Genomic DNA, 72,089 nt, shown 5'->3' with positions numbered 1-72,089 from the left:
GGCTCTCAGTGACGTGAATGCTGCCTACGTCACTGATTTCCATGAGAGCTGGACCAGAATCTATAGCTCTGATTCATTACAGCACCTTAGCTCATAAGCAGGACAGCACAGTTCAATGACTCCAGTCATTTGCTTAATGTTAAGCACATGCTCAAGTGTTTTCTTGGATTAGTGCCTGTGGGCAGAGTGGCTCTACATGAGCTGTATCCATCAAAAGAGAATGAAAGAATGCAAGTAGAATTAATGGTGGGAAGGGCACAGCTGTCTGCTTTATACATGGAACCTATCTGCATGCCATGAAAGATATTAAGATTAAGACATATGACAAAGAGTAGTCACATTTCCATCACGGAGCAAAAGTGACTAACATAATACAATAAAGCTGTTACTACAGAAGATGGGATTTCCCACCGCTTAGGAATTTTAGGCTATACAACCTTTGCCACGGGTGGTCTTAGCAACTAGCATAGGTGGGTGTGCAGAAGAAAAAATTCTGCTTTCTCTATGTTAACAGGTGCTTCAATTTCTTAAGCATTTCTTTTCCTACAATATACAATTATGGAAGAAAAATATAACATCTCTACGATTTTGTAACAATCCTGTTTCAAATGCACAACTGGGTTTTTTTTTAAACATGTAAATATTAATGCTGCAGTAGAAGCATTGGCAGATGAAAATATTTACAAGAAACGTTATTAAACGTGGTCACTATATTATAAGCTTTAGTTTTAATTTACATCCATAACTAGTGTTTTTGTAAGGAAAACAGTTTATTGGTTGGACTAGTCATTTGTTTTTAAAGTAACATATAGAGGTGCTTTGAGATGTTCAGGTTTTATATAATAAACTAAAAAGGGAACAAAACATTGGCAAGAGATGCACAAAATTGCTTTCATCTTTTGTTTCCATATTTGCCAGCTTGCTGTGCCCTTTGCAGAGATCATTGTACCAAAATGCTATTTCACCTGTTAAGATGATTCACAGTAGGGAAGCACTTTCTTATATTATTTTCATCAAAAGGAGCTTATATTTCTTTTGCCCATCTGAATATTACCATTAGGCTGCTAATTTACACTTCGGTAAAAAGGGTCAGGAGTATTCAATTTTTTGATGACTTGATATTAGCTTGAAAGAGAATTTTTAATAACTCTTATAATTTGCCACTGTAGTTTCACTATCCAGTGCCTTTGAATTATATATGTTTTATAAAACAAAACTCTGGAAGAATTAATATTTCAAGGCGTTAAGTCTTTCAGATTTAAGAATAGCCTTTATTACTGTCATCAAAATGGAGGGTCTCCTATCTCAGTGATAACACCTTGGTATACTCGGCATTCAATGCTTATCGCAAACAGAAATGAAAGCAATAATGCTTTTTACATCAGCACTCAAAAGTATACAGACCCTGTTTAGGGTAAGGTGTTCTTCAGCACTGTTTCTCCTCCCAGAATAAACTCAAACTCTTAACGGACTTAGCAGCAGCAAGAAATAAGACAACAATCGTTTTCCAAGAGACTGTAAAATATTACTGCCAAGTACTACAAGCGATATAAGAATCAGTTTGTTCAATTTGGATACTGTCTCAGGAAGAAACCTATTTGATCAGAGGCTTTTATAAAGTAAGGATCAAATCATCTCGGTTGATGAATTGATTGATGATGACAGCTGGTCAGCTGTAGTCCAGCTCAAGCAAACAGAGGAGATTGGTAAATATTTGCTGCATGTTAAGGGAATTGCATCGCACAGAAGTGCCGTATGTGCTTACAGCGAGGATAATGAGAATAAAGTATCATTTTTTCTATCGTATTGACATCAGGTCAGATCTTTCACCCTTGTAAATTGTCCTAGTTGCGCTGGCTGTAATGAAGGTATGGACAATTTGGAACTACTGAAGATGATGTGGCCCATCAATTCGTTAATCCTAAAGAAAGTTTATAATCCAAATGGGGGCAATATCATAATAGGGAATTGACAGGCCTTCTGTTTGTTTTGCTCAGGTAATTAATTATAGAAGAGTTGTAAGACAACAGTCTTCTGCCCTTTTCAATGTTCTTTCACGTGTGAAGAGCTTAATGATATAGTTAAATATAACTTTGGTTGCATCTAATGCTCATTTATATTGCTAAGTGACATGAAAGATTCTCTGTTTAGGGTTCACTGAGGTTTTACAAGGTTTGGGTGGGTTCTGCCATGAGTTTTCTTGTCCTTCGTCTAAAAACAAGACTGAAGGAAAATGAGGATGAAAGAAGAAAATAAAAAGTGATGCTTAATCAAAACCACAGGATTAATTCCCAGGCAGATGTATTTACTAGTTGAGACATAATTGTAGGAAGATGAACCCAGCCACAAAAGTGAAAGAGGCTCCTGAGGTACACAAAAGATATTTCTGTCACCAGAAACAAAGATGCTGCTTAAAGTACAGGCAGCAGGAGCTCGGCACAATTTGGAAGTGTAGAGATCGCGACAGCTCGTGCCCTGCCAGCTCCCTCCCCACACGGACTATATCCACACTGAAGAGTCCCGCGCTATTTCTACAGACTGACCAGCGTCTTTTCTCCTTCCACGTCTGGGTGCTAAGGATGAACCCCACGCAGAGAAGGGAGGAGGGGACAGAAGTGCCAAACGCTGCTGTGGCAGCCTGAGGCGGATGGCCAGGCGCAGGGGGCACGCGGGGGCCAGGCTGGTTCCAGTCCTGTGGCAACACAAATCCCGGTCACTCTGAGGAGGAAGCTGCACGTCCCTGAGCTAACACGGCCGCCCTGGCAATAGCTCCAGTTCTCGGTATCCGGCTGTACAGCTGGTTATTTGACAATATCTCCGGCCAGTGGTCAAAGCGAGGAGGATTTCTTCCCCCGTCCATTTCTAAATGTTTTTATATCTGGATCAGCTGAAATGCTTTTTCCTTTTGCAAATGATTCACTATAAAAGATAAGGGCTGCCAAAGCCTCCAGGCTAGAACTCCTGTTAGTTTTAAAACTGGTTTAGCTCACTTTTTTTTTTTTAAAGTGAGAGATGGCGGGGCATGGCTAGGTGTGCCTGTGTATATCTGCCTAACATGATCATTATTGTTCTGTTTCTGGTTCTCTGGTGGTTCATTTAAATGACCCCTTCAGCTCCATCCCAGCGGCTCATTTCTCACAATCTTTGCTTTCCTTCCCTGATTTACCTGTCAATATCTTCAGCTCTTTCTTGCTGTAGCCTTGACCAATTCCCTGTGTTAGTCATCTTCCCTCACCACCCACTTGCCCCGATACGCAGATTAACCCTCTGACCCAAATCCTCGTGTTTAGCCCACAGGGAAACGGTGGCACGTATCGACTGCTGGATATGAGTCACTTCTTTAATCTTGCCCCCAGATCTGTACTTCTCTTGTGCTGGTGACTGAATCCCTTTGCAGTCCTCTGTTAAGACATTATACACAATTAAAAAGGGGACAGCATTATTTGGATTCTCTAGACAGTGACTGCAGGTGCCTTGGTTTCTTTTATTAGGCTGAACCGTTCGGTGCTGAAGTGGGACAAATCAGCCAAGAAACAGTGTACTTGACTGGCTTGCCACTGTCAATAACCTTACGGCTCAAGAGGAAATTGTTCTGGTGAGGATGACAGTATTCAGAAAGATAAATACTTTCTGGAAGGAGTGCTAGACAGTAGCTGGAGCTTATACTGATGTATTAGGGGAGACGCACAGACAAATTTCATCTCGTTTCTAAACTTGCACAAGGTGCACAAAGCCATATTTGCACTCCGTGCTCTCAGTGTATCCAACGTGTCCCTCTGCGCACCTCCCGAGGCACCGGGAATGGAAACCTGGGAGGAGACACCCAGAGCTGAGCAAAATGAAGATACGTGCCTCACGTACCTAAAGCCATTAATATCTTGTCCTTGATTCCTGGCAATGGCAATTCACCGGGATTAGCACATGTAAGACCGGAAATCCTTATGAATGTGTCCCCACCTGGTAGCGTATCAAGACAGCATCACAAAAGCTTTTTTTTGGAAATGACAAGCCCAAAGCAGAAACCACTGTTAAAAAAGACTCCTCGAAAGCATGGAGCTTATTATACAGTATGTTATCTATTTAAGTATGAGATTTAGTGACTGTTTTGGAAGAAGTAGGGGATGCCTATGCTTGATGGCATGCATTAACCAATTTATTTGCATTTGTGTATTGAGATAAATGGCAGAAGAAAGATCTACAGGAATTTATACCCAGCGGTATAAATGACCCTGAGATGGTCTTACAGAACCAAAGACAACTGGAGCCAGAAAGACATTAGTCTATCTGATGGAGGTGGTCGATTAAAAAATGCGTTGTATTTAAAACGCTACGTCTGACAAATACACTTGATCAAATGACTGTGTAAAAACCTCATCTCAGATTGCTGAAAGCATTTAAAATAAATATTGCTGGATGAGGGTTAAACTGCATCTTACCTGCCACGTAGTAAACCCTTTTTTACTCTTAATCTTGTTTGACACTTTACAACTTTTCCCGCCCCGTACTCCTTGACTTCTCCAAATTCCAGCTTTGTCAAGAGGCAGCCCTGCTGCAATCCCAGATCTGCCTCAAATCTCTGCCGGTCCCATTTGTTTCCTCTATTGCATATTACGCCTGTTTCTTTACAGGGTGAATTTGGCAGGGGATAATCTTGTTATCCTGCAGACAATCCTATTTCCTGGGTACGGTCTCTTCAGTACAGTCTTACCAATGACCCTGTTAAGGATCACCTCACACTCACCTTTGGTCCATTTTGTTAAGTGAATCATATAAAGTCTACAGCTCCCCTCTGGAGAGCGATAATGGCTTTACCAGCCAGCGGCTGAAATATTTCACTAAACTACTCTCAAACCTTTGAACCCCATCTTACAATAAGCCATTGTTATAAATACTAATTAAGTAATATATTTTGAGGGAAGGAGTTGGAAATAGGTACGAGTAAAACAAGAATTACCACAAAAGCAAAAGATGAATGGTCAATTTACCTGCAGCAGGAGGTGATGCTCAATGTTCCATTAAGAGACATTAAACTTCTTGGCTAATTATAAGAAGCAGGTGAAGGAGGAAATTTCTTAGTGAGCTCAATGGGACATTGATTAAGCCAAAATCCTAAGATCTCCATCCCCAGTGCAGGTGAAGTGTTTAATTTTAAGGAAAAAGAGTGACTCTGTTTTATTCAGCTGGACTCCACAAAAGCTTCGATAGATTAGAGTGAAAGTATTCACCCGGTTAAAACTTCAAATTGGAATATAATTTATTTCAGCCTTGTCTTTAATACATAGTAAAAAAAAATAAAATACCAAAAGCACTTTTCTGTTACAAACTATGACATCAAACTCTTCTATACATGCTGAGAGACATCACGTTGCTTTGTTTAATCTTAAAAACTGTCATTTTTTATTGTTTGTATTTATATACAATCTCTACACTGTATTTTACTTTGAAGGTCTTAAACAGATACTGGAAATATAATGCCTCTCTGGACACATTTGGTCACTGCACAAACACTTAAAAATATGTCTAGAAGTCTAGTAGGTAGCACTATAGGGAGCTCCTGATATCCCAGTTTTCTAACAATGCTACATGAAATCAAGTGTTATGACCTTCAGAAATTGAATAACTGAATGAAAGGAAGAGCAGGCATTATATCTTTAAGTATAGAAGAATATTTATGGAGTTTTAAAATTTATCTATCATTAATTATGTGCAAATTTCAGGAAAACATTTTGTTTCCTAAATTTGAAGTACTTACTTCAAATTCAAGACCTTAAATTATTCTATTGTGAATAGTAGGAGAGGTGAAGGATGAAAGTTTCATCTGCTTTGGAGTGTCTGTCTTTTCCACATTTTAAATTGCAGATGAAAACCCAAACACTACAGATATGTACCTGGCCTAAAGCATGAGTGGAAAGCTTTTACAACTGAAAACCAAATGAACACAGGTTCATTTTGTGAGATAAAACGTCAAAGGGGTGAATTCTATCTTGTAGAAGCAACGGTGCGCTCGTGATAAAGGAGTTCGTACTGTCAACAGGTTTTCACCAAATGGATTCCCAAATGCTACACTAGTATCAATAAATGCACGACACCAGTGGGAGCGATGTCCGTTTTAGGATAAGTCGTACATTAAATGATGATTATTTTTGTCTTCTAGACTTCTCTTAAATGATGGGTATGAATAAGTTTATAACTCAAATGTTTGAGTTCGAAGAAGGCACACAGGCATCATCTGCCTCTCTTACACGGTGACAGAGCATTATGCTCTACAAAAAGTTAGATTGTGACTAAAATAGCATCAGAAACTAACCTGCAGAAAAGCAGGAGAAAGCAATCTAACGTGACAGAAATACTAATATTTTTTGAGGGAGACTTCCAGAACAGAATGACTTTGATGATTCTGTCTCTGTCTTTATTAGATGAAAAGAGCACATATTTCTCTGAGAGATGCATATCAATTTTATCCTTCTCCCCTGGTAATCATACAGAATTACAATTTACGCTATCCACAAAAATGTAAATAGTGGAAAGCTTTGCTGCTTGCAAAAGCAAGGATCTATAGTTTGACATTTTATTCCAGTTTAACTTGTAAAACTCCTGGACTTTGACTTAGCAACACTTGCTGTTAAATACTCAATATCTGGGACTTCCTACATTAGAAAATAGAGTGGAGACAGCTGCAACAGACTTGTAGAGTGAAACAAGTTGTGAGTATGACTTACAGAAATGAGGAAGGATGGATGACTAAATGACTTATTTTGGAGGTCGGATTGGTACAGAAAACCAGAACTAACACTTAAAGAAGCCATTACTAGCTGTGACGGTGAAAGCAATTATTGGTGTCAGCTGAGAGGTGAAAATAAAGGACACCATAAATGAAGAAATGCATTAGATTCGAATACTAAACCACTGTTAATTTATTCCATTGACTCGAATGTTGAGATTTTTGCTTTTTGAAAAAAAAACCTAACCCATAATAATAGCAATTCCCCCTTTTAAGGAGAGGAAAATACCGTCACTTACTACAATGATTGCTCTTGTTAGAGGTATTATTTGTTATAGCAGCTTTGTCTAAATGTCTTCTTACTAAGGACTGACTGATCCATAAAGATACCCGAACCATGTTAGTTCCTCTCTTTTGCTACTAAATTGTTCATTGCAGACCTCATTCATTACAGGAGATGTAATTTTTATAGAACCCTTCCCTATTGAGGATGTTATCCTCATTACAGAAAACTGTTCTGGTAGCCATGTGGTTTAGTATTTTTATGTTTTACAAATTCTAAGTATTTGCTACCACAAATGTTGCAATTACTTTATTTATTTTCCGATTTTTTTCAGCTTGAGCACATTTGGATAATCGAGTCAAGTATCTAAGCAGCCTATCAAATCTCATTAAAATCGTTGTGCCCAGTTTATATGCCAATAATCTGTCTATGGATCATATTTGCAATGGTTCATTAAGTACGTGTCTGATTACTTATGTCATATGTGCTGCTGTTAATCTACTTCTATTTCTTTTTCATCTACTGCTATTTTAATTAGTGAATAGAAGACAAATTTAAAAACATGCCAACTCAGATGCAGAACACCTTCCAAATGATATCCAGGTTTTCACGAACTCACCCCAGAAACACCAGATAAGGTGGCAGGTATTTTAAGGGGAACTGGAAGCAGCAGAGCTCCGCATAACACTGGGGTGCTATGGTTGATGGTGGGAAATACAAGCTAAACTAAGAGTCAGAGTCCTGACCATCACCACGGGGTTGTAAATGGATTCTGCTAAAGACTGAAATACTCCAAGTAGAAAACACAGGTCTGGCATGGACACTAGAGCATCCCTTCACGCGAGTATACCTTTCCCTATTATTTCCTACTCTAACTTGCCAGAGACTTGCTGCCTGAGGAAGGTAGTTAAGACTTTATGGCAAGTGCAAAAAAGTCACAGCAGCAGCGATGGTTAGTCGTATATATACATGATACTTCAAGAAAAATATGTATAAGCAACTTGGGGTAAAGATAACCAAAGTAATAGTTAATAAGCACTAGGATACCTGTCCGGTCAATCTCTGACCCCAAAGAAGAGAAAAATGTCTTTACCTGTGAGCATGCCTGACAAACCAGGAGGTCAAGAGCCAGCCGTGGTGGACTAAAGAGTTATGACACATTAATAAATAAGGGAGAAAAGATCGGCATTGTAATACCATCTGTATCTCCAGTTACCTTTCAAATGTCAAGCACGCTGACTTTTTTGGTGGGTTTTGCTGCTTTTTAAACAATTTGGCAAAACACAAAACTGCCACCAAGGAAATGGCAACTTCATTAATAGAAGTGAAATAGCATTAAGCTTATAGATATGTGATATGTAACAAATTTTACATTAATTGCATATAAAATGTTGCATGATAGTATTTCTATTTTGTACCTAAGAAATAAAAGGTTTGTTCACGTCAAAATTGAACATTGTAGCTTTCTTCTGAATGAAGAAGAGCAGTATTACAGGGGTGGTTTTTTTCCCAGATCTGTGGGACTCTAGAAACAGTAAGTTATCATTACACAAGCAATTCAATTAAAGTAATCTTTTGAGATTTAGTAACTATTTTCTGTAATGATCACAACTGTGAGAGAGGAAGATACAAAGTGTTCAGTTTTATTGCAATATTTTACACTCTGTTTCACTCTGCTGCCCCACTAATTTATAAGCTATATGTTCAAGATTGAAAAAAAGAGGCAAACTCAATTATAAACTATGCAGCACAAGGGATATTCTGTTTTATATTTATTCTGGTCTAATTCCAAATATATAAAATAGGTTTTATATTCTTAAACATACCACACTAGTCATTTAGGGCCAGAAAATGCTATTCTCTGTAAAGACATAGAATAGATTTAGTCCTGTATTTTAACTATAGCTCTGTGTGGAAGCTGTTGCAAGATGAGCAATCCAAGCAGGCAGCCTGATAAGAGCCCACGCATGAAGACCATCCTCTGCGAGTCCCTAACGCAGAGTTACGGAGCCTTTATTACAGCCAGAGGTGGACTCTGGGCTGGCAGAGTCCTGCCTCTTTGTCCACAAGGAAGGATATATATATCCACCTTATCTGCAACTGTCTAGAGTTAGTGGCCAGTTCATATATCATCTAGTCCAGAGCCAATCATCTTCTGCACGTTCGGGAGGTATTTTTCCTCACCGCTAGGTATTTGGCACTAGAATGACTCCACAGTGAGTATGGAAAATTAAATGACAGCCTCTCTACCATTTTCAGCTTCCTGTGAAGCACTGCTGTTTTGTCCTTCCCCTCTCTCCTGCTGTGCCCTTCTGTCCTCGCCCTCTGACTTTACCTGTAACTCCTTATCCTCAGTACTCTGCTTCTCTACGGTTTCACTCTCCAGCCTTCACTTTCCCTCATTCCCTTGCCCAGTACCTTCCTCCATATCCTCCATCAGTACTTCTGGTATGTCAGATGGTGCTGATGAGCTGACGGACTACTTGTGCTAAACGGCCACCCCCACCAGACCAATCCCTGTGTCCATCCTCAGTGGACAAGCAGGACCTGTCCTAGGCACTCCTGGAAGGACATGAAGCTGTATCACGGGACAAAAGCGTCCCACAGACTACTACAACAATACCACTACAGCAGGTAGACGGAGTCTGTGCTGCGCAGAGACCTCAGAAGCAGCACCTCCCATGCCCAGAAGGGTTTCATAACTGTTGCAGGGAAGATGGGGAGCAGGACTGAAGAGAAGAACTGAGAATTCATTCAGACAGGGAAAAAGCTCAAAAGGTTTGAATTTGGTACGATATTTCAAAGCCGGTTCCCACATACTGGTCTGTGCAGCTGTGAGCGGGAGCGGAGGGTACAAAGTACGATGCACTCATCAACTCCCTTCTGAGAGCAGCAACAGCAAGCAGTTCTGGGAGGGATTATCAATAAAAGCCTTTGAAGTGATCCCTACTGCCAGGAGCTCACTTAAGTGACTCACTTTCATTCCCAGCGTCCGAAGAAGGATAGATTAGAATTAGATGTAGATACAAGAAATTACAACCATGAATTCTGAACGCCTGCCATGCAAGAAATAACTATAACTCAGAGAGGAGACAACAGAAAAGAAATACGAAATAAGGACTGCTCACTATCTTTTCTACTAGAAAAAACGGGAGGCGTGAAACAAATTAACATGGGGTAGGTTCAATACAAACAAAATGAGCTATTTCATCAGGCAGTATGTATTACACTGCAGAACTCAATTTAGTTTTCGAAGTCAGCGGAGATTCAAAAAGCAATTAGACAAACCAACAGAACAGTTATCTAGGAAAGGGTGTTTAACACAGTGGCATCCCCTCTGACTCCAGAACTCTGGATGATAAGAGAATATTCTACAAGCATCGCTATGTGCTTGCCTTGTCCTTAGTCTTCCCTAAGCTTCCCAAACAGTTGGCAGTTTCCTTAAGAAACAGAATGGCCGAGAAGACCATCGATCCCGTGCTTTAAAGGTCAATGAAATTAACTCATTGTTTCACGTGTTTGAGAGTAATGACTTTCTTATAGAGCAAAGCAAGTGCCCTGAGTAGTTAAAGCGCTTTCTTGCCTCCCTAAATCACATTTTCTGAATGGACATTTTGGAGCACAAAGATAGCCTACGCGCAAATCACCCAGCCCGGCATCTGAGAAAAGCAAGCGTATAATATAAAATCAGGGTTGGCTTGGTGTCTTTATGAGACTGCTGATTTACTTTTCACTTCAGAGCTATGATGGTGCACATTTTTGCAAAGAAATTGTATTCAAGGCTCCTTGGGTGTACTCCCAACAGAAGGATGATCTGCAAAGATACAAGAATAATAATCCTACCATCCAGAAGAGGGCAATGCTATCAAAGCAGCTCATAGGAGGCATGGATACAATCTTCTACTGCTAGGAAAAGGATATAATCTCTTATAACTAGGAAGTAAGTCTAATACAATCCTTATGATTTCTATATCATTCACAGAACAAACCAAACCAAACCAAAACAAAAAACCACAACAAAAAACCTAACACAAAAAACCCCAAACAAACCAAAGAAGCAGCAAGGAAATCTGAGGTTTGCAAATCTTGCTAAAGTTTTCTTTTCCCCTAGAAAATTCTTCAAACAGGTTGGTAAATAGCAAACAGTCCTTTGGAAGGACTTCAAAGGCCTTCCTTTCAAATGGGAGGGGCTGGCAATCTCCCAAAAGTAGCCTTACTGCTATTGTACTGCCTGCCTTTCTTCACTTCTAAGAGAGAAAAATCCAGTCTGCAGACTGTGCAGAAATCAAAAGGGCACTGAAAACCACAGGGAGCGACCCCAGCTAAACGGAAAACAAAAGACATTGCATTTTGCCTCCTCACACCAAGGGCACAGAAATCTTGCTTTTGTGATCGAACGCTGATTTCTTTCAGAAGTTTCCCGAGTCACTCAGCTGGTTTTGTAAGCATACGTACAGTCCGCACAGACTCGTGTGCCACATCACGACAGCAGACAAAAGAACAAAAAACAACAGGAAAGCAAAGCAAACAAAAGCTCCGGTACTAAACCTCGGATGCATGCTGTTTGTCTTTATCGAGTTTGTCAAATCCAGGTTCCGATGCTCTGACACAGGTACAGAACGAAACAGTGCTCCTAATAGTGGTAATGGAAGTAGATGTGAGCAGGGGCAAGGTTTTGGGTCCCCACAACAATTATTGTGCCACTGAGAATATCAATGCCTCTGAAGGACCAGTTCTTCAATCTTTTTTACTGTTCTTTAATGATTCATCTAAATAATGTTTTCTGTCATTTAATATTTCATTTACTTTTGTGATCAAGTTACATAATGCATACATCAAATTGCACAGCCTGCTGATTCTTCATTGACTTATGTACATATTTTTCTAGTCAAATTGTTATGCATACAATAGATCAATTTGCATATTTTAATAATCAGGGGGCATAATTTACTACTTTGTTTTGCATATTTTAGTTGCAAAGATCTGCGTTTTGTTGATCCATTTCTTCTTTTAGAGTTTCAACTGACTGCACTTTCCAGGATGAGTTACTGTACACACATTAACTGTTAACATTTTGCAAAGCTTTATTTAGCAGAATGCATATTTCAGGAGTTGGATGTCTCATGTGCTTGCTGAGCTGCATACCTCACCAGCTGAATGTACCTCAGCAGAGATTTCCAGTCATGACACACTTTCCCATATTCTACTGCACAAATGCATGCTCCAGGTTAAATTGTATGTGGTTCTGGTGAAGACCAGAAAACCAGTTTTGTAAAGCAAGACTGAGCTGAAAATTTAAATGCAATCTCATAAATTCATCAGATCACAAAATAGTTCTCATTAGCGCAGTTTCATTTTGCTTATTAGAAATGGATTCCACCATCCATAAACCTATAAAAAAATCAATATACATTTTTCTTTTTTAACATATGGATGAGCATTTGTCTTGTAAGTTCCAGTTCTTCTCTCAGAGAACACAATACACACTAACGTGGTAAGAACAGCTAACAAAACCTCACTTTCTTGTGGCATACATCTGGAAGCCTGCTCTCTCTCGCAGGCACCTTTCACTTTTAAATGACAAACTAGTACCTTTTCCCAGAACGTGAAAAACAAAAAAATCTCAAGGCTGAATGTCTTAACGCCCAACACTCACCAGAAAGACCGATGCTTCTGGTTGCGATCCAGCCTCTTCCCAGGACAACTTGCGTCTTTTACTTTTTAAGACAGGTATGAAGAGTCACTGCAATAGAAAACAGAGTTGAAAAATAAATGGCTTAAAGTAAACTAATTTCACATAGAACTTCAAATACAAGTATACTTTTTAGTTACTAACGTTTAGATCAATAAATTTGTGTGTTTTCAAAACAAATTATTGTGCCTCAATAGCCGAGAGAAAATATGCTGAACTTTATGATGAGCAAATATTTAAATTATACTTTTTGAAAAGTTGTCTATCTTTCAAATTCAAAATCAGGTGTCATTGAAAGACAAAGCCTGGATCCAAAAAAACATTTTTTCAGCATGACTTCTTCCAAGGAGATTTCAAACGAGTCAATCAGTGGTGCTTTCAAATTTCTGAGTAGTTTATTCAGGCTAAAATCCTGATCTTTATTACACACAGTATCTAAGGGATACTTCCTAAACTGTTGAATATACATGGTGGAAAACCGTATTTCTTAGCACAAATAGAAACAGGAACAAGCGTGAGTGTGCACACAGAGTACCACCAACAGCTAGTTAATAGTATTTTCCATGGCCCCCTCAAATGGCTGCTCAGAAAAAAGGATTCACCCCTAGGCAAGGCAGCAGTGAACGCAGCGCTTCGCTGTGTGACAAGCCTCCTTAGTACATCTTCATCTAATAAATAATTTTAGGTTAAGCAACACCTTCCACCCCTCAAAAGATATCTGCAAAGCCTGGATTAGCAACTTCTTGAGATCAGAGCAAAAAGGCTCTGATTGACTTCTCTAACACATCTTAAAGTGCCTCAGGGTTTTTTTTTCATGTTCTGAATGGAGAGCCTGGAAACCTCTCCGCTCTTACCTTAACGCGGGACCAGACAGCACCTAATGACAACAGCGCCTCTTTTCTTCCTGTGCAAGTACAATGCCCTGTACAATAGAAAAGCATAATTTAAAAAGAAGGCAAACTGAAAAATAACTCCTTGGCTATTCTTCCCCATTCCTCAAATATTGCATGAACTCTCTCACGCTCCGATTCATCCTTGCTCCAGCCAAATCCTTCCTTTGCTCAAAACCCCTGAAAGTGGCTGCGGCTGGATTGTGCATTTGGCAGACGGCAGTTTCAGAACTCTCAGCACAACCCATTTGGTGTATTTTCAGTCTGAAATGAACTTGGCTATGACGGTCATACAGGCTCATTCATATTTTTTAATTGTTCATAAGATTTGAACTGGGCTTTGGTAAATTTGTCAGGCCAAAATCCATTAAAAAAAAAAAAAAGAGTACGTTGATCTAAATTGTGTAAATATCTTCACAACACAGTTCTAGTTTACTAAATTCATCCCATTATCATTTAGACAGAATTAATTACTGTCTTTTCTTCTGTGCAATAAACCTTGTGAGCATCAGTATTTTCAAAACTTCTGAATTTTTAGGAAGTTGTCCCCCTCTAAAATCCCCAAAATTGTGGAATATAAGAAAATAACTGTTCTGAGAGGAGCAAAGTCACAGCACGTGATTACCCAAAGGGATTTTTTTTTTTTTTTAAACCAAAACTACATATTCCAACTCAAGGAAAACAGGAACTCAAAAATACGTATCGATGAACAGAGAACAACTAGTAATTCTTTCCAATTTCACAGCATCTAAGATTCAGTCACAGCTGCAGTAGCCCAGAAGGCGCACGGTCTGGGACAAGCGCAGAGGAGCCAGCATCTAGCCCCACTTCAGCCTCTGCTGCTGGTTCTTTAACTGTCTGCATTTCCAAAATTGTTAAACAAATCTTCGTAATTAAGTAGGTCTGAAAAGTTTCTTGCAGTGTAAATCACCTCTGGCTTAGAGCACGCAGTCCATGCAAAACTGAACATGCCACGCACCATCTACCAACCATATCCACTATGTGACTAAACCTTAACTGCCTTAAGTGTAAATACTCATTTCTCACTACAGTAAACGAATAGAAGTTTATAGGTAAAATGAACTTTGAGAGACAGCTTTCACTAGAATGCCAGGGATTGGACTCTTACCTTTGATTACCATGTGTTACCCATTAGTAGCCTTCCAACACCTATAGCCCAGTAAGGCTCCAGAAGACGAAACTCCAGTAACCCCCACTGGCATGCATCACAGAAATTTGAAAAGCAAAAATAAAAAAGCAAACCTGTTGAAAGGTCGTCAATATTCTCATGATTATGTCTTCACATCTATGCAATCTTTAAAGTGTCAGGGTTTTTTTCCCCATTTCTTTTATGCTTTTAACACAAGTTTCAAGTAAAGACAGACAGCTCCTTGTGCCAATTCCAAAATCACCCAGATGAAGACTGAGTAGATGACATCACAGTTCATGTTTCTGTTATTTTTAATTGGGTGATGCTCAGATGATACATGATGCTCAAGTGCCAGCCTTTTATTAATTAGGCATATATATCTTTCCCTAAAGTCTGCACACTGAGAGGGCTATTAAGTCTCTTCAACAGCCCACCACATAATTATATGTTGAGGGGAGAAAGAGAGAAAGCGTTCCATCAAGAATTACGTCCATGCTCTTAAAACACACCCCAAGTCAATAAAGGAGGAGGAGTGCTAGGAAGAGGAGGATGTGAGCCTAACAAGCTTTCCAGAAAGAAGAAATGGGATGAAGATATATTAAATGTAAATGGAATTCCATTTTTAGCATGTGGTCAGTGATGTATGAGCTCAGAACTGAACTCATACTGCGTGAAAAATAGGAATGGCTGGAAATCAGCTGCACTACCAAATGGAAAATCTCTGAAGAAAGCACCACTATTGCTCAGCTCGGCAGATTTACATAAGGAAGAAAATATCTCATCTTTTAGCTACTTGCATCTATTCTGCTCAGCCTAGCTCTACGCATCAGGTGTTTCAACCTGGGTGCCAAAATCACTTGAAACAGAAAACATGGGTCCTAAAACAACAACAGGAAATGGGAAGACTAAGGTCAAACTAGGTGCCTGACACATTTAAATAAACCAAAGCACCGTCCAGAAATAAGAGCGCGCTTAGAGGTTAAATGTATATTTTAGTATCTCAAATAAAACAGGCTTGATTTTAAAAAAGCAGTAAGGATAATATATCTCGGTTGGAAAATTATAACCTACGCGTTGACCTTTAAGTACTCAGCCTGAAAGCCTCATGTGTGCATGTTTATTGTAATCTTTGTTTTAAATAGGCTGGAATCAGTTTCTAACCTTTTTTGTCACAAATTAAGATTATTTTAAACATTTACTTAAAAGGATATGTATAATTCTTTATAAAAATACACAGTATTAAGTGTTCCTTATTACCATTTCTCATTTTACTCTATGAAAGCTAATGATAATACCAGGTTTTCTCCTTTCTTTAAAGGTTACAAAACACAATGCCTAATAAATCCTCCCAGCTGTTTCATATTCAACTATATCTACATTTATCCCTCTTTAAATACTAAGCTTGAAACGTTCAAAACAGGAATCTCTCTCAAAAGTCAATTTTAAACTGAATTACTGTCTTGGTTTTTTTGACTCAGTGCAAAACTGACAGCTTCACTTCTCTTCAGAAGCCAAAGTTGAGAATTGATTTTATCTCCTTTAGAAAAATTCTTTATTTTCATAAGATTCATTTTTCAGGTTGAAGACCGAGCTCTCAAATGAGCGTCACTATTCCAGGCCACGGGAAGTTCATCTGCAACATCCTGCGTACTCACCTGTAGCAGAGTGGATGCAAAACATCATTTTTCATTTGAAGTAAAAGAATGTAAAATGTGTTTACATTTAATCACATGAATCATTACGTCCCCAAGATTCTCCTAGAATCCAGTGTCTAAATGAAGCTTCATGCCCTTTGTATTGCCCAGTCATAGGTCATAACGTCCTATTGTATCACCCTAACGTTCAATTACATCGTGACTTTTAATAGAGGGTGTTGAGAAGTCTCATTGCCCTTGAATGAGTTAAGAGTTTATTTTAGCACCTTGGAAATGCAGAAGCTTTCGAAATACTTAGATGATGTGAGATCCATGTCCCTGTGCAGCTCTCCAACAGGAAGAGGATCATCACTTCTTGCAGTAATCAGTAACTAAGTGGATGCTTAGTGTGCAGAAGCCCCAATATTATGATGAGTTAAAAGGCAGCAATGGCAGCTAATCTGCACGTGAAAGTGCGAGATGATTTTTTTTTTTTTTTTATTTTCTAGGCCTTTACAGGGCTAGTTGTCATCGGACATGCTTTTCAAATTAGGAGATCAGTTTTGCTGTTGAAAATACCTCAGAGAAAGCAGGCAATACTTTAAAATTATATTTAAAAGGAGAAGAAATAAGGTACCCACATTTCAAAATTTTAGAAATGAAAATAATTGAGAAATCAGAATCCCAATTTCTGAGTGTATTTACATCACTTCATACAATTATATTGTAATATATACAGAAATAAGCCTTCAAATATACATATATATTATCTGGAATGCAAGTGAAGCCTAGCAACTTATCATACACTTTTGCTCAAAACTGCATAGAGGAGACCCTTGAAAATCACCAATGAGCTCAAATTTTTGGCAGACATCACAAAAGTAAAATTCACACTCTTTGTACATGAAATATCTGACCTCCAGGTAGTACGGCCCTTACTTTTTATTGTAAGGATACTTATCATATTACATATAGCTCACACAGTGACTATGGGATGGTTCTGCATTTCTTATTACTCGGGTTAGTGTTAATCTGTTTCCATGAATACCAAAAGCATGCCAGGCACTATTTGTGCCCATCTGGTACAGGAAATTCACTTTAAAGTGTATTGAAGACAATATACAAAACACGCTGTGTAAATATAATAAAACGGGGGGGGGAAACGTGCTTCTAGCTGAGCCTCGCAAAGCTGTTATTACAGATGAGTGTACCTCTCTGAATACCTATTGAAGTCTGTTTTCATTATATTAATTTTATATGCTGAGGTATAGAGCAAACAAAACGCCTTATTGGAGGACATCTATCTTAACTTTTTTTTAAGGCCTTTGATACCTCTTTTGGCCATCATTTTTGCTAACTGCACAGATTCAGAGCCCATTTTTCAGTTATAAATGGTGCTGTCAGTGTCATAAAAATGACTCATGCTGACTCACCTGAAATAATACAAAGGAATGTTGAACAACAAAAAATGTGAATACTCGAAGAAATGTTTATTTCTGAATTCTTACACTGCTTGGGAAAGAAAATCTTAATTCATGTAAGAAAGCAGAAAAGTTCAGTATTTACAACACCTTTAAACTGCTTAGCATGCATTGCTTGATGGAGAGAAAATAGAAACCAAATTTGATGAAAGTTTGTAAAAACCGAGGAATACTCAGAAGAACAAAAAAAAAAAAGATGTATTATTACATACAGAATAATTTAGAATTTAACTCTTGATTCTGCAAAGGATTTACTAAGTTATTTGATGAGCAACTTGAATCACAGGTCAGGTCATTCCATTGAATCCCATTAGTGTACACAGGTAAAGAAAAAGGTTTAAACGTATGTAAATGCTCAAATATTACCTTCAATACACAACCTGGTGTGACAGCATTCAGATCAAGAACAATCTGAAATAGTTAACTCAGATTTATTTAGAAATTATACTTCAGTTTACCATTGCATTAATTAAATTCTTTATCCGTAAATTATAATATTAGAAATAATCTCAGCCCAGCCAGAATACACTACACTAGTAAATTATACATATTTGTAATTTATATTAAATTGTAGTTTGTTGTGCATTTCATTTGACAGATTTAATATCTGCAGCTTCTCAGTTTTCCTTTTTCTCTGCCTTTATATAATTTCATATTTGTTTTCCTAGTTCAGTTCTCTGATCTGTGGCCCATCCTTGCTTTCCTCTCTTCAATAATTAAATTCCCGCCATCGTGACTGAAGCACGACTATGATTTTCATTAGAGCAAGTCTATTTTTTAACTTTGCTTTTGTTACAGATTCATGAAATGCCTTTTGAAATTTTTAAAGACGACACATACTTGAAGAACAGATTAAAAGCAGAGGAAAATGAACAGTAATGAGCTCATTTTCAGAGAAAAGAACTCATTAGCAGGCCGTCTTTTTGATTTCTGTCAAAATGTAGTCCGGGGTGCAGTTCCTTTTGTTGCCTTCAGGAAATGTCCTGTTGTTGGGGGGGGAGGGAGAGCCTTTAATAAGTATTTCTTTTAATGAAAGATCATTTTATCACTGAAGTCCCAATTTAGAGGTCAATTAGGGGAAGTAGTTCACTAGTATTTTGAATTTTCTTTTTTCCATTCTGTTTTCAGAATCTCCTTAAAAGACTGGTGTGGTAAGTGGTTTCATCACCACCCGGGGAGGATGGGGGGGAAATGATGAGGCTAATGTTTCTATTCTGCATCTGCAAAAGTCATGATCTCTCAAAAATTTCATTAGTGTGTTACTTCAGATTAGCCAGTTGTCTAGTGGCTAGGTTCCTTATCTCGGATGCAAGTGCAAGAGTCTCAAGTGCCCATTTGAAGTAGAATGATTTGGGGTGGCTCCTTTTTTTCATTTAGATGAGAAATTATATCTTGGATTAAGAAAGCTTTCCAATGAAAGCTGTTTCAAGACATACGTTTTTACAAATTGACAAAAAAGAAGATTAAAAAGGAAGCAAATGGTTTCAGTGAAACATTTTCCAGCCACAATTCCCTTTGTGGTGAAATATGTCCAACCAACTGTAGTCTGAAGTTTATGCCTAGACTCTGCGTTGAAGACCATTCAGCTGTCTTTCTGTGTATCTCTGAAGATGTGTATTGTCTACAGTCATAACATTTTTGTGACAGGAAAAAGTGCTGAATCTTATTTCCCCCTTATTTACGTTGGTGAAAACCAGAAATTACCTCACTTATGGCAAAAACATGTGATAGAAATATCTCTAATTAAATTCCAGTTTTTTGTAAAATAATCACATTCCTCTCATATATATTATAAACAATAACACTATAACATACCCCCTACAAATAAGTGAATAAGAATTATATCCTGGAAACAGAGTATAAGCCAAATGTCTTTCAACTGTATGAGAAGTTTGTTACTGACTTCAGTGAATTTGGAATCAAGTTCAGATACAACAAGAAGATTCCTGGTACTGTGAGTGCCAGAGTACGTAGGCATCAGATGAAAAAGATTCTCAGGCATATGAAAACCCACCAAATTTTCCTCTCAGCTGTGCCTACACAACCTCTATTAGGCTGCTCAAACTATCACAAAATTAGTGCATCACTTCTAAAACAGCTACTTAAAACAGCTGAAAAAAATTCAGATCCCAAGGACAATAATGCTGACAAATGCACACTATCTCCTCCACATAGTAGCATATCTTAAACATGCGCTAATTGGTGTTCATGCAGTCTATTCTCTTCAGCATCTTAAATAATTATTGGATTTGCCATTTTTTCTTCTCTTAGCCAAGCTCAGTGTCCTAAGAGGCATAGTGAAGACCAATTACCTTGTTTTCAGTCTTGTTTATAACCATGTATTTTACTGTGTATTCATTATTACACACTGTTTAAAAATACCATTGAATGTACGCTCTATATTGGTATGTGACAAATAAAAAGGTACCATTTTTATTTTCTGGGAACACAAGTAGCAGACGTTTCCAAGACCAGCTTTGTTAGTCTTCACAAAGTTCTATTTTACAAAAACTAGTATTTTACATTAACTTTGCTCACAGTATTTAACCATATAACTAAATAATTTATGAAAATCCATAAAATGGAAAATTAATGTAAAGGTCACTAGGCTATCAGAAGAAAAAGTGACCTTTGATGCTGGAAGTCATTGGAGATTTCTCCAACTCTGCACAGCTAGATTATGCAGTGCTTTACTCAAGACCTTTTAATACTAAGTGTTTGGCTTTTTTAAAAATAAAAAGCACATATAAATGTACTTATCCATATAAATCCTTGTCCTGTTTTTGGCTGGGGTAGTGTTAATTTTGTTCCTAGTAGCGGATATAGTGCTGTGTTTTGGATTTAGCATGAGAATAACATTGATAACACACTGGTAATTTGGTTGTTGCTAGGCAATGTTTACACCAAGTCAAGGACTTTTCAGTTTCTCACACCACCCCACCAGTGAGAAGACATGGTCAGGACAGCTGACACCAACTGGCCAAAGAGATATTCCATACCATATGACATCATGCTCAGCATATAAAGTCAGGGAAGCTGGCTGGGGGTTTAGTCTGTGGCTCAGGAACTAGCTGGACATCAGTGGTCAGCAGGTAGTGAGCAACTGTATGGTGCATCTCTGTATCTTCTTTTTTTATTATTATTCTCTTCCTTTTCTGGAAGGAATTCTATTAAACTGTCTTTATCTCAACTCACAAGTTATACTTTTTTTTTGCCGATTCTCTCCCCCCATCCCATTGTGGGGGGGAAGGGAGCGAAAGGCTGTGCGGTTGTTTTAGCTGCCTGCCGGGTTAAACCACGACAATCCTTTATATCATTTGTAAGACTACCAAAGTGAAAGACACTGATGAACAGGACTACTTATTATTTTCCAAAACAAAAATTAATTGTAAAAATTGAGTTTAGTATTTTATTAAATAGACTGAATACTGTTCTATCATTTTATCAGTCTCCAGCAGTAAGCTTACTTCAAAGGTGAAAACGGGATTTTCAGGATTTTGCCCCAACCACAACATCCTCAAGAATCAAAGGAAGGACAAATAGGATTTTATGATATATCACATCAGATATATACTTTGTTCACTTGCTAAATACTTTCTTTTATCTTCCTCGTTCTTACTCAAAGGAGAAAGAAACATTTAGTGTAAAAAAAAAAAACCCAAAACCCCCCCAAAAACCCAAATGCTTTTCTGTTGGTTTTTTTTTTTTTTTTTTTTTATTAAAGAAAGAACCCAAAATCAAAGTAACATCATCTGTTAGTCAGTTGAGGTCAGTGTTCTTTTACACACCAGTTTACTTCCAGTAGCTTCTCTTTGCTTACGCAGCAGAGAAAGAATACATCCTTTTGTTTCTCCACTGCCCCCATTTTAGAAGGCAAGATGCCTGTGAAAACCTCCAACTATATAACTAGGGATATCTAAATAGTTCTGTAATTTTGTCTCAAATCACAATTTTGCAGGAATCCTTTGTGTTTCTATGAACAGCCAACTATAGTAAATTTTGTAACGTGTCTTTTTACATTATTCTAATGGCAGAGGTATTTGAAGAACTTTCAAAATACATTTCCAGTCTTGACACATTACATAAATAGGTATTGCACATTAACACGCTTTTATTGACAGTGATGTCACAGCAATCAAAATATGCTTTATGAAATGCTAAGATAAAACCAGTATCGTACAGTTTCCTTAAAAATACAGGTGAATCCTCCTTATCTTCTACCTCAGTCATTCACATTCACAGCACTTCACAGCCAAGCCGAGCAGAATCAAGGGTGTAAATTATTCCCTCAGGAAGGGAGACACTTACCCATAGCAGCTTACCCTTGCTGGTGAGAAATGGGTTAGCAGCCACCGAAGAGAGGTCCTCATAATCCAGAAAGCGAACTGAAGTAATACAGCTCCGCAGCGTGATGGGAGGAAAATAGGTAAGATAATGACAGTGGGTTTCCACTTCTCAATTTGCAAACTCCGTGCAGGTTTTCCAGAAGCATGGCTCCCTCTCTGACAGATTCAAGCACGCGAAAACCCTTGGGCTTTTCTTCTCCTTGCTTCTCAGGAATGGCCCTGGAATTGAAAGCTGTTGAATAATAGCAAGCAGATTTAGTCAACCTTTTTGGTTTTCAATAGTTTTATGGAATTTAGAAAACAAAACAAGCGTGAATGGAAGTACAGGACAGCTAAATATACTTAGGAAGAAGGAATACTTAAAAAGATTTGTTCACTTAGAAATGTTCAGGTGACTTATTTGTGGAAAACACAGTAAATGAAAGAACTAAACTGGGTTATCAGTCTAGTTCTTAAAAACCAGCACTTCATTTTTTTCCTTATGATTTTCAAAGTGTGAGTGACCTTGTTAAAGGAGAACAAGGAAACTGTGAATGAAGTAGCTGGAATAAAAACTACTGCCAGTGCATCTTACAGGACCAAGGAGTCCTGACCTAATCTTTAATCTTTTACACAAAATGAACCTGATCTTCAACTTGCTGCCATGAATAATTCACACATTCTCCAATTCTTTATATGGAAAGAAAGTTTTCTTTTCGGAATTATTCCAGCGTGTAAAAATCTGTGAACTCAACTATACAGTAATCAAGTCCTTTCAAAACTGGAAGCAAAACTTTCTTTAACCAAGACATTAGGTCAATCTGTCCATGTCAGAACTACGTCGGTAAAGTTAGTGTCTTGATACATTTCTGACTTATTTCAGGTTAAAAATAAAACTCATTCACCCAAAGCTGTGACAACAGGAGTAACCAGCCTCAGGGTCATGGAAACTATCTGTTAGTTTGCTGACCGCTTTCGCTACGCATTTTTGCTGCACTGTATCACCGAGCCTTGCTTGGTGCTGAACATATGACAAGGTCCACTTGTTTTGCTCCAAGTGCTCTCTTCCTGTCCTTCTTTTCGCAAGTGTCTGACCTTTTTCTTGCTTGGTTTGGTGCAATCAAATTTCACATGGCCACATACAACCAGTTACATTAACATTGCTTGTGCAATTTTTTTTCCTCTAAAATCGATACACAAGAAAACTGTAAAAGCTTTAGCTTGGCTGTAACATCAGCTGGTGTGCTACCACAGGTTCTAGAAAGACAAGTAAATAGCCAGGAAGTTGGGGATTTTAAAAAAGTCCACTTTCTTTGGTCACTGCTCCTGAGGAAGTACCTTTCAGCTCATTTTTTCTGCTGCACGCTCCAGCTCTGAGGGAAACTACAGGAGACGGTGGTAAACTCCCATAAGCACCGGTAGAATCACAATTTAATTCATAGTGTATGGATCGCATATAGAATTACTGTGAGAAGCTGGCTGGCAGCATCATGATACACAATGGCCCCATTCACTGCTCAACCTCATTTTATTATGCTGCCTGGGATACTTCCTTCGAAGCCAGTGAATTGGGGAAGAGACAGAAGACAGTAGGTAGGCAGCTATGCTGTCAAAGAGCTGATAGAGTTTATTTGGCCTTGCTTGGAGCCCACGTACTTTCTAGGAACGTAAAACAGATGATGGTGGAAAGATAAAGCAAGCGCCGCTGGTACAGCGTCCCATTCGGACTTGGACAACCCACCTTCCACGTCATTTCCTTGGGCAGAATTTAGGCACCTAAATGTGACTGGGGAAATTTTGAAGATTTTACTGTGGATAAAAGATCAGCCAAACATTCAAATTCCTGCCTTATTTTAATATATTAATACATATAAGCAGGATTCATTTCTTCCATTTGGTTCAGTAGCATGAAGTACACATTGAACAATGACCTGCAGCTTAAATGGGAAGAATGATCTGAGTGAAATCCTGGACAATAATGAAAAAATACCAATACATTTCAATGGGGACAAAACTTTTTTTTTTTTTTTTAAATGTGTGCATTCATTTGGAATGCAAACAACAACAACAAGATCTATGGCACAGGATGGATCTCGATCTCTTCCTCACAATTTCACACAACAGTTCTCTCATCACGCATAAACTCATCTGCCTGCATAACTCAGGGATCACTCTTTTTTCTGTTCCCATAAGTTCCGGAAGACACTGTAAAGTCCGTATTTGTGGCAAGTTGATGTTTGGATCTCTCACCTGTCTATTCAGATTTTTTTCTCTAAGGAAATGAAAACCCCCTTTGCGGGGCAGAAGAACCCCCCAGCCCCCTTTTGGATTCCAGACCCAGAAACATTCTGCTGAGCAGCGGACAACAACTTAATTCCAGCCAATGGGTCTCCCTCCAGACAGATTTTTTTTTTTTTTTTTGCTCTCCACGTTTGAGGCTTCAGGCTGCAATCTTTTGTAATCCCAGCAGAGGGCAATATAATTAAACCATTTATAAAAGGCTTTTCAAGGCAATTGCTGTACAAGCTCCTCCAGCGTGCCTCAGGTTTTGTTACTGCTGTGGGTTTGGGTCCCCATGCCAAGTGTTTTAATATTAAAACTGCTTTTGATCCCAGAAAGGTTCATACTGTTTATTTCTGTTTTACTGCCCAAAATGCACAGGTACATTCTCAATGCCTGAAAACATCTCTCAGGAAAATCAAGACCCAGCCCTCTTCACTACCATTTTTTCTTGTCCTCAGTCACCCATCTGAATGTAAATGCGGTTACAGTATGCCTTACATCCATAAGAAATCTGCACATTAATATGTAGTTTTAAAGTCTCAGAGGTACCTCTCGAAATGGATTAATGGGCAAATTGGAAGCAAATCAATTGGAAGCACATGATAAATGTTATTTAATTCATTCTATGGCTTTGCTATTCACACACATTCATCTGTGCAGGCAGGCACTCACATACATATGAAATGAAACCTCACTTTCAAAGCATAACTGCAGGGAAACCTGCACTGGGAAGGAACAGTAAAGCATTATTTTACAGTACGCAAGTTTATGGGTCACGAGAGATCATGCAACGTTTGTAAAGATTATCCCAATGATAAGGCTCTGTGGTTTTATTTACTGAAGTCTAGATACATTTAGACACTTACGAGTTCTTAGAAAGATAACCAAAGCTCTAAAACAAGAGCAGAACAGCCACCTGGCAGATTTTAGAAAATTTCACAATACAACGAACTGTATTAGAGTTTCATTATTCATGAAGGAGCAATATCCCCTACCGAGTATTATAACCAGTCAAGATAACACCAAGAACAGCTGGCAAGTCTGTCAGTGTGATTTCCCTCTCCTTGAGTGTAAAGAGACAAAAGTATGAAACAGCTGGAAAATATATTCAAAGTATGATTGGCACAATGTCACAATAAAAGTGCCAGGTAAACCGACTGCAAAACAGTAGCTTTATTTATTTCTCATCTAATTTCTAACAAGACTCATATGCAGATGGAAATGGTAAAAATAAAGCGATAATGCATTTCTCTATATCTTTACATAGTTTCTATAAATGCAAAAAAAAAAAAAAGTCTTGTGCTGAAAGTACTTCATTGCAGCATTAAAAAGAATTAAAAAAAAAATAATGTTTAAGTCTTCTCATCATTGTATTTCCTGTGTGCCTGTATGTCTGTTCATGGTTTGGGCAACAAGAGGAGATTGCAAGTTCTGCCGTGAGTCAAATGTTCACAATAAAAAGGCATTCCGTGGCTGCAGAGAAAGAAGTAGCTCATGCTTATTAACATATACATAAAATATATACACATATATACTGTACCCAATGCAATTCAAAGCTCAGCAGAGAGTTTACAATGGTATTGTAATATAACCAGTAAACAGTAAAATACATCAGGAAACCAATATTTTTAGAACACAGAAAAACCCTTCGCACAAAATTCTCTAATTTGTGAGTAGACCGCAAAAATCTGAGGGTGAGCATCTTTACGTCACAGGATACGTGATACCGTACAGGAAACCGCGTGCTCTGTCTCCTTGCATTTCCAATTCATTTCCTCATCAGACTGAGAACAAAAAACTTGTGAAGACAGAACTGATATCCCCTACTTCTATTTCAGCCCTTGGCAGGTCACAGAACCTAGTACCCGCTTGCAACTGTAAAATGGCTTCTTTATTTTCATGGAGATAGCTATTATAGAAGCAAAAGTTTCTTCTGTACCCCTTTTATCTGTAGTGTTCTGCTAGCTTTTGTTCACATGAAGAAGCCAGAAAGGATTAGATGACTCGGTCCATTAGAGGTTCGCAGGGGAGGAAAAAATGTTGTCTTCCTTGTGCTGAAGAGTGACTGACAGGAAGATAAAATTACCAAAATGCTTATCAGAGTACCTTTGTAAGCAACAGAGGTAATGGTGCCTGAGAGTTAAAAAGTTTTTGACATTTAAGAAGTGAAGTTTCTATTCTTGCAGGTCTTTTAAAAGTGTAGCAGGATAAAAAAAAAAAAAAATCTCTGACAGAAAAAGAAAAACAACATTGATTTAAATCGTCCTGCTTTGGGACAGGAAGATGGACTTGGTCTATAAAGATCCCGCTATATTTCTCTAATTCCCATAGATCTCTGTTTTCCAGCTGGATTCTTCTTCAGTAAGATGCTAATTGAATGAAAGGCTTTGGTTTTTTCCCTGTTTCTGGGATTCTCACAGTCTCTCTCATACACACAGTTATTCTAGTATGTGCAGAAACTGGGAAGGCAGCTTAGCCTGAATCAGGACACGTTTTTTAATGAACCTTTTGTAAACTCAGCATCCTTCAAGACCACTACCCTTTTTAGTTAAGACTGCCATCAGTCAGCAGAGCCTCACATTTTTAAGGGTCATTCCTTTAAGAAACATGACTAATTATTTTTAGACAAAATACTTTAGATTTCAGTTGAGTCTGACCCTTTTGTTTCTAACATTGACTCTCTTGGATGCATTAAAGCTACTGTTAGATTTGGTTGCATATACGCAGGCATCACAGAGGGATGATTAATGGTTTCTGTTCACGTGGCATTGCCAAAACTCCCCTTTCCTGTGCAGTGCAGCAGCAAAAAGATGATATATTGCAAGGAGTTCAGAGTTCAGAGAATGCCATCCAAATTAATTACCAGTTTGGAGGGACTGATTCATCAAGCAAACTTGAAATAATTAAATATGTAAAGCTTTGCCTAAACAAGAACTACTACAGAGAATAAATGAATAATCAAATGCATATAAATATTTTAACATCGATAAAGTAATCTCAATTAAAAAGTCAGTATTTGCATATCTTAACCACACTGTGGCATCAGAGGTCACGACATTTGCTTCGAATGAGATCTAACTGCAGCCTAAAGGGTAGAACTGCACAGGAACAAACTGAAAAACCATCAGCTTAGCATTAACAAAATGGTAGTGTAGTTCTGATTGGTAGTAACCTGCAGCTGTTCAGAATTAATGGTTACACAGCAGTGCCCCATGCTTGCAGGAACATTGCAAAAAGCAGTGGCTCCAGCTGAATTTCAGAGGCATTAAGAATGACACTTTACCTTCCTCCTCAGAAAAGCAGCAGGGTGCACGCTGTAAAAGGCCATCCCATTTTGAGCATTTTAAAAAACACTTTGTATAACAAGGCAGAAAATTCACTAGCAATTCAACGTGGACAAGGGCGAAAGGAAAAAAAAAAGTCTTTCAAGCTGGATGCCAGAAAAAACACCCAAAACCCCCAAACCTTGAAGAGCTAGTTAAAAGGTGAAAGACTTTCTTTTCTCCAGCTATAAAAAGCTGCTCCAAACTCAGACACGTAAAAGACAGTGAGAACACCTTTGCTATTATATTCAGTGATTTGCTTTTTTCCCTGAAATAAGGTTTCACATACTCATGCTACAGTTTACTTTTATTTATTAGCCTTAAAATGTCATCATTTGTACACTGAACAAAAATGGTATCTTACATCTGGTAACAATCACCAACAATAACGGTAAGAACTAAATATACGCCCAAATGTACCGTTCTGGTAAAATGGGAAACCATACATCAACATTCAAGACAATTGAATGTTTATCTGATTTACTGCTTCATTGCAAAAGAAGATGTTTTTTCACTTGTTCAGACACAGAATTTTACTCACGTTCATTTAAGTGATCCAGAAAATATCTTTCTTTTTTCCACTCTCAAAATGGCCTAGGCATCTAGTGATTCTGTTTCATAAACCCCATTTAATTTAGAGCGGTAGATTTTGTATAGTTTCTGGTTTAACTCATCATTACATATCATTTCCATATATTTTCATTTTAAAGAAGAATAATTTGGTCGTTCTTTCATGTTCTAGCTAATAAACATAACTTGCTAAAGTTTTATGGTTGGTGGCTTTTTGCATAAGATCGCTTGTTTCTTTTGAAAAAAAAAAATCTACCCTTAGTGTTATAACGATACACAGTCAGAAAAAAGAATACTACTATAGTTTTAAATAAAAACTTGCATTGTATTTTAAACGTTAGGGTTGCCAAATTTGGCTGCGTAATTACAAAGGTAGGTGGTAGCATTAAAATACTCGGTTGGGAACATTACGTGAATTCAGAGCAGAAACGATGTAACCCCAGCCGTCTACAAGCAGTCTATGCGAGGGACCAGAGACACCTCCCCCAGGTGCTGCGTACGGGGCTCACCCACTGGCCGCGTCTCGGGCGGTGCAGAATCCAGCACCGCGTCGTCCCTCGGCCGTGCGGGAGCATTCCCCTCGGCCCCCGCCTTCACGGCTGTTCGTTGGAAGGGGTAGCCCTGGCTCACCCACTCGCCTGCTGCTGTCCTAATGCTACTGCTGACTCCTCGGAGATTTAAACAAACTCTTTCTCAGGTCTCGATTTTCTATTTTAAAGCATCACACGAGGATGAGGTGGGAGAAGGAGACGTAAAAGAGAAACTAAACAGAAACACAACTTTCCACGTGTTTGAGTATATCATCTCTTTTTAGATAGTACAAGCCAAACGGTTAAGGAAAAAATAAAGAGAAGCTCTAAACAGTTACCTGATTAGTTTCCCCAGTGGTAGAGTCCAATTCCCTTCTCCGTGTGGTCACGGCTGCTCCAAATCACAGAACTAGTCAGTCAGGCGCAGTCTCGTGTGAGGCGTAGCCCTGTAAATACAATTATTGCCATTCCTAGCAGATGGTCACAGGCTTTGGGATGACCTGACCCACCGGTGCCAGGTCCCAGGGTTCGGCTGCACTCGCCGGTGCCCCAGCCAGATTCAGCTGTGACAACGGGCAAGGGACCAGTGCCTCCTCTGCATTGTTAATAATTGTTAAAGCATTATCTGGACAGGCAATAAACACATATATATGGGATGTCACCTTTCGTTGACAGCAAGAGTTTGAACGTAACAGAGCACACAGTCATAAACATCAGGAGCTTTTATTCTTTTGCCCAAATGTTCTTTAAAATGTCTGATAACAGACACGTTCAACCCCCTCTGAAAATAACAAAGCTTTGTTTTCCTCTCAAACAATTTTGATGTTTCTGGTAAGCAGTTTATGCTTTGAATTTCCCTTCTGCATCAATTATTCACTGGAATGAAAGAATCTACTGGAGGGAAAGAAAAGAATCCACCTCAGAGTATTCTTCCACCATCTGCTCTTTGATAGAGATGGCTGTCAAATCACCTTCACTGAAATACAGAGTTGCACGGCAAAAGTGTCATTCATTTTTTTCGATCTTCACCTGAGATTAGAATAGGGAAATCACAGAGGGTTCATCCATAGATAACTCATCTCACAGGGCTCCTCTGAGCGCACGCTTTTTCCTTCCCTTTATCAGTGCCAAAGAGCAGCACATCTGCAGCGATCGTCGTCCTTGTGACAGTTACGTGACTGAAGCCGATAATACCATATAAATAATATCAATAGTGCTTTGGCAGTAATTCTTTTAAACATCCAAAATATGGAGAACTGGGCCAGGGCAGGCAAAGTGAAATTTGTTCTTAAAGATTAAGATTATAGTACGTTGTTCTTTTGATGTGTTTCAAAATGGACAGCTAATAAAGTATACCTCACACAGGCAGGAAAAAGATTGGGAAGACGGAAAATCAGAGGAAGAACAACTGCTGACAGCATAAAACCATTCAGAATGTCTGAGACAAGGCAATATTATATGAAACACTGAGACGATGGCATGGTGTAAACTGGAGGAATGGCATTAAATAAAATGTAGAACAGACAAGTACAAGGCAAGGAACACTTGCAGAACTATTTCAGCTGTTTAAAAACATTAAATTAGATGAAGCAATTGCCTATGGCACCTAGAACAAAATGATACTTTCATAAAAATCAATGAGTGTTACCCACTGAGTAAGAACAGGATTCCACTAAATGGTCAAATTCATATCTAAATTATAATTCTGCAAAACGCAAGTAACCCTAATAAGTCAAATAACCCCAATTATTGTGATTACATATATATAATTGAGTAGTAACTGACCATAAGTATTTGATTAGCAACGATTGCTAATTAAAGATATCTCCCAACATGCAGCAGCAAAAGTTTAAATATAAAACAAAACGATTCAGATGTTACTGAGAAAAGATTAGGGAATGATATGAAGGCACTAGTTTAATTCATTTCTTGGGCCAAATCCGTTCATTACTATAACTGAAAAGAGAATGACATAGAATATGAATTTATTTTTGGTTTTAGCTGTTGTTTCTTGAATTCCAACAGCACAGTTATTGCTACCATTCTAAAGAAGGCACGTTGATAAATAGATTAGCTTGCACAATATAATAAACAAGGGGAAGACAGAAGAGGAAGAGTCTTACCCCAAGTCTTCCCACTAGAAAAATGAATTTCTTAGCTCCCCACTACCAATAGTCAAATCTACTGTCTTGCCCTATTCAGTGTTGCTCGTTTGATTGCCATTCTTCTTGTCTGTTAAAGGTTGGAGAACACATAAGTGCATTCCAGACCTAATACATCACATTCCGGTAACTCAATCGCACAGTCATTTACTGTTTCACAGCCTGCATTGGCATTGAAATTCCTTTCTTATTTCTGTGACAGAGACTGTAACAAGAATAGGATTGGTAAACCAGGAAAGTGTTATGACGGTGATTGTAATAGGGAAGGGGGGGGGGGGGAAGTAATTTTCCCCTATTCTTATACTCTAAAGATTACACTTGTGCTCCTTGAATGATATGCAAAGAAATCAGTGATGTTGGTAAGAAGCAGAAATGTCTGAGAATAGTAATTTATAAAGATATCAGACTCCTCTTGAACATACATACATATGTAACCAAACTGACTTTTAATTAGCATACTATATCAGAATTCTTATACAGTCAAAGTGTCAGCAATGTTAATTTTTTTCCAATGCAAATTCAAAGCAAAGCATCATCTGTGAAACTGTTGCGATGGAGCAGAAACAGGCTGGGTACTTTTTTCCCCAGTGCAATTTTCTGCCTTAATGGAGAAGCACACATTAAAAGCTGGTTCATAACATTCCAAGATTCTTTGTAATATTCTAAGATTTATTACAGATGATGTGGTATTTCTTATGCCTTTTGTTCCAACTTTAACAGAAATTATTTTCAGCCAAACAAGTAATTGGATTTTATCTCTATCCTGTGGCATTTCACTTGGACTAATGTACTGAGACAACACACTAACAAAAATCAACTTCCAAGAGAATCAAAGAAGGATATATGACAGACAGCTTTGTTCCAAGTTGGACCAGCTCATGTAGCAATGAGTTTTACCTCTGTTAATGAACAATAAATGAACATTTTTCATTGAACGCATTTGATTTCCTTAGTGGTTCTTGCTCACTTTTTTCAGTTTGTAGAACTTCATACACTGCGGTTCCTCACCTCAAACACAGCAATGAATCAAATCAAGCATGACTAAATGTCTTAAATTTAAGAAACAGATCATGAACATTTGAATTACCAGCAAAGCAGTTTCAGTCATTTCTAGTGAAGTTCGAAACATTCATTCTCCATTGGGTAATTAGCGATATGAGTATCACAGAGGTGTCAGTTTATAAATGTTAAAAATGCAACTACTCCTGCAAGCATCTACCACTGGCTGCGATCCTGATGAAACATGAGATGTACATAAACATTTAACAAAACACCAAATTCAGTGAACATCTTTTAATTAAAAGTACTGTAGTCAGGTTTTTTAGACTTCTCTTGATGGATTCCATAACAGCTTCAAAACAGCAGGAGTCATCAGAGAATCAAACTCTATCATACGGAGAAGATGATGATGCATCATTCATGTTTTTAAACCCTACATTCTGAAGTAGGATGCCTACAGAATTGTTTTTGTGCATGTAACTCTAATTTATGCCTGAATTAACTAGGATTCCTGAATTAAAAGCTGCTCTCCCTGTAAATCAAGGAGCTTGATCAAATAGTACTTTCGTGACACACCTCCACGACTCTGCAGAAGCAGTTAGCACATCATCTAAAAAGGGTTTTGAGCTATTGTCTCCCCACCTACATGCATATAGTCTTGCTCACGACTACTCAGATGATGGATATTAGTATAGTCTGAGGTCTAGATACATCAAGATCTGACACATACAAAGGTCTCCTCCACTTCTGCAGGAGCCATCGTATTTCCTACCAGTTTTAAGGTCTTCTAGAAGCAGCTGAGATTTTCTGCAGTTCATAGCTTTCCCAGTGGCTCCCATTCCATGTTGGTGTTACTCGATGCCTTGTGAACAGAACCTCACTATCTGACACGTACTTTAGTATTTCTTATTGATGGGCAGATGCCAAAAACATACATGTCCTAATGCCAAGCCTTGGAACACTCTACCTACCTTCTTGGATCCTGTCAATTGGTTTGAAATATCATTTGGGGACTCAAAGTGGGGGAGGGGGGGGGGGGAAATCTCTGTTACTTCCAATAAACAGTTCCTTGTTCCAAATCCTCTTCTCTAACAGCAGAACCATTGTACACTACATAGCTAGATAACCCTATACTCTGTACTCAGTACTATTACAGACGAATATGTTTAATCAATTGTCTTAAAGTTTAGGAATTACTGCAATGAACATAATTTGATATTATCAACTAAAACTCAATATATCCTTTTTAATAGTAACCTCAACCTTGAAAAGTAGAATTATTATTTTTAATTATTTTTACTTTGTATTTCAATAACTCATATACATATTGTCAAGGTCAGGACACAAACAAAACACTGCATAAGCAAGACTGTAAATTAATCCTATATATAGTTACTGAAATAAATTGAAATCTGGGAATAATTTTGGAGAATTTTCAGGTGATGACATAGAAAGTTAATAACACTGCAGACAAAATACCTAAAAAAAGTTTAGGATATAGCTATAAAAAAAGAATATCTGTTTTTTGGATTAATGCCATCTTACCAAATTAAATAATTTGGCTCTACAGTGTCATAAATTGGAAGTAGATTAAATATACCTACTTTTTTTTTTTATTAAAATTGAAATCATCCATCAGATATCACTTAAAGCTACAAAAACTGTTACATGAACTACTCGCACCTTTGCTTTTTGCAGAGTCACAATGCATAATCCTTCCTGCCACAACACAAGAAATAAAATAAAATATGGTGGCTTTCAAAATAGGAGTTCTGAAAAATCCTTAGGTTTTTTTGGCCTCTGTCACCTCCCCACAATTGCCCAGAACAATTAATTGTGAATGTGGCACTTGTAACAAATGTGAGAGAAAGCAGGATGGACTTCGCACCAGGGAAACTTTGAAACTGTTCTAAATTATATTTAAGATGGATGATCACATTTTAACCCTCCTTGTTTCTTCCTTTTTCTTTCCTCAGATATATTCACTAGAGGTTTTTTCCAAAGTCTAGACAGACATTATGTAATATTTCATTCCAATATCTATCATAAAAATGAAAATATTTTTGATTCTGTTATACATTATGATCTGTTATGTGCACAACATGAAAGTCTTTTAGGATATATTTTCCCTCTCCTGAAGTTACGTATTACCTCTCTTAACCCTAGTAAAGTTATATGCACGTATCTGAAAGCAAATCAGAATATATGACTTTGGAAGCTCTGTAATTAGAAAATTACAGTATTTTTAAAGCCCAGAGGCACCATAATTAATTACTGTTCTGTACATCTTTGAAAGTTTTATTAATTTTTTGGTTAAAAGTGAAAAAAGTCATGTTTTTTTACCACTTCAAAGCTTTGTGAGAGTATCTTAACTTTTTAAATAATTAGTTATCTCACCCAGGAATGACAAAGTTTTCTAGGGCAAACATACTTTGTGCAGCAGTATGGTAAAAAAGTAATGTTGTACTCTTGCACATTTCATTGTATATGGGGGGGGGGTGTGTGTGGTGTGAGCAAGACATTGGAAATAAAGTATTTTTGGCATGGAAGTTCAGTAATACTTTGCAGTGCTTTCTTATTCTGAAACGTTCTTTTCATGATACAATGCTAGCAAACTTAACTGGCTTACTACATCTGAATTTTGTTTGACTATTGCTACATTTTTCATTACACTTTCTCTTCCACACATTTATGGGAAAACATTAGCCTTGCAGAAGTCATCCTGAAATCTGAATTGTACTAAAATGAGAAGTAAGGAGAAAACTAACTGAATGTCGGAAAGGAGGCTGCTTACCCTTCTCTGTACGGAGTTACTCTGTTCTAATGGCTTTCATTAACAAGGCAACTTTTCATTCAATGGAAAGAGTAACAGACTGATGAAGATAGATCATCAGAAAACTTCTGTATCTTCTACTGTTTCACACTAGTCTGTCAATTTTGTGCTCTGTGGTTATTTAAATCTAAAAATAAATAAATAAATAAATAAATAAATGTGATGAACACTTACTGGTTTGGTGAATGAGCTAAAAGTTGAAACGCTAAGGAGCTGGACATCTATATCCATAATACTGTAGTTAGTGCTTTGGAGCTGTGAAGAGCTGTAGTATCTTGCCACATCTGCTGACAAGGTAATGGAGAGGACAGAATAAGATAATTCATATATTATCACTAGAGCTTGTCTCCAGTACAAGATTCACTAAGCTGGAATGTATTATTTATGCTATTTTTGTAGATTATGGGTCAGTGCTTTCTGATTATATTACAAGCAGTTTAGAGAGATGCATGATACACTCTGAAAAGAAATAAAACTGTCAGACCAGTTGCTTCTAAGGCTTTTTGACCAATATCAGACATCAAGATTGCAAATATCACTCCTCTAAATATAATTTCTTTTTTTATTATGCTGCGCAATCAAATAAACACAGGCTTTGCTTCTCTTCTCAAGAGAGATAGAAAATTGAAACATCAGAAATTTAAATCAGAAGTCTTTTAGGTTTATGCTGGCATTTTAATAATCACCTCACTGTATCTTAATATGTCACCACAAGGGGCAATTTTTCACCTACTACACCACCTACACTATTTTAACATAAATCTCTTTCACACGCTTTATACTCCTCAGCCTTGTACATTCACATCACGAGTATATGCTAATGCATTCAACAGATTATCCAGCCTACTGTTCCACTCTGCACGATTATTAGAGAGTCGCTCTCCTTATTTGCCTGCACTTTATCCATATCTCTTTTAACACACATTCAGGGGTTAATGATGACAGCTTTGGGGAACGTAATTGGTACCTAGTGAACTACGCAAATCTACTATTAGACAGCAGTAATAATGCAAGTAGAATGCCCTTGTTTGCCTTGACATAAATTCTAATTTTGCATTAAATAGGAAATAACCCTCAAGTTTTAAGTTTCCAATAGAACAAGTTTTCCAAAATAGAACATACAGTAAGTAATTGCATTCAAAATACTAGAAACTTCCTTTTCCTAGCTTTCTTCAGTGGTGTGTGTGTGGGATTTACTTTTCCATTGAAATGGGAAGATGTAACTGTTTCTCTTTCAGCTTCTAGTAGTTTAGAGCTATTAGAAATATGGTACCACTTTTTTCCAACACTGCTCTTCTAGAACCTTCTGGTTTGTTGTTTTTGCACCATTTTGACCTTACATTTTCGTCTGTGTACGTTTAGCCATGGTGTAGATTAGGCCAGCTTCTTTCCTGTAAGAAGCCACAATGAGTTAGCTCACAGTGAACAGGATTTAGCCTTTTCATCATCTTTGACAGATGATTTCTATGGAGGACCAATGGTAAGGAGAAAGTCCTTTCCCCCTGCAGGATTTTCTGTTGTCAGTCACAGCTCACGTGAACCCTCCAATAAAGGTTATCATTTTCTTCACACATCCAGAAAGATTATTCTCAAGTCATCTCATACAAACGACAGTGTCAAACTGCTAACGCAGGACACCGTACTCTCTTGCAAAGGTTATACGGGCTGCACCGGCTGTGCTGGAAGAACCCAAAAGTTCTGAGAAGAACACAGTTCTGTCCTCCTCACAGGACACACAGACTGCTAGCTGTGCAAAGGGACCTTGCAAGTGTCATGAACTATAATATAGCTGCTTTTCTCAAAGAAGTTGCAAGCTTCTCCAGACACATTTCACATAGGTTAAGATTTCAACAAGACTTCACAAACATGTGTTGAGATACAGAGATAAAAAAACCTAAAATGGCAAGGGTAAAATTTTACAGATGCTGCTCCTCATCTACGAATGCATCCTAAATGTAAGAAACTCCCCCTACAAAAATGAGGTGTTTATTACTGCAAAAGTGGTTTATATAGACAAATTTACCTTTTCTGATGCAGAGGCATTTTGTTGGAAGATTCCCAGTTGACCATAATCTCTTCTAGCCTCCACTCACCTGTGTGAAGAATTCAGGGAAAATTAATAGACAGTGGAAGAAAAGCTTGTTAGTTAATGAGCTTAACTTCTGAAAATGAGTAGCATGGCCTCTTTGCAAATAATTTAGAGTAAGATTTAAGAATTTTTTTCAAGGCAAAGCATGAAAAAGAACAATTACATGTAGTTATTCAAATTGTGTCTAATATTAATTGCAGTTGGTAGCACAAACGGGACAAGTCTTCTTTCAGAAAAGGCTGCAGGGCAAAGCAATGGGATACTCAGAAAAACATGTAGGGGATGAAGACTTTATATGTTTGCTGATTTAAGTACTGAGTAACAATGACATTAACATATTTCTTCTGCAGAAGAGATGAAGCAGGATGGTCATAAGAACTGCCTGCTGACACCAGCTCTTACTAAAAAAAAAAAAAATAAAAAAAAAATTCAGATACTTCCCCATTATTATTGGCATTATTTCAATATCTGTTTTGTGCTCTGGTTTTGGTTGGCAAGAGATAAACATCCTGTGATTTTATAGGCTTTAGAAGAGCCAGACAATATCCTCAGGTGGTTCTAAAGAATACATAGCAGTTCAATCTACAGTATTTTTCTCCTAGCATACTAAGTAAATATAAAAATTTATCCAAACAGACAGAGATACAAGCTCTTCTTCTGAGGATGAAGCTTTTACTTGACAAGGAAACAAGAAACTTTTCGAGTACTTACTGCTTTAGCTTCTCTCTAAAGGATATTGGTTTAACAGAGAATTTACCCACAAGGTATTTTTAATGAGCTACTCAAAAGATTTTTGTGCAAGAAAAGTTTAATACAAAGGCAATTTGTCTTAGTAATTTACATCTGGTTTCTATATACTCAGGCTGAATTCACTTAAATATTTATTCAGCCTTTTATGTTTCCTTTTGGCTAGAAATAAAGTGGGTTAAACTTATCTAAAATGCAACTTTACTCAAAACCTGTATGAATACTGTATGTAATATTTTTGTTCCGATATCTGTTCACAAACAGTTCCCCAGCTTAAACACTGTGAGGGAGCACATAATAAATTAATAAATAAATATATAAGCAAAAATTATGGAATTGAGACAGAAGGAGAAGAACTGCAGTAGGAAAATCAGCCCAGAAGAGACATTCCTGGCTCCCAGGACACTGTTCAGCTGATTCTCAAAGAAAACACTTAAATTTTTAATATTAATGCAGATGCACAAATTGGGCCATCTGGAATAAAAGCAATAAGTTTATCAGCCCTTGGTTGCAACAGCTTTTTATCATGCACCATATGGAAACAATTATTCAAACCTTATACAACAAAACATCTGATACTTTAGTCATTTTGTATTCTATAAAAATACATGCGTCTTAACATGCAGAATGTACTGTATGCCCAGTAATGCATACATATATATTCACACTTTGGTGAGAGGTCAAATAGAAATATGGTCTATGAAACACCTAAAGAGGCAGCTGAAATCCAAAGCATTCAAAAATACTACGTAACATGCTGTTATAAACATTCTGGTTTTTTTTTCTTATAGAAATGTCGGAAACTTTTGATAAGAAACAGAAGAGTTCTTATTTGTTCTAAGCTATCACTATAAGCACACAACTATGAAATGCAAAAGTACTGCAATTACTTGATGTGCTTCAATTTTAAAAAGCTGCATTTCATTAACACACAGCAGTATTTATAGAAAAAAAGTAAAGGAATCTAGAGAATATTCAACTACTATTATTCATTACTTAAATTAAAAAAGCTTCTTGAGTCATGTCCCACACTCTGGAAAAAAGATACTACAGCTGTCACCATGATTCTGTGTTGAGCCTTCCTCTTGCATTGTCCCCAAATTAAATCACTGTTTGCTGCAAGACCATGATGTAACATAAAAACACAAGTCCACAAAATTTGCTTCTAAAAGTAGGGTAATCAGTACTAGAGAATAAAGACGACTAAAAAGATGTGATCTTTATTTTTATCACTATGTAGGTTGTAACAGACAAAAAGTGAAAATAAACATATTGACCAACATGGAAGCTTTCTATTTTATCCTGCTCTTTTGCCCACAAATTTGAGAAATGACAGCCATATACTACTGAGACAATTCAACATCTTGGTATTGCTCTGGATGGACTAAGTCCTACCAAGATCAATTGGTTAAAATACCCCAGCATTTCAGAAAACCATAGCAGACACCTAAACGTGTTTCTGCTCTAAGTTGAGAACAATTCACAGGAGTCTGACCAATGCAAACAGAGAAATTTTGCCTAAGCTTTGTTTGAACAGAGGCCCCTTCAGGTGAGGAAGGGATTTTCTGCACATACGAAAAAAAGATATCAAACCCACAGTAATAGAAGAATACGTTTTGAACCATTATTTATTAAACCATAAATTTTAAGTAAAATTACCAAGCTCTAAAAATTAAGAAAAAACTCAAACCATGGTGATGCATTAAGGCTTGTGTACATGCATGATAATTTAATTATGATAGATTGAAGGAGTTCCTTAGACTAAAACAAAAGTCACACAGATAATTTGCTAGCAGGCTAACATGTACAAACACGTTTAGAATTTATGATATAGCTCCATTCAGCTTCGAGTTTGCCCAGGGGAAATTTTTGAAATTCTGCAGCTTGAAGAGAAGATAACAATTTTCCATGCACACGCACTGTGAAATCTTCAAATATAAGGTGTCGGTTTTGCTTTAAGCTTTACTTTCCATTTTAGAATTTTAAAGACAAAAAGTAATTTTTCTTTAAAATTCAGCAATCCATAAACTTGAATGGCCTAATGTTCGTCACGTTAAGGGGAAAAAGTCTCCAGTTTTCAATACAACTTGCAATAATAGTCAATCAGGAAGATTAGTTTTATGTTCAATATTATTCTAGGAAACTAATAAAGTTCAATTAACATTCTTAAACTGTTTCAGACAGAAACAGTAACATAACTGAGGTATAATCAAGATGCATAGTTTAACAGAGAGCCAACAGTAAGTGTAGTTTTGTTTGATTTCTTAAAGTACATTGTTTTAATAGTTTATCCCCTGGAGTTTTTCAAATTAGAAATTTTGGATGTCATAAAAAGTAGAAATAAAATTAATCTTTATGTACTGGATTATTTTAGTAACTAGAAACAATAAGAAAGGGGCCATCTAATCCTGTATTTTTGGTCTCATGAAGTCCTCAGTGTTTCATTTGAGTAGCGTGCAGCTGAAAATATTGCTAAGGCATTCTACAGTCTAACACATGCCTTGTTGTTATAAACAGTGACTACTAATACAGGGCATTTGATACTGGGCAAAACATTTGAAACTTCTTAAAAATGCAAACAAGGTGATTGTATGCAAGCAGATTGTGTATTCTAGAGAAAAGTGTACTAGTGAATCTGAAAATATCATCAGAAGAGAGGACTAGTAACAATTCCATATCTAGGCATGTTAGAAATCACTCATTTACCAAGAAGCTGATTATCATGAAGAATGAAATGAAATGAACCTAGAGCTGATCATTGAAATACTCCAATTATGTGATAAAAATACCCCCGAAAAGCAGATCTGTAATGAAACACTTTGAAAAAATACATACAGATAGAAAAAGATTAGAGCCTGCACAAGAAAGCATATTTGACCATTTGTTTGATATTAGATAATGAATGTCAAAGGATCAAAGATTCCAAAAGATTTTAATGTGATTATAAAAGATTTACCTTAAATGCCACTGAAAAAAGCCAGTTTCAAGCTGTCCATCATCTATACCTGATCGTTAAGGGGTTTGCAGACATGTAAAAGCTCTACCTGTGTGCCTACACATTAATATGAGCAGCCAAATATAACTTTTGCGGTCTGCCCAGAAGCTGACATTTGATATTTAGACCACCAGAGACCAGATCTTGAAAAAAAATGAATACATACATATAATCCAGATATATTTACTTACACAAAATAATAGCTTTCTTAAACTAAATAAAATAATAAATTAAATGAAATCCCTACAAATTACAAATAAAGATATCAATTTCATCTCTGGAGAGATGCTAACATATTTATGGCATTTAAAATACAACTGACCATGTATTCAAGTACCCAAAAACCTACCTCATCAAGCTGCTCTATCAATTTTTTCTCATCTTCAGATGCTTCAGGGACTTTGTTCCATGCCATTAAAAATTATTGGGCACTATTATCATCTGAATGGTTTTCAAGCAGCAGTTCCAGCTACCTGGGACTGATCAATACTCCAGTTTCAATTAAATGCTGAAGTACCTTAGCCTTCCCATCTCAAACTGGGTGCTGGTCACCTGTACCTGCCTTCCTGGTCCTGATGATAACAGTGTTACTTAGAATTTCATCCTTGCAACGCTCGTTCATGCTGATGAAGCCAAGAACAGATGACACTACTTAACTCAGGCTAGTGACCCGACACATGCCTTTACTTCTTCTGACACCCTGGGCTGGCTTAGTAAAGTGCATCAAACAATTCTTTTAGTGACCTATCTGTATGTTTTCTGACATCAGCAAGTACTTCTTTTCACTGCCTTTGTCCAATTTTGTCCTTTTCTCACTCTTTCAACTGTTGATAGAGAAACACTACAGTATTTTCCCTGTTTCTTCCAACAGGGGCCCCACCTGCTTTTGCTTCATTTCTTACCTATACGTAAGGTTTTGACTAAACTTAACATACCTCACTTGCCAGCTCTGGGATACGATCATTTAATCATCCTTGCAACTCTTTGACCCCAACGTATCCACAAAGAGAATTATTAACGTCTACAAATGGCTTCCACCTCTAATGCAGACAAAGTCCTCGCCCTGGACAAGGCTACAGGTGCTTTGCACCAAGAGAAGAGCCCTTTCGCTGCGAATCCAATGCAGATGGAACACCACAGTTCTACCCTTATTTTAACTCATAGTTTGTAAAGGGAAGATATCTACTCGGTCGTCTTTCTGAGGCATTTTGTAACAGCAGAGCAAGAAGACTTTTATGTAGTTGTATTTAATACCTGCATACTTTTGAGATATTAGTGCTTTTGTGATCAGCAGAATACAATTAACAGTCAATACAACACTTGAAACTGAAAAATTCAGGGTCCCGGAGTGAATTCATAGACGTAACACAACTTTACACCTAGAGCTGAGTAGATTGCTGAACTTAACTATGAAAGGCAAATTGACTAACTTGGAATTTTGTTCATATCCACAAAATGTCCACCGAGATTCTTGACTTCTAATATCAAATTACAACCTGCACTGGATTTGAGACTACACATTAACATGTCTCGCCTTGACCGGCTAAGACTTTCCTATGTGATTGGGGTCTAACTCTAGGAAAGACTGGTTTTTTCAGTTCATTTCTCAATGCAGATACCTTATTCATACTGCAGTCTCTCTCATCCGATTATCTAATAGTATGTAGCACAGTATATTCTATTTCCTCTATTATTTAAAGCTTGCGCTGTTGTGCATTGTCTTTTGCTTTTACGAGTGTAACAGCTTTAAAAGAAGAAACTTGTATCTGTAAAAGCAGAGTAGCATTACTACAGAGATGCAGCTTAGCCCTACTTTCAGTTCCACTGTACGTCATGCAGGGAGTACACAGCATGACAAAGGACCTGAAGCTTGACCTGTTTTCACAGATATATTGATCATGATAAAATCTGACTCATCTGAGCATATTTTAAAATTGTAGGTCCTGTACGCCCATCAAAACAAACCTGGAAGGCTTCTCAGAGCGCTACATAACATTTTTATATTACATCACATTGTGCTTTGTCCATAAAAATCTTTTCAAGGATTCATTGCTAAGTTATGTAATCCCCTTAGCTATACAGCCTAATTATTTTTCCTTTGTAAATGAATGCTAGTTCTGCCACATTTTCTTGAAAAAAAATAGGAAGTTTCATAGATATTGGCAAAGAAAAACTAGACTAATTTTTTGCGCAGATTCATCTGCCACTATGTATCTTGCCATCAGGAAAGCTCTGAAGGAGACGACAAAAGAGATTGGGAGGAGAAAAGCAAAATAAATATTGAAATAATTACAGCCTATAAGAAATATGTGTATTCTTTTTTATCGGGGGAGCTATTGAAATTGTAATGAGCTTTCTGTACAGTTATTTTTACTAAAGATAGCATTCCTGTTTTTTTTCTCAATGCATTAAGAGGCTAACACTGAAATTAAGGATTATCTTTAACTTTTACTGAGCTACTTAAGCATTGGAGACATTTAACAGCTTTCACAAGTTGTTTGGTGTCTTATTGGGTTATGTCCTATGCAGGAATTAGCCATTATGCAGGTGTCAAATCGCAGCACAACATAACATCTGTGTCTGGCCTGCCTAACCACAATTATGGCTTTCAAAGCTCACACGAGATTTTGCATGAGTTAGCATTATCTTTTGGTGGTCCACAACATTTTTAAGGTAAGATATCAGAAGACTAGCAAAACATAGAACACTACTTAGCTCCATACACGTCACGAAAGAAAACAAGTAAGAAAATAGCAGTTTTATCAAGTTTACCATCACCAGAACTGTGCGCTTACAGCATAAAATATTGTTCTGTGCATATGTATATATTATACCTTTTGTACCTAGCCGTACAATGATTCGGGTCATAAGAGCAACTGTCATAATACAGCACACCCTGCAACAGCTCATACACAATCTGTCACTACTTGCTTTATTTGTAAAGTTAATGTTGGCCAGAACCTTGGCAATATCATTTGCTTCTTTGGAAAGCGTAATATGATTTTTAACTTACATGCTAACTCACCAGGGACAATGCAACTTTTCTCCTCAAGGACATCTCCCCCAGTAAGGTAACACTTCTCAATACAACAGTGCAAGGCGACTAGTGGGAATACGTCAGTGACTCAGGCCTCCGCTTCTGTTTTGTTCCATTTGCGTCTGAAAAGTTACGCTGTCTTTATGTAAATACAAAGCAGAAACAAAAAATCAGAGCCAACTTCAACAATACTGATATGTCATCAATGAAGTACAGCAAATGAAGTCATCATTGTTGGCATCCTACCTTAGCTTCAGTGAAGAAACAGACCACGACTCATTTTGTCTGGTTTCTGTTCTATTCTTTATTTCCTTTGTTCTGCACTTACCTGCAAAGCAGAAGCTGACATAGCAAGGTGCATTAAAGTGGTAGGAAAATAACAACTCTCTTCATAAAATACTGTCAACGTTCTTGTCACTTTTCACCTATTTTGGGGTTTTTATTTGTTTGGGGGTTTGGTTTGTTTAGGTTTCTTTTTTTTATTTTTTTTTTATTTTTTTTTACATGTGAGGGGAGGAAAATAACTTTGGCTAGAAATAACGTATTAGCTAGAAGTATTCAGAAACTTTTTTTTTTTTTTTAAATCAAGCAGCAATCTTCATTCCTTCCCTCTAATATTTAAATCAAAAAGCTCCGCACTTACAAATACATAATTCAAAGAAGAGATTGCTAACAAAATGTAGAATGAAGGAACTTCTGTCACTAGTTCAGTTTTCAGTCCAACTTGGTGGGAGCCAAAACTCATTGCAGGAGAGTCTGCGTTCAGTGAAAGGCAGAATGAGTCACGGTTTCTTTCTCCCTCTACCCCAAATGCCTTTGAAATGAGTATGTAGTACCTATCCTATGGGAATTAAACTGATGCCTTGATAATCAAAAGCATTCTTATAACTGATACAAACAGATCAGACAAAAGATTGATCTTGCGCATAGACTCTTTTACCCTAAAACATAATTAAAGAGGCTCGTGGTGAAGCTGGAAGGCCCCCTCTGCTTCTCCTGATGCTGTCGTCTTGTGATTAACCATTGTCGTTCTTCAGCGAAAAGCTGTCGTGGTACCCAAGCGTAGTAATCCAGCAGCTCTCACAAGCATTACGGGCATTCAAAATGTAGGTCAACTTCTCTGATATTCAAGAAACATATGCAACAGGGTTTTTTTATTATGTCATTGTCTGCTGTTATTATTGCAGCACACAATTTATGCAAACTGTACTGAAAAATTAATTACACAAGACTAAAGTGTTTTCTTTCAGGCTATCTTAACGCACAGTAGAGAGAATTGAAGAGAGAGAACAAATAAAACACAGTATCATCCACAAAGTGCAAACAAAACACAGGACTAATATAAACATTAGAAGAGTCTTGACTTTACATAGTCTACGAAGCTACAGGTTTACTAAAGTCCACATTTTTCCAGAGCCAGTAGTTTGTTTCTAAAGCAAATTTTTATTCACATTTTCCATTGTTTATCCTGAAAGGTACCTACCAATGTACAGTGAAAAATGTGACAAGGGCATCCAAGCAGTTCCAAATTCTCCGTTGTATTATTTGCTGTCTTCAGTAATATCAGTTTCAAGATGGAAAAAAACCCCAACCCAACAAAAAACCTCAGATAAAGCTCAACGGCATTACACTTTGTAGTAAACTTACTTACTTTCACTCATATTCCAAGTAAACTCTTAGAAATGAAAGGCCTGGAAGATCTAGAAATGTAAATCTTGAGTCGGCTTAGCACTCTGGTTCCACAGTTTTTTCACCCACTAATTAGTATTTCAGTAACACATTCTTTGCGTTAAATTCTCAATTCCTTCCTCCGTGTCTTCAACTGTGCTTGGAGAACAGCAGGAAAGGGGCATCTAGAGTTACACTTGACACTGCTGTATTTTCAGGAAATCATTGTTCAGCGGTATTATAGCGGGACTGGTATTGGTCATGATTTTCTCTGGTCACATATTCCTTAACAAGTGGAAACATCCAAGTATTTGGAATAGTTTCGTGTTATTTCAGAGTTCAAAATGGAATAATTAATTGTTTAGTGTATTATTTTCAATTCATCAATTAAACTGATTTAGGAATATTCCAAATATAAAGTTTGCATTACTAAATGCGCAGCAAGTGATCTGAACTGTGTAAAATGTTAACTGAATGACATAAAACTTTAAAATATCTGGTTATGTCCAGCTGATGACTGTAAAATTCAGAGGGAGAAACACTGCTCTGCCAATAAATTAAGAGAAAATCAGAATGGATGTTTCCTTTAATATTATCACTGATCTCACCCTATGGTGTAAGATAACAAAATACACTCTGAATATGTCACTATTTGATCTTAAAGGTTGTGTAACAGACAATTTCAATTATTCTTCCTTATCTGACAAAAGTATTCAAAAATTGCAAGAGATTTTTCAATTTGTCAGTCTCAAATACATGGAAATGTTGAAGCATGTCACCATAGGATGGGTTTTTCTATATGCTACAGCTGAAAATAGCTCTTTTCCTCTCTCACGGTGATTATGCCATTTAAGAATGATAAATTTGAGGAGATGCAGATACACTCGCAGTGACTGAAAATAACTTCTATTTCTTCCACAGTCTGTTTCATTTATACTTAGTCTTAAAATTAAACCTTCTATGGATCAAAACTTGTAAACATAATAAACATTAAATAATAACTTTTGTTAAAGACTTAACGATTAATTAGCTGGTCAGATATGTAACTTCTACCAAAAAGAAGAATTTGCAGATAATATGGAGGAAGTTGTTATTCGTTGCTATACATTAGCTTTCAAATACCTGACATCAGTTATTAATTTCAGCAAACAAAACTGTCTCGATTCTGCTGCTCTTACAGTAAAGAGGGTCATTCCTCAGGAAACTGTAATCTCTAATGAAGATTTTAAACTTGACAAAAAGCTAAACAGAATAAGAATTACTGTAAAAGAAATATAAATACCAGGAAAATCGATGAGTGAATATGCTTCACATTGCAAAATAATTTAACATTCTTCCTTCTAATCCCAGTCTCTCATTTTCTTGAAATTTGTGCAATTAATTACAACCAGTCTGCCCCAAATATCCCCACACAGTAGTTGACTAATCATTCTTGGACTATTTACAAGATTTTGCTATTACCTTTATTAAGAATGAGCATTGACCCAAAATTATTCTTTATTGTTTATTTAAAAAAACTATGTTGATTTCAAAAACCTGAAAAGACATGGAAGCACATTAAAATTTGTAACAATGATTTAAAAATAAACAGATATTTATGACAAACAAACTGTGCGTTTTAGAACGGGAAATTATATTTAAGAAAAAAACGTAATCATTTACTGAGGGAAACAAGGAGTCTCTGAAGCATCCCTTAGAATAAGGCACTGTCCGTTACTTACGCCCTACGCGTTTTTAGGATTCTGCTTCTGTGCGTGACAAAAATATTGCCCTCATCAGGACTGAACATTGAAAAGAGACTTACCTTTGGAGAAAAGCCTACTTAATTAACATTCAAAATATTTACCTCTTTTCATAGTTTACTACTTATTATAGGAACAATATTTCTCTGTGTTTTGAGGATAAATACATTAACATTTTTTGAGCAGGAACGCATCTGGTAGAAACTCGTAATAACACCATTTATTTGAATTGCCTGCCATTCAGTGATCAAAACAAGAACGCACTCATACAGCTGCTCGTGAATTGTACAAGACTCCAAACATTGCTTATTCGCTGAGGTCGCGACTTATCTTCCGTGCTCACTTACAGAGTAGCTATATTATTTCTGTTGTGAAGAAACTTAAAGAAAGGTACACACTTGTGTTCAGCCTCTACCCTTTGCCTGTTTTTCATGGATTCTAGCATGCTGTGAATTCAGCTACACAGTTATTTTGAAATATGAGGGTCTTCTACACTTCTGCTTCCGGACATCTTTTAATAGCTACAGTGTTCATCCGGAGAGGCATTATGCTGTAAACAGCCCTTTCTTCTCACCTTAACCAGACTATTGTTTAACATACACTTTTCAACCCTAACCTACCCATGAAGTTTAGTTTAATTGGATATACCTGAGCTCTTAAGAAATAAAAAGTATTCAAAGAGAAGTGAGATTTAATTTTAACAGTTAGGATCTAAACTTTATGAAAAAAAAAACCAAACAAACAAACTCTCAATATCTAAACGTTGTGTTTTTCTAAGACTGGACTGGCACCACAGACCTCTTATTTCTGTTCCAGGCGTTGTCATAGGCTCCATCAGACATACCTTATACTAACACCGTAGCTGAAATGAAGAAATAGATTACCATTTCTCTTTTCTACAGAAGTATTGTGAAGCTTCACTGATTGATACTTACAAAGCATTTATTTCCAATGACGGTTTCCCAGTATCTTAGCTCGTAGAACTTTATTCATTATTTACCTTCATTACAATTTTTCTAAGGCGAGTTTTAGTGCCGTTTATAGCTATCTTTAAATGAAATCTTTAAATGTTTGCATTTTAAATACTATTAATGAATACAAAAATACAGGCATGTTTTTTTCAGTGGCAACGAGAAGTTAGTAAGGGTGTTTTATAGTTCACATTTTTCTTAATATGTTACAGTGCAGTAATTACAGTTCTGTAGTCTGTAATTGTACCTGCAGCCATTCCAAGGAGTTGGACTTCATTCTGGAGACATTTAAGAGACAATGTTAAACCTCGTAACTAAATATTGAAGTATGGAAAATAAGGTTTTTCCATAGGGGTACAACATCCTATAATGTAAGGGTTGTTTTGGGGGGGAAGGGGTTAGGGGTGTCTAACTTTTTCCGTCATTTGTTTCTCCGTCAGATGTACCCACTAATTGGTGTCTGCTTTACAGTAGATACTCTGATAGATGTCCTTTGCAAACTCTAATTATCTAGAAGTTAATCCTCCAGGAACAAAACTATTTCAGTGAAAAAGCCATTTATCTATTTTTAAGATATTGCTGCTTATGAGAGTTTGTTTGGTTTTTTGTTTTTAAAGGGGGCTGTTTAAAAAAAAATCCAAAACACCTCAAAGGCAGTATTTTAAAATATAAGACTACCAGCAAGGACTACACAAACACTTAAAAAAAAAAAGTATACGATACACTTATCATTTCTAGACAAAAAGCATTACAGCCTTTACATTTACAGAAGAGTCTTAATTGTGTCTTTACCTGTCCTAGCCCTGAATATCGACTGTTGCTTTGTATGATGCTTACAGGAGGGGGGGAGCTGGAGGCAGGCATTTGGCTATGTGGCTGCATTTCTCTTATCACTGCATTTTTTTATTTTCTATAATACCTAGAAATATTAGATTTAATACCGTATTAGATATTATATGGTATATAATATTAGATTTAATACCATAAAAATATTTGCATATATATCTTAAAAAATAGCAAAGTGTCATAAGAAATATTTTCAGACAACTACATAAGAAAACTGTATGAAATCAACAGATAGCATTCATTAGACAAAAAAAGGATGATATATTTTTTAACTGGCTACAAACATCTGATTGGATCTATGATGCACTAAATTATAAAAGTAAAAGCAGTACAGATCTTCAGCTAAATGTACCAGTTTGCTACGGGCATCTGAAGAAAGAAAATAACTGGCAGAAAAAGCTGAAGGGGAGAATATATTTTTATGGAGAGATTAATCTTTTGGTTGTGTATCCTGGTAATAGAAACTTCATGCACTGCATTATCACTTTGTTTATTAGTAGCAGATGCCTATCTAATGTCACATTTGACCTTAAATTTATTGCAAATTGTACCTACTGGCTTTTATTTTTTAAAATGAAAGGCTACAAAAGGTTCATTTTCTAAAGTTGGATTTGTACATTAACAGTTATTGAAAGTATTGTTGGGGGAAAAAAGGAAAAGTTCTTATCAACACAGCCTTCCTCTGTCATCATGAACCCAAGGAGGGGGTTTAGATTAATCTGAGCAAAACAGAACTTTTAGAATATATATTGATTTTCTTCCTTTTTAATGCTCCCATAAATCATAATCATCATGTGCCATGCCTATGTGCCCTTGATTCTGCTAGCTATAATCTAATCTTATAACTCAAGCTCTCCAGAAAAGAACATTTTTCTTATTTTTTTTCTTCTTACTTATGCATTTTCCACTGCATCCCCTCCAGCTCTTCCCCCCCACTCTCCCAAGAATATAGCTGATTGGAGCCAGGATGATAGCATCTCAAGGTCATCCAAACGGATTGATAAATAGCAAGATTGGTGTGAACTCTAGGTTGCCTACACAGGTATTCAGTAGGGCTTTTACAAAAGATGCTTAGAAATACTTCTAAAAGGCTCTCCCCAAATTTTTTTTGTATTAACATACTGAAGTCTCTGCACCCTTTACACTGAACAAAGTAATTAACAAGCTGCACCTCAGATTGTTGTACGTTATTTCTTCTGGTCTGTACTTGAAAGCACCTGTTTCACCTACACAACTCTACAAGTATTTGAGGGATGTAATCTTTTTTATTTTAATGACATCCCACTGTCCGGAAATGATGGCAGTTATCAAGCCTGTTTTGGCAATATAGTGACCTTCCTCATGCTAACATATCATTCCATAAGGAGAAAAACAAAACAGCAGTGCTCTGTTGAGAGAATTAGTCTCTCAGTAAGGTGGGGGCTAGACTCAATATTTAACAGCCTTACTGCGGAGAATGTTTTTATACACCATATTTAGGAGTAGAAAAAAGGGAAAAGCAGGACACGCTTAACCAAGAGCAGACTGAGACCGTAACTTCATGAATCGGTACTTATGCCATGACCTAACTTACTTTCCGAAAGAAATAAATTGAAAAATTGAATTAAAATTAAAAATAAAAATAAAAATAAAATTAATCCTCCTCCTTTCCCTTCTGCGCCAAACTCCTTCCCAAAATCCAGCGCAATCACTGGCACACGCTGCTGCTTCATCAGCCACCAGCACCGGAGCTTCATTTGCTGCCATCTGAATTACAGTTTACCCGGACCGCAGGTACACTGGGCGAGCAGCTTTGCCCTTGGATCCTGCACCTCAGTTTATCCACTAACGTCCTTTACAGTGCTTGAGGAATCTGCCAAACCAAAGGCTTATCGCTGAAACTCATCTCGATTCAATAATAGCAGTTTGACACCTTTCTTCTCACCAACTTTGAATTCTTTAATGGAAATATCATGACATTATCCAAAAGCATTCACTAGCTGAGCTGAATTAAGTAGACAGAAGCCAAAGACAGCAACCCCACAGGAATTTGAACAGAGAAAAGACTTCTAATTTATGCGGAGATTAAAGCATGACTTGCTGGCAAGTCAAATTGACCAAAACAATTAGGATTTGATTTTATTCTATTCTGCAGAGGTGCCATTACCTTTTCATCAGGCTACTGTGATGCTCAGTAGAGTATTGCTTTTTATTTTTCCCTCAGAATAACAATTGTTGCATTATGAGTTGCTTAAATATTCATTCAGGCTCGAGAGCTAGGAAAAGTACCCAGACCAAAACTAAAATCTGATGAAGCTCCTTTCATTTTTATGGTGGTGTAATCAAAGATGTGGAAGGGAAAAAAAAAAAAAATCAACCACCTGACTGCTAAAGTAGGGCAGAGCCACAGTGCGAGCCTCCACAGATCCAGAGTGAAAACAATGGAAATAGGGACATAATGAAAAATAATTATCTCTGACTTGTTCACTTTGTTGATTCATTTTCTGAAAAAGCTGAACCTGCTAGGTGAACATAATTTTCTCACTAATTATGGATTAAACTAAATGGTGTATTTTCTACTGTCCTATGTTCCAAAGTTTGTCTTCACCTTAAAAACGTACCTTTTTTTGAAGATTAAAGATGCACACTTCATTTAATATTTCAGGCTCGAGTCTCCATCGCCTAATGTCTTTTGTAGCTGTCTGCTTCAGCTAAGCCTAATACGCTACTATTCAGATTCAACAGCATTTTCAACTCGCGCTGCGCTGATAAAAAAAACCACCCAAAAACCTGCACAAGATGTACCGAAAAGAGAATGAGAATGCTTATGCGTAAAAAAAATAAATTAATGTTCTGATAATAAAAAGCCAGGCCACAGATTCAGAAATGTTTAATTCTTGGAATACATGAGTGATCTCTAACACCGAACTGCTTTAATGATCAGACCAGATTCTGTGCACGTTGAGTTCTGTCTGCCAACTTCTTCCCATGATATATTCCAATTTACACAAAATATATTTGCACATACAAGAAACACGATGAGTTCCAGACAGAATTCAAACCAGTCATATATGTCACCCCCTCTTCCCAGTTTTATCTCATCACAACTACTGACAAGATCAAAAACGCAGACAGGTGGGCAATGCCGGAACATTCCTGAGCACTCCACAACACACGAAAGGGGAAGCAATCTACACAGTCCCGGAGCCAATGAAGAAAATCACACTCTGTTGCTTTTTCACCCTACGCTTTTTTTATTTTTCTTTTCTTTTTTACGCCCCCTCCAGAGGGGTAAGGGGAAGAGGGAAAGGGAAGGAGAGGGAAAGGGAAGCGAAACAGAGGACTAAAATTGGCTGATAAGAAGAGAAAAGCAGTTAAGCTTTAGTCTCAAGGATTAGTCTCAAGGTTGAAAGGAAGGGAAAATTTTAATCTTCCTTCCACTCACACTCTCTCCTTTCTCTTTTTCCCTGATTTTTCCTTTGTTCCTCCTCCCTCTCCTACACACAGACCACACAATCCAGCTCCAGCGTGCATCGCCGACACTGCCAGCTCCTGTTACCTCCCCTTTTGCCCCAGTAACCCTTCCTCCATCAGTTAGTGGCCGTGATGGCTCTTCTTCCAGACTCTCGCTTCTCATTTTGATCTCCTTTATGCCAGGGACAGAGAAGCAGAATAGCGCATAGTCGGAGGATAGTCTCACCTCAGTGCAAAGGCACTAGTTTAAACCGGGCTAGCTAAAAAAACAAAACTAAACTAGCAGATAAACCTGTTCGTGTAAGTCTTCCCAGTGTTATTTAAAACAGGGCCGGGGTATAGCACCTCATGCCATGTATGAAACACCTGTGAGATTAAGTCATTGCTTTGTTTCAAACATTTTGAGGTTTGATTGGTCACATATTTCACTTCTTTAGTAGTTAGTAAAGTTACAAACTAAAGAAAGATAGGTCCATCAAAATTCAGTGTATAAACAAGGTGGGAGTACCTATGCTGTTACAGAGTATTCAAGACATTAAAATGCTGACAATTCATTCAAATGACAAGGACTGTAACGAGATGTGAAAATGGCAAAACATCGATCAACTCTCATGCAAAGACTGCAACTGGATGAAGGAAAGCCATTAATTTAATCTCATTTGGCCAATTTTCTCCTCTCTGAAAGGAAACCGTACATCTACACAATGCCCTCACAGAACACAACAGCTGGAAGAGAAAAAGGGAACTAACCAAAATAAGCCTCCCAGGAAATCTTTGGAAAAATTGTCATCATGTTGGATTCCTCAATTCATTCCCATGGAGCAGATCATACCTCAGTTCAAATATTAAGAGCTTATATTTTCACTTAGATATATTTAAAAAAAAATTAAAAATCTAAAGTATTTAAAAAAGATGACCAGATAGCAGTATTCCTTTTTCAGACCAAAAATCAGAGGCAGCCTTATTGATCTGACCAAGTGTTTACACAGACTTCGTGTCAAGACTAGAAATAGAATCCATGTCTTATTTCACAATATGAGGTAATACGCATACACTAGAGACATTTTTCATCTAACATCTCCACCAGGATATTAGATTTCTAAAAAAGTATCTATATTAAAAGACCATTAAATTTGGAAATCAAACACTGAAAATTCAGGAAACAGGAGAGCTGATGTTGCCATTGCTTGATCCTCTTCTGCATATGTTTTATGCTGTATTATGTAATTTTAAATGAACAATAGTCTGCTATTTCTGGCCCCGAGTCATGGCTGTATAAGACAAAAAGAATTTAATAAATACCTACTCACAAGATGGAGCAGGTGTTCTTTTTAAAAAAATGTCTGCAATAATATAATGAAAGAAAATATATGTAAAGTACATTTAAAATTATTGCTGGGGGTCACTTGAAAGCCTCCATCACCACCCTCAGACACTCGCAGAGAAGAACGTAAGCTGCTAGGAGTCAGTGCTACCAGGACTGCAGGACTGAATCTGAAAGTCTCAGGCATTAAACAGTTTCTGCATGCAGTTTAAAGTGTTAAAATTCAGGTTGCACCGAATTTAAATTCTGTCATTTCCTAACTTCGGAGAACTTGATTTCTCATTCTCACTTTTTTAAACATATTTGCTACTGCCATAACTTTTAAAAATGTTTAAAAAGCATTTAGACACCATGTCATATTTAATAAATTCATTTACAAAAGCCTGTAGAAGGTTAAATGAGCTGGAGACATGAGTTTGTTCAGTGTGCCTCCATAAATTAGCAAAAATCATATTTAGGATTTCAAATCCATATGGAATTTGATCCAAAATATAATATCAAAGAGATGGCCTCTTTCAGAAGACCAGTTATTTTTCCCCACTGGCAGTACACGCTGCAGGATAGATCTTTTCTATACACACGTACACACCAGCTATTCAGCAAATGAAACCTTCATTTTTCCTACAGGTTGGCGTTGGCATTTGCAGTCCTAGGCAAATCTTTGGCCTCTGGCAGAGCCCCCCTCCGTCCCGCCTGGGGACAGTCACGCAGCACATCACACCTGATAACCCCTGCTGCCGATAGCAATGCTTTCTATGGCAGCTGCATAGGTACGTGCAGCTTAGAAACCGTAGTAGCTCTGCTTGTGGAGCACCGAGGGAACATTCCCATGATGGAAAACCCCATAATCATAATTCCCATAATCATATCCTCCCCATCCCCCCATTTCACACACTGCTCTCATCTGTTTACCCAACATTTTCATACTTTTATTTCTTGTAGTCTGGATCAATGGCAAAAAATTCTGAAGGGCTATGAACTACGCAGTGCTCGTTTGTGAAAAAAGCTACCATGAGCCACTAGCCACAAAAATTAAACAGACTATACGTCATGACGTTAGCATATATAACAAAGATCTGAAACTGAATGCAAGCTCCAAGCCTCTCCCACTGAAATTCTTACACATTTTTGATGGAGAGGTATTTTACGCCATGCCCAGAATCTTGACTCACAACTATTATTGTGAAGAGCCTGCATAGCAGGATTGAGAATCAGTCATAGTTTGACACTCCATTTTAGTAGCTATATTGTTTGCCTCTCACTGGCACTGACCGAGTCTGGAAAGCATCAGATGAAACTCATGTACAGAAATATCTCATGGTTTCAGGTGGCTTGTATTTGAATATTATCTTCCCCATTTGTATTGTTCTAAAGCTTGAAAGAATAGTATTTATAGGAAAAATCTACGGTAGAAATAAAATTTGAAGTTATTTTAGACTCCTTCATTGTTGTGGGGTGGGTTGTGGTTTTTTGTGCAGTTTGTTGGGAGGGGTTTTTTTTTTCCAAATCAGACAAAATTTGCACTCATTATAAGAGTTTCTCCCCACTTGTACAGGACAAGGGAAAAAGAATGTGTTCTTTGCCTGTTATCCTTGTCTTTACACAGCTAAAATTTTCATACGCCCTTGCAAAAGTGATGTTAAATGAAGTAATCTCTCTCCAGCCAGCTTCTCCTGAAGACTTCCTGCAACTGCTAAGAAAATGGTGCATCTTATCAGCTGCAGTGTGTCCAGGCAGCATAAGGAAGATGAAGTAGAAAGAATTTCAAAATGATGAAAAAAGGCAAAAAAATGTTCATATTGCTGTAGAAACATGAACTCAATAGTTAGGTCCTAAGAGTGCTTTCACGGGACTATGTTTGTGTACTAAGATAAACTCGTCTCTAAGGCAAAATAGAACAGTCTACGCAGTAGCAAGTCTAGTTTGATTGATGAGTGTTCACACAATAGCTTACATCTTTTCACATACGGAGAGGAACCGTACACTTTCAGCATAAATAGGCAGAATGAGAGAGTTCAGCGTGTGCACGGGTGTCTCCCGTCTGTTGCCAAAAGCCGCATCTCTGATAACAGAATGATAGCTGAACTCTGCATACAATGAGACTTCACAAAACCCCTGGAGGATAGTTCATAAAAGGCAACAGATACTAGTGTTCTGTCATTCCCTTTAGTAGTGCTAATGAAGGTTTTAATTCTCCTAGACTATCAGTTATGAAGTCATCCTGGGTATGGAGGGAGGGAGGACGGGAGAAAGTTGCAATGCCGTTTTCAGTTTGTGTTTAGATTTAGAAGGGGTCCTGGAAATCTGCCTATCAGAAGGGACGTGCCTTGCTCAGAGCAAACTAGGAGCAAAAGCAAGCTATGCAAAACCTTTTTATCTCTTGAACAAAGATAGGAGAGGAATATGTTGTAATGGAGAAAAGATATCAATGTTTGGTTTCCTAGGTGATTAAAGAGTGGAAAACCCTAAAAAAAGAAAGAGAGAAACAGATAACAGTAAAAGACATACAGAATGTGAAGAAGAACTAAAAATCTGCAGAAATCAGCACTCTACCAGTAAACATCCTGAATATATCCGTGGATTAAAATGTTCTAAAGGTAGTTGGAGGCAGAAAGGACTATTTTCCTGTTCAAAAATACACTTCAGTGTATTTCTCAAAATAAACCACCCTGCACTGTGCAAAGAGGTCCTAAATTCTAATGCTCATGTTATGTGGCACAAATTCTGGGTGCCTGGGGACATTCAATCCTTTGTTCTAATTGGGTGTCCATATATATTACACAAATAGCATAAATGCTGTCAATCTCAGACGTGTCTTGATGAATTTTTAATGCCTACACATTTCTTTGTACATCTTAAATATTGTATTCGTATTAAACTGTATTAATCAAGCTGAAAATGACCAAACCTTTTTAAATGTAATTCTAATGCAAAATGTTCTTAAACTGAACTCATGGAAGACCACGCTAACTATGAAGCCATATCGACACAAAGAACCAAACTATTAACAGAGTATTGCTTGCATCCTGATTTATGCTTATTAGGTATATTTTTGGTTGGTTGTTAAAACAATTTTAGTGTAATATTGAAACTATAGCTACTAGGAAGCTATACTTCAAGTTTTGAAGTCCTGTTAAACAGCAGCCTACATTTTAAGCTATTCCAGGACACTAAACACCATAAGACATTTTACAACATTTTTTACTCAGGTTGTTTATTTTAAAGTTCTACAACAGTTAACAGCAGAAAGATTATATTAAGACCAAAAAATCCAGAATGACAGTGAAAAGTATACGGGACTTGAAATTAATGCTCAAAAGCCAAGTGTCATATGTTTAAGTTGTGGTAATTGAACGTAGAAGGTAGCAAGAATCTGAGCTGTTCCAGCCATTACCTCTTTTTATCAACTAACAACACAGAAGACCGCACAATCCGAAAGATATACCATGAGGGCAAAATTGTAGCATCGTGACCGCCCACCTCACCATCTCATCTCTGGGCCTGATGCCTGTAGGGATAGTTTTTGACTGTTCATTTCTGTGAACTTAAATTATGCCCTGATAAGACTGAGCTGTACAGAGGGTCTACCTGCCAACTTGAGCTAACTCTTGAACAATATCTATAAACCGTGGGTTCCTGCTGTTGTTTCCCTCTTTTCCACATTCTTTTCTCTACTTTATTCCCTGCCTTTTCCTTCTCCTCTTTTTCAATCTTAACATAAGAAAAATCTGAGTCCACATCCCCAAACTCTCTGTATCGATAAGCTGAATGCCCTCAACAGCTATACATTGGCATACCCCTCCAAATCCTAGAAGAGAGGATAAGTCTGCGTGCAGCAGCCATCTTTTTTAAAGCAACGAGGTTCCTCACTCAAAGTTACCAGCAGAGCTGCTTTTACAAGTGCTTGCATCCGAGAGGATCAGACTCCAACAGCAGGAACAACTCTAGATTTATCTCTATTAAAATGTCACCTTTGCCCAAAAATTTGTTTTCTGTCCTCAAGTATCTTTTTGAAAAATGCCAAACAGGCTTATCTTCTTCTTCCAAAAAAAAAAAAAAAAAAAAAAAAAAAAAAAAAAAAAAAAAAGAGAGAGAGAGAGAGAAAGAAAAAAGATTGTTCTAGGTTCTCTACAGAGGAAGGGAAATAGAAATACAGTAAATATAAAAATTTTAATCTTTTGCCTTTCACGTGCCTTAATTATCTTTTTTTCCCCTGTACAAAAGTGAGTTAGAAGTCGCTGAGCCATCTTTACTTGAAAGTCACTCACATTAACTGTTGACTGTTTCATACTGTCAGAATAACATTGACTCTTTGGGACTATCTGCTCATGTACAATTACCATAACTGGCAAGTGTTCACAAGAACAGTTCTCACTATAAAAGAGAGCTGTGCCCAAAAGCACTGCTCCACAGCACTGCAATTTTTACCATCCCCTCAGGATCGCCTGGGGTTTTCCTTGCTCTCCATGTCTGAGTGCTTCCTACAGCAATTCTTTCATATACAACGCAATTTTTCAGCCCTACTCTTTCTTTTCCCATACATCTTAACAAGTCCTACATCTGTCAAAATCTCTTCCTTAATAGCATAAAGCCAATTGTGGCTCATAAGTGCACAGTGTGGAGTACGGACTGTGATTACAGGCTGAGCACGCTGCTGAGCAGAAGTTAAAATACACACTGTTGTGTGGCTGTGTTTGACCTAGAAGAGGGAAATCCAGTTCAGAAGACAGAGGTGTAGGGAGTGTAGTTATCTCGATGGCAAACAAAGAAGGTAAGAGGAAAAGCTACTAAGCGCAACATGGGAATGGGACAACAAGGGAACTCAAGCTTAGATATCTGGAGAGGATGAAGAGAATCAATATCTGTGCTGCAAATATGCATCAAAGACATAGGGAAACACAGGGAAAACAGTACAAAGCCCAAAAGAAGAAAGAATTAGTTTTCTCTCTGTAAAAGTATGCAAAGAATAACGTTATACAAGAAAACCACCGGAGGTCTGGAGAGCTTCCACAGCAAAACCACACATATAACACAAAGATTTTCGTCCTATTTATTTTCAGAACTAACACTCCAATTCCAGCATTTTCCAATTTCAACATCACAAAAGCCATGCAAAGCAGATTGAAAAATTAAATAAGAGTTCAAAAACTCTCCAGTACACCCAGCAGTTAAAAACTTTTTTTTATTATTTATATTCCTACTTTCTATTGAACAAAATTTCCCACTGTTAAGCCACTTAATACAACTGTTTTAAATATGATGGGTACGCAAATTTATTAAAATTTCATGCCTACGTTCCTAAATATAGTTTTAACTACCTGTTCACCCACATGTTGTTCTTGCAATCCTTTCTCACTCATTCAAAATTAGCAAAGATGAGAGTTTTTACAGTAAGTGTTTTTAGAGTAAGCGTTTTTAGAGTAAGAAAGCATCATGTTTCCCCTCCTGTAAAATAACAGCAAATTTCATCTGGTGTCAATAATTCTCACATAACAGGGGTTGCTACCACTAGGCCAAAAGATACTAAAACTAGTATCTTCTATCATTCAAGATTGTCTGGTTTGTATAGGTCGGCTGGAAATTTTCCTTAATTAATATACCACTCTTTGATACCAATTAGCACCACCTGGAATAAGATTTTCCAGGAAATCTGTAAAAAAGCTTTGCCTTTGAAGTCATTCTGAAGAAAGCAGCATATCCTTAAGAGGACACTACAAGCTTACAATTCATTTTTGTCAACAATGTTAAAATTCCTTTCTTAGTTTTTAATCTTACCTCACTACTTTAGCATCAGAATCCTCTATGTTTTTTCACATGATTTTATTGATGTTTATGCACGTACCTAAACAGGTGGAGCATCCCAAATACAAGTGTGTATCTCAGCGAGTCTAATCAAAACTCTTAATTTATTTGAAGTGAGATTTTAAAAGTCTTTAATATTTTATCCAGATAACCCTCCCTCCACCTCCACTTTTTCACTGTGTAATTGTTCCCTGGAGCTGCAAAGATGGGAACTAATCACAGGGCTCTTGAGAAGTCTACCTTGGGAGAACTTACTACCCTTTGACTTCTCATTTCTCACTGCTTCCAGGTGGCTGTAAGAGCTTGGAAAGGCATAAAGAATATGAAATCTACGTAGCAAGAGAAACTGCTGCCAACTGAGGAATTTTTTACTGATTTCCAAATATTGTTGCTAACAGAAGGCATAGCAGTGCTATGATGGCTAACCCGGAAGGAAGAGAAATAACACAAAAGATAAACAAAACTAACTGAGCTTATTGTATGAAATTATATTACTGTCCTTGCCCAATGCTGGACCTTTTCAGTGGCTCAAGAGTGTGATAACCAGTTTGTGTTGGCCATTTCTGATATGTATCAGTGCAGAAGCAGTCCTTTGGAGAACAGCTAAAGCAGAGTGGGCAAAAGAAACACCATAAGCCATGAAACTACTACTCAACTAATTCTGCAGAAAGTTAGAAACCACCCCTTCTCTTTTCCAATATTACAAGAGATTAATTTATTGTGACCATTTAACATACTTTAATGAAGTAGGTGCCATAATGTTCACTTGTGTAATGATCTCCAAATTATTTCCCTCTATAATAACTCTATGCCTTATACTTCAGTTTTTTACATGACATTTAGACAACTTAGTTCAAATAAGACCTGAGACTTTAGAAGTATGTAATAAAAATTCCTTTGAAAGAGCAGATGATATTGCTATGATAACAGATACGCAGTAAGATGCTTGCAGTAAGATGCTTGCAGTGATGTCTGTATAAAAAATAATTCACTAATTTCTTGGAGTTATGTGGTTTGATAGAGTAAAACACTCATCTATTCCGGACTTCAACATTTTATTTTTATTGAACTTCTTAAAAATATGTAAATATTTAAAATATGTTAGGATATTAACTGAGCTGGATACAAAGTACAGTGCCAGTTCACTTTCTAGTTCTGCACACTAGCATTCAGTTCTGCAACGTTTTTATCATTTTTCTGTTGACTGGCACTTGGAAACACCCACTTCATTCCTGGCAGCTTCACTCACTGAATCATTTTCAATTGTGTTGAAGCAAAGTGTAATGCAAGTGCATAGATGAAAAATCATTACCTGACTACTGTGCAACTTTTTCTTTTCTTTTTTCCTATTCTCCCCCCCCCCCTTTTTTTTTTTTTACTATATAATCCATTCCCTGCATTTCTGTCAGACTTAGACGGGATGTTTTTTAAGAAAAATGTGCACACAAACATACACTGTAGTTTCAATACTGTTTGATTTCTTCTCTTGTAACAACTTTTTAGGCTGCCAAGCTACATGCAACAACTTTCATTGTCTAAAGTCATAGTTAACAGTAAGCTACAAATGAAGTGATTTTTTTTTTAAATAGCAAATGCAACATATTGCAAAGCCTCAGCACACACTAATCTTATGCATTTTTTTATATGACATTCTTGTACATATCTGACTAAGAGCATGGAAATGGACTCCTCCAGAAAGCAATTCAGAGCATAAGCCTAACAAGTGCTCTGCATTTACCTCAGGAGAACCTTCTCTATGCTAGGTGACTATAGGTAATAGACTTGGACATTAGTTCTAAAGAAGGGTAAAATGGATATTCCCCAAAAATAATGAAGAAAAGTCCTCTAAGACTGGGGGGAATCTGTAGTGGGAATTGTAAATTACTCAATAATGGAGATTACTATGCCAGAATATAGACAAACAAACCCCCAAACCAACCAACCAAACAAAAAAAACCACTACATAAAGCCACCAAGAAGTAAATGCATCTTATCATCATTCTCCATCATCTATAGTAGGTGGTACTAACTTATGTCTTGGTCTGTTTCCAAAGGTGGATCACAAATTCCTTATGGTTTTTGACATACAGATTTATAAATGCTTACAGAAGAGGATGGAACTAACGTCCTCCTGTTTTTACTGCCTTTAAGTGTGAATTTGAAATAGAACTTTTCAGTCGCTAACCCATTCATCTTCGTATTTATTTATAATTCTTTATAGGCAAGGGTCTTTTTCCCCCCCTTCTAATTGTAGTGATTTATATTTGAAATAAAACTTATGATTTAATCAGTGATGAAAACCAGCTGCAGACAAGATAAAGCATGATAGTCTCATACAGAGCACAGATTTTACATAATACAACAAACAGAGGAGCAGGGTGACATCATAACTGCCATTATTTCCAAAGCTGGGCAGCCTGACTGAATGGTGAACTAGAAATTATCCAAAATTAAACCAGGAACATTTGCAGAAAAGTAACTTCCAGTCACAATGAGGACAGAATTTTAAATGAGAGAAAATATATTGGTCTTCACTTGGACAATATTGAGAAAGCTTCACTTCTTCAAGCAAGTCATTTCATACCCACACAGTCTTCTATAATCTTTTCAATGAGAAAAAAAAAGAAAGAAAGCGTGTATTCATCCTCAATGAAAATGATATTCTAAACTTATAAAGTAGGAGAACTCTGTCACACAGGTATCATGTACTCAAGCCTACCACACCATGTTTCAAAGTATGTTTCTATTATGTAAGCCATGTGTACATGAAAGATATTCAGCACTAAAATCTGCAGCGTATCATACACAAGACCTACAATGGGAACCTACAACGATCATCTAGTCCAAGTGCGTATAGTCACTGTCTGTCACAGCTAATAGATCACAAACGCTCTTTAACAAAGCTACAATAATAGTATACATTTTAGGCATTTATGTTTTCTCAGGCCCTATTTAATGCATGTGGAAAACCCAATCACTTTTCTTCATCTCTTAGTCAATTTTTTTTCCAGTTCAAATTCCTACAATACTAGGCTACCTTCCTCAGCTAAAAATTGAAGAAAAGAATCCTTGTCAGGAGATAATATTTGTAAAGAATTGTAAGGAATTGAAAATCAAAAAGAAATAAAAAGCAGATGATAAAACACTAGCAAAAAAACAAAGAGGGAATGTAAAAATCACTTTTTCAAGTTTTCACTTTTGTAAAACAAACCAGTTTACAGGAATAGGAATGAGACAATCATCTTTTCATTACAATTCATGCATACCTTGGTGTATTAAATATAATTCTTTTTAATTACGATAAAACAAGCAATTATCCCATTAAAATTTACCTGTGCATGGAAGGGACAAAGTTCACTGCTGACACAGGGCAAGGAGACCTGAGAGGAGCAAACTGGCTAAAACCACAAGTGTAGTATTTTGTCTGATGTTTGTACTTTTAGAAAAGAATCTCAGCCCTGCCAGAAATTGCTCTAGCACATGATTTAGCAGAGCGTTGAGCAAGCGGCTGGAGCTCTGTACCAATAGCCTGAAGACCTGTGCCTATGAACGCACACAGGATCACTTCCAGAAGACACAAAATGTTTGTGCACAGTGAAGCAGGAGAAAGAGCTGCACTCCCAGCACTCGTTTGCTTTCCCTTTGACTAGGCATGGGATACGCCAGAAACAACAACAGAAAGAAAAAAAATGTTAAGATTTTCGCAAACGAGAAAATGCCTCAAGTGCCTGCAATGAACTCTTATTATTTAAGAACAGAAAAACAGCTTTCTCTGTTTCTAAATAGCAGGAACAGAGAGCCTTCCAAGTCTCAGTGAAATCTGGAGAGAAGTAATTAATCCTCTCTTCAACTACAGCTTTGTGATCAACCACTAAGAAGTGAGTGACCAGAGTTCCTAGCTCCCGAAGGGAACGCAGGCACTAATCTTTTCATCTCAACCCTTTGTGCACACACAGGATAAAAGACAATATCACACCCCAGTTCCTTGTAGGGGGAAAGGGGTGTGGGGGAAGTATCTCCCAGTTAGGAGATAAGAAGATGCAAACTTTTGAATCCTGAGCTAAGGCATAAAGAGTAGCAAGTACCAGTATAATAGAAGAATAAAACTTCTGAGGGTAAGGGTTAAGGGACATTAAGCGTAATAGCTAAACTCAAATGTTTGACTTTCCACACTCACAGTCCCAGAAATATGTTTGGACTTTTCTTGCACCCTTTGTGTATAGACAAAGAGCAGAAAAAAATGCATTCTCTTTTCAGAAGTAAAAGTAAACAGTATCCTTCATCAATGGGGGCTTAAGAAATGGACGTTCAATTGTAAAAGCAGTTAATTTCGCATATATATACAAATCCTAAAACTGTAGTCTTGATCAGAGATCCTCTTTGTACATATCCATATGTATACACACAAACAGCTGCAACAATTTTTTGCAAATAAAGTGAGACAAATAAGCTAAAACGTTTTTGAAAAGAAGCTGCTATACAGGAATAAATACCCACATTTGTGAGCAGTGAAATTTTGATCAATAACAATACAAAACCCTATGTCCAGAGTTATTAAGCAGATTGGGAAAAGACACCACAGCATTAGCAAGGCCCATGCATTTTATTCTGCAGCAGCAGAGAGCATCCTTTAGGCCTAAATAACCACAGATTCTAAAGTACAGCGGGATTATTAGAATTACCTAATTCGGGCTTTTTTCCCCTGTTCCTAAATTAAGATCCTTTTGGATCACCCAACTGATGCTCTTCATTTTCTCTGTTGAGGAAACAGACCCCAGCGGTCCGTGGGTGCCTGTGGCACGGCTAGAAACGGCTCTCGGTGCCTGGGGCTGCCCCGCTGCCCCAGATGTGCAGGCACACCTTCGCTAAGCCCTCATCACCTGTCTGAACACGCGGGTGACTAACGAAGCAACACGTTTCCCCAAAGTCAGAGATACGCTTGCACATACGTACACACGCACATTCAACTCACAAAAGTTTTAAGTATACTGCGCGTTCCTCAGCCATGATCGTGGATATGCAATCCTAGGCTTCTAATAACGCTTAAGACAAGAGCGATTATTTTATTATTTTCCTAAAAAACGGTGTAGAAAACCAGCACATCACAGGCATGCTCTAATTTTCATTACTGTACAATTCTACGCATACACATTTATATGTCTAAAATTGAAGATATAAATATTTCAAAGTACCAATATTCATAATAATTACAAACACTCTGCTTAGGAAAAAAACCACCTTGTATATTGTCGCATTTTTGGGGGGAGCTTTATTCTGCATTTCACCACATTTCAGTATTTCTACAACAAACTGCACAAACTCTGTGTAAGGAAGACTTCAGTCTCATACAAAAGATATGTGCAAAATTCAGATATTGAGATGGAAACAAGCTTTTGCCTTTTGACAATCTGATCAGAGATTCATATTAGGTATCAGCATAAGAGCATTTTTTGGCCCATATATGAACTTTACTACCAATGCAACTTTTGCTATGCTCATTAAAAAGCTGTAGCTGAATTAAATGGCAATTCAGAAGATCCTTGACCCTGAAATAAACAATCCTGCTGCTCCTATAAACTCATTACTGGGCTTAGGCATAAAAGCGTGGCTTTTTTCCTCCTCCTGCATTTTTTTTCAAGTTTCTGAAATACCAAGGCAGCATATTTGACATGAAATTAATACTAGCTGTTTTCCAGAATAACTGGTAAAAAATAAAATTTTTGTATGCATGGGTCTAAAATGCGTTTCCTCTAAATTCCCCCTTGCGCAACCGCTAACTGTCAGAGCAAAACTGTAAAATCAGGATTCTTGAAAATGGCATTGGTAAACGCATACCAGTGCAGTTAAACTCTAAATTAAAAGGAAAACACAACAGAATTTGCCAAAGAATAGAAGTGTAACAAATATGACAAATAAATAAACGCAACAAATTAAATACTGCTACATTCTTCCTCTGTTTTTCTAAGCACCAGATATGTTACTGCTATGCACTATGCTTCAGCCCTGAGCGTACGCAGTATATTTCTCAGAGAGAGACGACTATTTCATTGATACAATACTATGAAAACTGGATCCTACAGGAGCCATCTTGCAAGGAAAACACCCAAATATGGCTTAGTGGAATATAAAATATCACTGATTACCTGATAGACCCAGCAGCTGGCAAAGGGAAACAAATCACAGCTAACAACCCATATACTCTTAAACTGTACATACTGAACACACACTAAAGTACTCAAACTGTATTTTCATAACCTATACTAGACGTACAAACCAAATTTTCTATATTTAATTTGTTTCAGAATGATTATTTGTCAAGAACTGATAAATAGAGTTACGTTTCATTGTAAATAACCCTTATTTGTTCCAAGCAGAAGCTGACTACAAAGAAGTCAAATCACTTTTTCTGCCCCCATGAGAAAAATACACATTTTTACTACCAGGAGAATACTTACCACAGTTAGTGTTGGTTTATTGTGTTATTTATGTACATCTGAAGAGCTGTAGGCCAAAAAAATAGATGCACACCAAATATAGGTTAGCCAAGAAAGGGAATGACCGAGGCAGCGTAAGGCATGACGTAAGGTACCTGACGTATTACCAGCGGGTGGCAATAAGCCACTCTAACAGACTGAGTTTTCAATGGATGCACCTGGAATAGAACAGGGAAAACTGCAGGGTTTACAGCCCCGCTGAGGTCAGTAACAAGCTTTCCTCTACCCACAATGGACTTTTTTTTCCAAGTTATTTTTTCTCTGTTATTTTTATATCAGATCAAACAGAATATTGCATGGATACACATGTGTCACATTAATGCATCTAGTCCATTTTTGCATTATATATGCACATGATAAACTTATGGAATGACCTGAAAAGTCATCTACAAAACTTTCAGTCAGCATACTGCTAATGATCTTTCTGGTTTGCATGCCCTTCTATCTGCTTATAAATATCCCTTTCTCTGGATCTGTCTTGTTTATACAGAAGAGCCACAAGTATTCTGTACGTCACATATAAAATTGTAAAATGAATAGTGTTTTAAACTCACAATGTCATGGTATTTTAATCAAAAGATATACAAATAGTTTTCCAGTGAGGTAATGCTTTCTATGTGTATTTGACAATGCCATTCACAAGTAATGGCTGTATTAATGGCTTATTCTTTATAAGCAATGACTATATTTTAATTTCCATGCATATATGCAACAGCTAATTAATAAAGAAAAAAATTCTTGCATGCACAATATTCTAGTAGGAACATCCCAATCTAAACAGTTGCATTTCATCTCCAAGTCTTAGCTTAGCATCTTGAAGACTATGCATACGGTAAGTGGGGAAAAGTAGGTGGTTACTGGGTCTTGGATAGAAAATTGTCACTTCTCTGGGCTTTCTGAACTCTGCTACTGAAAGAGACACACAAGTTTTCTTTTGTTTTTCTTTTGTTTGTTACAGGAACCCATGGATGGTCAAGATTTCTTATTTGGATGGAAGGCAAGAAACCTAACAATATGGGTAATCAACACAGAATCATAGACTATCTGAAGCTGGAAGGGATCCACAAGGATCAGAGTCCAACTCTTTGCAGGACTACCTAAAACTAAACCATATGACTACGAATTCCTATAGCAGGAACCACCTGAACCAGTAGAGGACAAGCCTTATAAGAAGCAGTGCGAGTGCAGCAGTGACCCAACCTGAGCCGGCTTTGGTGCCCAGTAACTCCACACAGCACACCACCTCTCCTGTCCTGAGTCACCACCATAACAGGTGGAACCCAATATCGTGGACTAAATTAACTCAGTGGACATTTTGTGGACATTTCACAGGGGTGGTCCATAGACTAAGGGAATAATGTCTATATATTATATCAAAGGATGAGGAAGGGGTGGTGGTTAATGAGGATGTATTGGATAGCACGGTACCTGAGCATGACATAAATGGTATCGAACAAGGGGTGAACATGCTGGTTGTGACTGGGATAGAATTAATTTTATTCACAGAAGCTAGTATGGATATCGACTAGTATAGCAGCTAGTATTTAGATTTGTGCTGAAAACAGTGTTGATGACACAGGGATGTTTTCGTTACTGCTGAGCAGTGCTTACACAGAGCCAAGGCCTTTTCTGCTTCTCACCCCACCCCACCCCACCAGTGAGTAGGCTGGGGGTGCACAAGGAGTTGGGAGGGGACACAGCTGGGACAGCTGACCCCAACTGGCCAAAGGGACATTCCATACCATCATATAAAGCTGGGGGAAGAAAGAGGAAGGGAGGGACGTTCAGACTGATGGCATCTGTCTTCCCAAGTACCGGTTACGCGTCACAGAGCCCTGCTTTCCTGGGGATGGTTGAGCACCTGCCTGCCCATGGGAAGGGGGAATTAATTCCTTGTTTTACTTTGTGTGTGTGTGTGGCTTTTGCTTTACCTATTAAACTGTCTTTATCTCAACTCACGAGTTTTCTCACTTTTACCTTTCTGATGTTCTCCCCCATCCCACCGGAGAGGGCGTAAGCAAGCTGCTGTGTGGTGCTTAGTTGCTGGCTGGGGTTAAACCACAATTGTGAATCTGGGTGGGTTTTTTTAAAATACAAATTCAGAGATTATAATGAATATATTCTTTTATAATCATTTTCTGTTTCACATGCCAACTCCAAAAGACACATCGGTACTGATGTGACATCATATTGATTTTAATCTGAGTTTAGCTTCAGGCTTTATATCATATTTTCAGAATTCATTATAAATAATGATTGGTTTGAGTGTGCATTACCCGTGCTTTATGATGGCTAGAGTTAATGGGACTTGGAGCTATTTTAGTTCCTATTATCTTGCTTATCCTGGAGGTTTCTGTCCTCAGGCAATCAAGATAAAGAGGTATTTTGGTCCTCAGAGGGCATTGTTCCTGTAAAAAGGAAGCTATTGATGATGATATTGCAAACACGCACAAAGCGCCTATCACCATGTCTGTGCCTATTTTTTGAAATTTAAAAGTAAATGCAAAAAACGTGTTCAGATTTGAAGATTGACTACTAGTTTTCCTCCTTCACTTTTGTCATTACATTTGGATAATTATGGCCAGTATTCCATATAAGCACAAAACCAGTGCAACGGACTACAAACAGAGACACACTTGTTGAGCCTTTCTCGGGGGCCCTTTCATGATAGATGGCAAATGGACCTGTTGTATTCTGAACGCTGAACAGCCAGTGTAGAAAGAAGAGCTCAGATAAAGATGCTTGCCATTTTCTCCTGCTAGCAGTCAGAAGATTAGTAACTCTTATGCATTTACGCTAAGCTTCAGACTATTCTACATGTTTAAGCCCACAGAGATACTGTTATACAGATTGCTACTGCTAGAGAAAAGCATCAGCAACTATGGAACAATCCACATTTCAGGAGTGCAATTTTTTTTACTAGGTGACAGTAAAACAGACAAATAAATCTGTTCTTACAATAGCTGCTGCCCTCAAGTTTCTTCACCACAGTGACAAGATTCTTGTGCAGTACAAAGCTTAGCCAGTCATTTCACAAAGACTATTTTTTTTTTTTTCCTACAAAGGTAGACTAAGGAAAAAAGAGTGGGATTAAAAGTCAGATCAGGGAATGCTTGAGCATGGTTTGTACTGACAGTTGCCCAGAGGAACTTAGAGTTTCATAAGGAAGCCACAGTTCAGTAAACGTACATGCAGACACACATATATATCTGTGCATATGTACGTATAGATCATATAGACTATAAAACTATAAATACAGGCTACACTTTAGTTCCTCCAGCTTTATAAAATAGAGATTTTCAAAAGGAAGTTAAAAGAATAAAGATCTCATATTTAATTATTTATAAATATTATATTCCTGTACATAATGAAACAAAAATATAGAAATTGGCTCACCATTCAGGCTCACCGAGGTTATCTAGGTTAAACACCAAGATACTACGTAAAATAAGCAGCAAGTAAACAAAACACTTTTTTCCCCTCAAACTGCATACTTCAAAATATTTCAAGGCTACGAAAACAGTTCTCACACTGCTAAAAAGTTTGTTAACAAACCAGTTCTGTTGTTCTTATTCAGGTAAAATTTACAGTAGTTTAATGTATACAGCCATCACACAAGATAGTTAGACACGATGGGATTAAAATGATCCAAAAGAAGCATCTTGAAAAACAGATAGTAAAGTACTCAGGGGGGTAAAACAATCAAGTGGAACACTCTGATGGGGGGGAAGTCATTCCAAAGAGTCATAGTTTAAAGAAAATAAGACATAACATGTTAACAGGCTGGAAAAGAATTTAAGACAGTACACACAAATAATAGAAACTGTCTATTATTAGCCAGCCATCTATATATCCACACACCCCAGTGAAATAGATCCCACGTGAATGGAAAGAGATCAAGCAAATTGCTACCGAAAAAAACCACAAACCTGGTAGTGATGGTGCTCTCCATTTTTTTTCCTCTGAGAGCTACAAAATAAAATTTTGTTTATTGGTTTTCATTCATGCCAGTTGAGTACACCCCATCTTCCCATACAACCTGTCTTCCTCTTGACTGAAACCAGTGATGATATTACAGCCCTCCGAGATAATCTGGAAGATGGTGCCATACATTACAACAAACCAAAACACTCCTAATTAATTTTCAATTTTTTTTTCCAAGATATAAAAATTGCTTCCGATGGGCACATTTACTCTTGATCAAAAGAGCATTTTAAAGTACCGCATTTAGTTACTAGAGGGCATGGAAACTGAAAAATGTGAGTTATGAATATTCACTGAAAGGTAGTAATTTCCCTTCTTTGAGTTTTTAACTCTCATCCGACCCTTTCCACTACTTAAAATCTTAATCAATTCTTTGGATCTGATTGTTCTGGGCAGTGTAAAAATAGTATTAAATGTTCCGCGACATGTCTATCTGTGAGCGAACACTGGTTTCAACTAGCGTGCCCATAGATGCTCCTATGAAGTTTCTACAGAAAAATCCAGTTGCATGCGTTCCTCTGACACAGATATTGCCGTAGTACACATTATGGACATAGCTCACGCAACAGTACTGAACCTGGCCTTCTAAGCTATTTCCAAATGAATAATTTATTTTCTGTGTCTTAAGATTAACAGCAGCATCTGATCAAAGAACATAACATCACCTTACACGGACATCCCAGGAAATTGGGGAAAACTTATGACTATTACATTTGTCACAAACATATTATCTGCTTTTCCAATTACTGTGTTGTTTTCACAGTACTGGCACCAGTGCTTCTTCTATCTGGGTTAAATATCATAGAATAGGGAGGAGATATTAACGGTACCAACAACAATGAAAGTGAAATAATTTGCCCTGTTTTAGAGCTGCATTATAATGTGTAATAGACTTTTTAATAACATGAAATGAGACTGATTTATAAATCTCTAGAATGACATCTGAAAAGGACTTAGGCTGGTAAAAAACAAATGGCAACTAATGTGTCTTTCACGTTGGCTGTGGCAGTGATTTACTATGTTGTCTGCAATGCTAAATATACATCATAAATCCCTCCAACAGAAGCCTTATTATATTCATCCATCTCTTCCCTATGAGCCAACAATTTCTTCTTTCATAAGCTTTATTGTATAAAAAGGAACTCATTATATAAAATAAAATGCAGGCTAAAGCCAGTGATCTTACATTAACCTAATGAGGACTTTATCTAAAGAACACATACTGGAGATACCCCGTGGTTATGTTACTGTTAAAGACTATCGAGTGACAGTGGGAAAGCTCTTTTTGTCGAAGATAAAATGATACAGAGCTCTTTATAAACCTGCATCAACCGATCAGTTTTTTGCTTCAGTATAAGCTATTGTATACAATGTCTGTCACATAATAGAACTGGAAAGAAAGATCTCAACAGTTCGTAAAGGAGTGTGTCTGTAAGGAGGAATTATTTACTGACTGAGACAACATGAAGTAATTAGAAAAGCAAATGGAACCTTAATGGAGAATTAATATTAGTGTGAAGAGGGTCTCCTTTCAGTCAGTTGACAATGAAAATTCGGACATTCAGACCACTGACCTCCACATTTGATGTTTTTGAAGCACCCCATCTGCTGGTCAGCACATGGTGCAATGGCACCATGATGGGGACATGCTCTCATTCACAGCAAGCTCCCACCACTTAACTCCTGTCCTGTGAAGACAATTTCATCAGCTACTGGAAGAATGAATCAGCTGACCATCCACAGATGCAGTGTTGAGAGGTTGCTGACTGGTAAAGGCTGGGAGGAGAAGGCATTAGCCTCAACAATACCAAATGGATGTTTGGGAAAGGGGATGCCGGTAGGAAATGACGATCAGTGATGTACCACCCACATCAGAGAGAGACAAGTGAGTCGTCATACAGTTGAGAGACGGGCTTGCTCAAAACACTGGAGTTTCAGGCAGGCAAATAAAGAAAAGTAAGCCACCTTCTGCTTTTATTGTATTCAGAATATCTGAGGAATGAGATCCTACATTCCTGGTTGAAATCTGTACTACCTGCATTACTTTTTTTCACCATTGAG

General features: G+C 37.4%; 1 long non-coding RNA gene across 2 annotated transcripts; it reads right to left on the bottom strand.

Annotated features, from left to right (window-relative positions):
- Positions 1-29,589: 29,589 nt before the first annotated feature.
- Positions 29,590-66,081, bottom strand: LOC142601657 (uncharacterized). 2 transcript variants are annotated; one of them, XR_012835198.1, is made up of 4 exons: positions 66,006-66,081; positions 43,733-43,883; positions 36,900-36,969; positions 29,590-32,052 (listed from the first exon to the last, which is right to left on the bottom strand). It is a non-coding gene; the product is annotated as an uncharacterized LOC142601657 (long non-coding RNA). The 2 variants fall into 2 exon arrangements; XR_012835199.1 differs by lacking the exon at positions 66,006-66,081 and adding an exon at positions 48,918-49,045.
- Between the last annotated feature and the right edge of the window lie 6,008 nt (positions 66,082-72,089).

The sequence above is a fragment of the Balearica regulorum genome, chromosome 4 (genome assembly GCF_011004875.1).
Source record: "Balearica regulorum gibbericeps isolate bBalReg1 chromosome 4, bBalReg1.pri, whole genome shotgun sequence".
Classification (NCBI taxonomy): Eukaryota; Metazoa; Chordata; class Aves; order Gruiformes; family Gruidae; genus Balearica; species Balearica regulorum.
This window is presented reverse-complemented; position numbering and strand designations above follow the sequence as displayed.